At 34.1% G+C, this 72,089-nt stretch overlaps 2 long non-coding RNA genes across 2 annotated transcripts; one reads left to right on the top strand and one right to left on the bottom strand.

Moving 5' to 3' along the window:
- Nucleotides 1-34,150: 34,150 nt before the first annotated feature.
- Nucleotides 34,151-63,110, bottom strand: LOC105487794 (uncharacterized). Its single transcript, XR_011620626.1, has 9 exons — nucleotides 63,038-63,110; nucleotides 52,966-53,158; nucleotides 46,647-46,709; nucleotides 44,284-44,370; nucleotides 43,491-43,663; nucleotides 42,963-43,120; nucleotides 41,808-41,908; nucleotides 36,058-36,285; nucleotides 34,151-34,344 (listed from the first exon to the last, which is right to left on the bottom strand). It is a non-coding gene; the product is annotated as an uncharacterized lncRNA (long non-coding RNA).
- LOC139362221 (uncharacterized) lies at nucleotides 39,306-47,345 on the top strand. The gene is made up of 3 exons (XR_011620628.1): nucleotides 39,306-39,484; nucleotides 40,256-40,454; nucleotides 47,027-47,345. It is a non-coding gene; the product is annotated as an uncharacterized lncRNA (long non-coding RNA).
- Nucleotides 63,111-72,089: the final 8,979 nt, after the last annotated feature.

Raw genomic sequence — 72,089 nt, 5'->3', positions numbered from 1 at the left:
TTCTTTCAGTTACCATGACAACTTTATTGGGTAAACATGTAGAGGAAACTAAGCCTCAGAGAAGTTAAATAACTTGCCAAATTTCACACAGCCTGAAATAGATGAGTTAACATCTAAATGCAAATACATCTGTCTCAAAAGCTTCTGCTCTTTACTTCTCTGTTTGCGGTCCCGTCATAACCAGTATCATACTGAATCTGGTACCAAAAAGAAAGCCAATTTTCTGATAAGTTGAAAAGTATGTTTACAAAATGAGTCAAGAAAATTCTTACTGACTTCAATCATTTCCAGAGCATATAGAAGAAGATAAATAAATTATCTAAATATAACACTAACTGTATTAACATTTTAAATCAGAAATTTGTGCATTACAGTGCAAGAAGAATCACTTGGAGCATTTTTATTTCCAAAACCTTTTGTTACTTCTCTATCCCACAGTTTCAGATTCATGAAATCAGTTTTGTGGCTCAGGGATTTGTTTTATAAGCAAAAGTTTTATAAGCAATTCTGATACACAATAAATATATAACAATCACTGGAGTTAACTTTTTTAAAGGACCTGATCAAAATCACCTAAAAGCAATTTCACCTGAGGGGAAATTAACTTACATAAGAAGAGTTGGGATTCTGGCTTGCATTATTTTCTTTTAAGGACAATACATCTGCTGATAAAGAAGCTAAATTACCTTTGTAGACTCTTTATCAACTCTGACCCAGGTAGTGTGCAATTTCCTTTGCAGTGTGTTTCCAGATAGTGCCGATTGAACAATATCAGTCTTACAAATTGCATTCACCACATGTTATTTGAAAGGATATGTGAATGTGACCAAGGAATAAGAATGCATCTGCACATTGGAAAGAGAATTAACAGGAGTTTGGAAAAACTAAACTCTCTGTAGCAAAGTTTAAATGTATTAAGCATCTATTTGCTCTACTTAATGTATTAAATTGTTTAAAAGTCTTAATTTTTAAAAATCTATATGACATGATTTATATTTTATGGAGCCCTCTGTCACTTCTGATTGTATTTGAACTGTTAAATAAAAGTTCTTGAGGAAAAATCTGCTTTAATATAAATTCACTTTTGTGAATGACAACTTGACAAGAAATATCAGAATTGTGAAGTTTTGAGGATACTGTCACAAAGACTATCTTTGAAACTAGACAAACAATAGTGATATTATAAAGAAGGTCACTTACTGTGATTTTAGGAATTAAAACTTATCCAAGAGTATACACTTCTACCATATATAGTGAAAGCAATTTATTGCTGCTTTTCAGTATTGGAAAAGAAAAAGTTCATGCTGTCATTGATTGACCTTTTAAAAAGAAAAATGTAGCTGGCTTATGGGTAATAAGAAAGCAATATTTTTTTGTTACCTTTACAAGTAGATTCTTCATTTTTGTCTGTTGCTTAGATTTTCCATAATTTTATTATAATTTGATCGGATAAACCAATCAATGTCAATTCATATTATCATATGGATATACAAGACTTTTGGTGCAATACTTTGTACACTGCAAATCTTTAAGAAAAAATAAGTGAGAAGATTTTTTACAATTTGAGTCATTAAATTTTTTTCATTTGATTAAACCTTATGATGCCTAAAACTATAATAATTTTTATCATTTTTTTTTTATAAAATGAAAAACTTCATTGTAAAAGTTCAATACTCTTGAATATCTTTGTAGTTATAACAGTAACTTTCTATTGTTCCACTCTGGTAAAAAAAAAAAATATAATTATATCACGTAAAGACAGTGATTGATACAAATATTTATCTGATAAATGATCACATTCATGGTCAGTTTTTACAATTGGATAATAAATGATTATAACAGAAGTATGGCTTTTTTTCTACTCAACATTATCCCCAAATTTCTTCTCTCTTTTATGTTCATATTTTGATCTTCACATCTTTTGTTACACTATACAGTCTACGGAATACTAAAGAAAAATTACTCAATTATGCCATGCTACCCTCTGATATTTTCTGAAGACCAATTTTAGCTTTAAATTTATCTGGTTACATTAGTCATTATAATATGTTACTATTATGGTTTTATCTTCCATAAATTAGCTGTTTTTACAAATAGAATGACAAAGGTATTTGTTTCTTGAACACTAATTTTACTTGTATAATTTTGTTCTCTAATCCTTGGCTCTTCTGGTTCAATTTGCTTTTTGAAATTTAGGGCTATGAGTTTAGCGAGCTTTTAGCATAATAAAGAGGACATTTAAAAATATAAACCTAGTGCTTAAAATATTTACTCTAGTCAATGTCAAATAAATGTACTTCATTTCATTTTTAAAATTAGGATTGAATGATGATATAATTAATGATGATATCTTCCACACCTTAATTTGTGCCAGTTGGTATAGAACCTTTCAGTGCTAGACTCTTTTTCAAAAGCTCTAATAGAGTTTAAGTTTAAGTGAATTGAGTTAAGCTTGAGTTAATCCTTTTGAAAACATTGTGCTTTCTTTCTTTAAAAACTGAATATGTAAGCATCTTCTTGTATATTTACATTTTATGTTATTTTGTGATTCATATTTTAATGTTTCTCCTTTTAAGTTCTGCAAATCGCTCTGTTATTGCCAGCGATAGACACAGCTTTTACTGCAGCTAATATTCGATGGCCTGTACCTCCCAATCCAAGAGGCTTCAACAGATTGTATTGGTTATAGCAGCCTTCTATGATAGGGAGCATCTGCTTCTTGGTTTATTCAAATGCCACTATCAAGGCCAAGGTCTAAATTGTATAGGACACTCAATCCCAAAGTTAAAAAGCCACCTAAAAGATAATACTTTGATTTGCCTATGTTATTAGGCATGGCATGTTCCACTTAGTGCCTATAATCTAGGAGTGCCTTGGGAACACTTTTCTTTATATATGCCTTCAATTTCCCGTCTGTATTATGGAAAGAGAAATGGTGAAAGAGAGTTTGTAAGGTCATGGCTATTTTGGCATCTACCTGTGGTCCATCTTTCTACAGGCTATTTACGGAAGACAGATTTTTCTAACAGCCTATTTAGAGACTTTCAACACAATTTCGAAGGTACACATTGTCACATGACTTTATAGCAGGCTGAAATGTAAGCAACATCTTATTAGAGAATGGCAAGTAATATTATTTACAGTAACAGATAAATTCTAATATTTCCATGGGTTATCTCAATAAAAATGTTTCCCATTTAATACTTGGTCCTAAGTGCTTTGGAAGATAAGGCATCCAGGGGCCCAGGGCTTTGGTCTACACAGGGCCAGGCTTTTACTACCTTGTATTCCACCCTCCTAAATAGGTTTAGTGACCTCTTCAATCAGGCAACAATGAATTAAAGAGAGTTAGGTTTGTAGGAAAGATGTTTTTGTGGACAGTTCTAAAAGTGACACATCATATTCTATTGATCGTAGAATCAGCCATATAGTCACACCTAGAAATTAGAGATACAATACAGTTCGGCCAAGTACCTAGTTTATTTTTATGGATAATTTCTATAAAGTACTGTGAATCTCTGTTTGGGGTTTTATAGATAAATTTCTATATAGCATATATGTTTATATAATTTTTATGTCCTTCTTTAACTCTGTTCATATTTAACTAGGTCTCTTGAGATCTGTTAAAAACAATTTAAAGCCTTGAATTTTTTTTATTTTGTTTTTCTACTAAACAATCACTATTATGTGGTAACTTTATATACTTTTATCTTACTTTTTAATCTAAACTTCAACTCTTTAATACGGAAAATTCTTTAAAAGGTTGAAGATTTTTACTCTCCTTTATTTTCTTGTTTCCTATGAGATTCATTATAGGACCAAAAAAAAAAAAAAAAAGACGTAGAATGGAGTTTCTATGTCTACCAAAAACAAATTTCTAGTAAAAACTAGTATAAATTGGGTAAAATGTCCTTTATGAAAATGCTTCCAAGGAGAAGAATTCCTGTTGTTGTTCCTCAGGGAGCATTGAAGTATAATTACATTTTTTAATTTGTCCCATCTTGGAGGAGTGTGTAAAAAGTAGGATGGAGAGGTGGAAACTCAAACACCCAGTCACTCTCTTCTGCCTCTACATTTTCTTTGTGTTGAAAAAAGTGGCTCTGCAAGCCTAAAAGAACATTGATTAGAAGCAAAATGCGGCATCTCGGGACTTAGAGATGAGCACTCAGAGGCAGTAAGTGGATCCAACAATTACTTCTCAATTCCCAGACACACATAGGAAACACTTCTTCTGTGTCAAAGGAAGAAATTATACAGCAATTTGCTGAAGACAGCAAATAGGTCTCAATTGTTTTTACCCCCAGTGCCTCACCCAGTACAAAACATATAGTAAATGCTAAGTAAACATATGCGGACTGATTGAAAACACAGACACACAAAATTCAAAAGATATGATTAATAAAGCTTTCCAAAATACCTAATTTACACATCAGAAACCTTTGAATCATATCTTATGTTTGTACTTATCTTCTACCAAGTAAGGCTCACATCAGATTAGTATTTAATCAAATAAAAGAAAATACAGTGATTTTTTTTTCTCTGCATGTTCTTGTTTCTCTTCTGTACTAGACTCTCCTGTGGATTTCAAAGATTTGCACAGCAGTGATAAAGAGATGGATGAAAGATGTTTATGAAAATAATATTTTATAATTTTATTTTCTTAATTCAAACTCAAAAGTGGAAACAAGTAAAAGAGAGAAGGAATACTGTCATTCTCCTACATCAATTTTCAGTGTAGCAAATAAGTAATTTTCCACAAGTATCTTTACCTTCTTATACTTCAGTGAGTTATTTTTTTTTCATTTTTTTGGAAGAGAAAATTAACTAGTTGTTCAACATGCATTTTTGTTAATTCATAAAACATGATCTGCAATTTGTATGCACCAAACACAGTGTATTAGGGTTTCAAAAAACATGCAGTAACTTATTCTGTTTTTCCCATGCTTCCTTAATTTTTGCTTCATCAATTACCTTCCTTCTCTTTCTTCTCTTCTTCTTATTCAAAAGGTACATGTATATAGATTATACATAAAGTCAACAAAGAGCATGTTAAGCCTAAACTATTGTCACTAGAAAGTTTATAATGCCAATTTTTAAGCCTGTGAGATGTTACTACAAATATTTCTATTTTTTTTCTTACTTTTAGACAAGGGGAAACCAAGCGTTTCAATGCTGTGAATGTAAATGTTTATTTAAACTTTTCTAATCAACATTTTTGAATCCCACATTTGCCTTCACATATTGATAATGCAGACATTTGCCTTTTGATAAGTTATCTGTAAAAATGTATACACAGTAATCATGGTATATATTTATTAACAATTTTATTTATTTAACCTGACATTTGACATAGAGCTGGGAAAAGAAGAAAATTTTGGTTCAAGAAATATCTACAGAATTACTTCAGTAAGAACTTACCATGTCAAAATAAAATTGTTTAGTACTTTTGTGGGTATTTTCAAGCATTATAAATTTAAGATAATTATAAGAGGCTTGAGAAAGAAAAAAAAATACTGGATTTGGTAACTGGTCATTGATAAAATTCCTTTTAAATTAAAAATGGAGTCTTATAGAAATTATTTCTTAGTACCAGACAATGATTACCTTTCTGATGCTTAGCATGTATAATATATTTGTGTAAATTAAATTTCCAGTAGGAATTTGCCCATCCCTAGAATTTTTCAAGGTGAGACTAGATGATCACCTCTTAGAAAGGGTAAAGATTTTTCAATGGATAAAAGTATGGATACCAGATACTTATTTCTAAATATTATCAGTTCATATTAGTTTTTACCTTAAAATCTTTGATTTTTCCTCTTTGCTTTGAGGACAGAGTACAAAATACTTTAAATCATTTTCTAAATCTGTCTACAATTAGACTCATTGATTTCCTTATCCTCTTATCTTACCAATCACCAACTTAAATTTTTGGCTTCAACTATTTTAAGTTATTAGTTCCCCAAATATACCATAAACTTGCCTTCAGCTGGTGTAAAAGCTGTTCAGTTATTTTTATCCTTTTTTTCTCTTTCACTTTGTCTATATCTACAAATCTCCTACATGTTACTTTCCTTCAGATGATTGTCCAGCAGATATTCTGAGAAGGGGATCAATGACTTTCTTATGTAGTCCCATAGCATCTAGTCTTGAAAGGATGATAACACTCCAACCACTGACTTTTCCCATTACCATGTCTGCATTGCTCCACTAGATTATAATAATCTTAAATAATTGTGTGTTATTCATTTCTGTCTCCCCAACAACTGTCAGAGTGTTATACACTCAGTATTCCACAAGTAGTATATATACATACTCAAAGAGTCACATTTTAGTATAGGGAGGATTGATGAGGTCATTTATTTTCTGATGTGCCAAAGGAAGTTTTATGTTATAATGGTAGGTGCCAGAAATGACTCTATTGGCTAAACAAGGGGCTTAAAACCACAGCAGAATATGGCAATTACTGATCCCAACATATGCTTATCATAGTGAAATTTGACCTTTTGATTTACCAATCTATTCCCTCCTTTATTGCTCTGCGGAGGATCTTTGACAAATCAATTGGCTCATTTTTAAGCCAACAGATTATTTCACATTCTTAAGAGTAAAACAATGGCTAAAAATGTATTAAAAATTAATTCTTAAAATAAATTTTTTTTAATTTGGAAATATGTCAGCAATGCTTATTATGGAAGAATGAATCCACAGTTCCAATGATGAAAATATTTTATTGAAATACAACTCTTATATTAAGATATGAATCAATTAGTCTCATTAAAACGTTCTTTAATTTTGATCTCACTGCCTATTCATTTTCTGCCAATAAAACTTCTTAAATTTGCAATTCATAATCTATATCTAAATATAATTAAATTCTTCTCAATGTATTTTCTCTGCATTGAGCTACATTTTTAATTATGTGTGTCTTATACTATTTCTTTATAGCCTAATGTTGTACTTTTTACTAGTTCATTTTTCTAACTGAAGATATTAAGAGATAACTGTTTACATTTATATTTCTAAAACTGATTTTTTAAATTACATAAAATATGAGTATGGATTTATTACATTTGATGTGATGAAAAAATACATACATCTCAGTCTCAGTCATTAATTCTTGAGGACTAAATCCTATCTATACTTCCCAGGACCTGAAAAAGGAAGAGATCAATAAATATTGGTTTAATTAATGTAAAAAAAAAAAAAATGAAGGGGCACATGTATTAAACTGTGAACTTGAAGCTATCAATTATATTTTCATTTGACTGAAAGATCCTAAATTGTTAAATTGTCCATTTATATTTAAGTACTGCATTGTTGACATAAATACATAATAATAATTTATGAAATAATTGTTGAAAACTCCAAATTCTCTGTTCCATTCTTCTTTCCAACTGCTTTTTTTTTCTTTTTTTCTTTTTTTTCACTGAGAGTAAAAGGAAGCACTTATAGCAAGCCGTGTTTTGTTTTAGTTAGTAGAGTAAATGTTTTATCTATTTCCTCCTGTTTATTACATGAATGTTAAGATCTCTACCTTGACCACGGTAGTATATCACAAAAAGTAAAAGTGTCATGGAAATGTCAACAACTTGTTTTAAAAACAAAGCAGTCCAGGAGCAGTGGCTCACACCTGTAATCACAGCACTTTGGGAGGCCAAGGCTGGCAGATCACTAGGTCAAGAGATCGAGACCATCCTGGCCAACGTGGTGAAACCCCTTCTCTACTAAAAATACAAACATTAGCCGGGCGCGGTAGCAAATGCCTGTAGTGCCAGCTGCTTGGGAGGCTGAGGCAGGAGAATCATTTGAACCTGGGAGGCAGAGGCTGCAATGAGCTGAGATTGCGCCACTGCAGTCCAGCCTGGCGAAAAAGCGATACTCTGTCTCAAAACAAAACAAAACAAACAAACAAAAAGCAAACGATTTTACTAAATACACATAGAGATAGAGTGTTGTGTTAGTTCAAGTTCCTCCAGCACAATGCCTGAGACAAGGACTCGGATGTGGATAGTTTATTTGGAAGGTAATCCCACGTGCCTTACTGATGGCATCTTTATTGAGAGGCAGACTGAATGCCTCTCAAGTCATCCAATTGAAAGATGAAAGGCTGAAACATTACCTACCAGAGTCTAACTGCTAGCTAGTGCTGTAGAGCTGTTCCCCACTCTGAGATGAAATTTCTTCAGTGTCTAGAGCTGCATAAGCCTTGGTGGAGGTCCTGGGAAACACTGAAAAGTCAGAAACGAGCTTGAGGTTGGTGCTTATAGTCAAGGTAAATGAGTACTTCTGGAAGAGTTGAGTGAAATCAGAGATGGTCCAAAGAGATGTGACACTGGCACCCAGATCACCTGCACAACAGTCTTCAATGGGATGGACTGAAGAGTTAATGACACACACACAAATCCTACTCTTCAGGAGCTTCTGATATGGTAACGTTAAAATATGCAGGACTTGGTTATTAAACATATGCTTTACTGTTTAATTGAGGTTCTAAAATAGAGAATTATTTTTAACACTCCACAACAAAACTTTGACTAAAAAGCATTTACCTCTGCATGACAGTATTCTCCTTCTGGGCAACAGAAAAAGGCACTGACATTCAGTGATAAGAAATAGTGCTAAGATATTATTATTAATTATTTATCAATATCTTCATAATCAGACCAAGCACGGCAGCTTATGCCTGTAATCCCAGCACTTTGGGGGCTGAGGTGAGCCAACAGATGGTCCTGACATCAGCTGATGTCAGGAGTTCAAGACAAGCCTGGCCAACATGGCAAAACCCCATCTCTATTAAAAATATAAAAATTACCTGGGTATAGTGATGTGTGCCTGTAATCCCAGCTCCTTGGGAGACTGAGGCAGGGGAATCTCTTGAACCAGGGGGCCAGAGGCTGCAGTGAGGTGAGATTGTGCCACAGCACTTCAGCCTGGATGACAGAGTGAGACTCTGTCTCAAAAAAAAAAAAAAAAAAAAGAAAAAAGAAAAGTCTTCCTGATCAAAACATAACAGGTATATGCAGATAAGCATATTTTTTTTAGAATAGTAAAATTTTTCATATATAACTTTAATAGTATCTTCCCTGAAGAAAAATGAGAATAATGTGTTTAAAAATTACTTATCTTGAAGACATATTTCACTTTTACTGCTTCATCGGGAATTCTATAATTGGCAGCCTAAACAAAAGCGTGCTACATTTATCATCTAAAATTGTTCTCATTTTCCATGGATTTTAAACTACTTAAAGGTAGACTATTGCATTCAAATATTTTTCATGTTGGACAAAAGAAGAGCTGGTTTAGGTATCCAATGCAATTATAAGGTCTACTATGCAGATAAAAATTATATCTCTATAATGAATTAATTACTAATGTTAATGATAAAAAGCAATAACACCAACATTAATAATATTAGTTAATATTTATTGAGCACTTACCACGTACTAGTTATTGTACTAAATTATTTGCTTACCTTATCTAATTTAACCCCTCCACAATTACACTAAGTAGATACCATTATTGTAATATAAAGTCATTATTGAAAATTACTAAATACAATTAAGAATGAGGGTTCCTCATTTTTTTCAGAGTAAAAGCAAGTAGCTATGTATCGGCATATGTTGCACACTGAAAATTACTTGATCACACTTCTCTTCCACCTTTCTCTTACCCCAGTGTAGAAACCCTGGCCAACTTGCTCATCCCAAAGCAAACCAGGCATCTCTTATGTACTGGATGTTCCATCTAGTTGGATCAACTTTGGCAAAAGGACGTGTGACTTCTGTCTTCCCCTCCTTCTATTCTTTGCTCATATTAAGCTTGCACCTTCTTAATGAGGCCCACACTCATCACTGCATTTACAATTTTAATCTACTCACTCTCCTCCATTCCCCTAACCTTGTCCCTCTCTGTTTTTCATTTATGACTTATCACCTTCTAGCATATTGTGCTAGAACTGAGAAATATTCTGCTAGAACTGAGATCGGCAAACCACATCCCGTAGGCCAACTTCAGCCCAACTCCTTTTTTTCCTAAACAAGATCCTATTAGAACAAGGAAATGCTCATTCAATTATATATTATCTATGGCTATTTTTGTGATACAGTGACCAAGTTGAATAGTTGCAGCAGCAATTCTTGACCTGCGAGGCTGAAAATGTTTACTCTAGGACTTTTCACAGAAAAATCTGCTGACCCTCGTCACAGTATACATTTCAGTAGGTGAGAGGATCATTCTTTGTTCACATCTGTATTCCAATGTCTTGAAAAACAAATTAAAATTTTTTTGAATAAATTAATTATTTAGCCCATTCTTCTCTATTAGACACCCATACACTAGTACTATTATAAATACTTTGTCAAATATCAACATAATGGACAAGGAAGATTTTAAGGCAGACAAAATAACATACTTTTAAAAAGAATTTAGGGCCGGGCGCGGTGGCTCAAGCCTGTAATCCCAGCACTTTGGGAGGCCGAGACTGGCGGATCGAGAGGTCAGGAGATCGAGACCATCCTGGCTAACACGGTGAAACCCCGTCTCTACTAAAAAAAATATAAAAAATTAGCCGGGTGTGGTGGAGGGCGCCTGTAGTCCCAGCTACTCCGGAGGCTGAGCCAGGAGAATGGCGTGAACCTGGGAGGCGGAGCTTGCAGTGAGCCGAGATCGCACAGCTGCACTCCAGCCTGGGCGACAGAGCAAGACTCCTTCTCAAAAAGAAAAAAAAAAAAAAAAGGAATTTAGGTACAGTTGATTCATCATATAACTGGATAGATAAATTTGACTTTTTTAATGCTAGAGTTTGCTACTGAAATATTTTTCTGACGTATGGATCTTGACTTTCCTAATGACAAAATCAGTATCTTTTAAAGTCCAACTAAGGGCTCATCTTTCTTTTTTCAATTCCTTTTCCAATTACTTTAATCTAAAATGTATAGGATCAGTTTTAATTTCTCTATCCCCTAGTAATTCCAATATTAGAGTGAGCATTTAGTTACATGCTAACTCAAAATCCTGATAGCAAATTTTTTACAGATGTAGATATGTACTCAATAGTAAAGACTTGGAATCAACCCAAATGTCCATCAGTGACAGACTGGATTAAGAAAATGTGGCACATATACATCATGGAATATTATGCAGTCATAAAAAAGGATGAGTTTGTGTCCTTTGTAGGGAATGGGTGCAGCTGGAAACCATCATTCTTAGCACACTATCACAAGAACAGAAAACCAAATACTGCATGTTCTTACTTATAGGTGGGAGTTGAACAATGAGATCACTTGGACTTGGGAAGGGGGAACATCACACACCAGGGCCTATTATGGGGAGGGGGAAGAGGGGAGGGATGGCATTGGGAGTTATACCTGATGTAAATGACGAGTTGACGGGTGCTGACGTGTTGATGGGTGCAACACACCAACATGGCACAAGTATGTAACAAACCTGCACGTTGTGCACATGTACTCTAGAACTTAAAGTATAATAATAAAAAGAAAAAAGAAAAAAAAAGTTCTGAAAGACAGTTTCTGGAAGTTTCCATTTAAAAAAAAACTTCCACCTTTAAGACAATCTCTAACGCTGCCCAAATAGATTATGTTAATGAAAGATGTTTATAATTTCCTCCTTTTTTGAAAATGATTTATTACAAAAAAATTCTTGAACAGCAAACCTTCCCCTGAATGTACTTACAATTCTTCTGAACACGTTCTGACCATCTTTATTTCATATGATCTCTTGGTGTTCTCAATGCAATTGCTAAATGTTGCCACAATTGGAAACCTATATAGTTTTCTCCTTTGAGTTATATAATCATCTGTATGAAATTTATCTCCTTGATTATAATTATTGTAGACACCTGATGGCAAGAAACATGTCCTTTTTTAAAAATATTATGTATTACCCTTAAAACAGTACTTTATTAGATGTTCAAAAACATTCTGAATGAATGAATCATGAAAAATAATGAAAAATAAATTTATCATGTAACACACACTTGACTCATGGTTGAAATATTTGTTCTATCTGGTTGGCACTTCCAGCAGATAGCTTCATCCTTTGCTCTCTCATTTCTTTCCAAAGTCTATTGAACATTATCTTAGACTTTCTGGGACTATCCTATATAAGAAAACAAACCAGGTCCCCCCCTTTGACCCTTGCAATACATCGCCCTACGTTACTTATTCTCATAACCCTTATACTCTGAATATTATCTCATCTTTCTATTATCTATTGTCTATTTATCACTCCCAAACCTAGAATAATGTTCTCATGAGGGGCAAAGATTTTAATCTGCTTTAATTTTTCTGTTTCCCTAGCATATCAAATAGTGTCTAACATAAAGTAGATATTTTATAAATACTTTTTATTTATACTACCAACTGCACCTTTCCAAAAATAGTAGAATAATGACCAAATGATATTTCAGTCTTTCTTAAATGTTAACTTGTTGTGTCATTTACTCCATGACTCTTAAGTGTAGAATATGTGAATAAAATATTATTTAAATTTAGCTATTAATTTCAAGTTATAAATGGCTTTGTTTAGCTCCTATTTGAAAGTAATAAACTGAAATTTAAATACTTCAAAGTGTTGCCTTATCCTTTTATAGGAGACTTGTAGCCCAATAATTAATTCAACATTTATTAAGAATATTGATACAGCATTTTCTCAGTTATAAGTGGGAGCAAAACATTGAGTACTCATGGACACAAAGAAAGAAAAATCAGAATTGGGGCCCACATGAGGGTGGAGGGTGGGAGGAGGGTGAGGATCAAAAAACTACCTAGTGGGTACTATGCTTATTATCTGGGTGATGAAGTAATCTGTACACCAAATCCCTACCAAACCCATATAATATGCAGTTTACCTGTATAACAAATCTGCACATGTACCCCTGAAATTAAAATAAAAGTTAAAAAAGAGACTATTGGTATATAATTTTTACAAATTTCTGTGAAATACCTGGAGGAGATAATCTCATTTTTTATAAAGGAATACCAATAGAAAATGTTTTCCTTTTACTTTTGCCCTTAAATTATTTAACTAACGAAAATTTAGAGACAATTAACAATTTTATTTAAATGTTGATTATGAAAATGCTACCTAAAGGTTCAAAGATTTTAGGGCATTACAAAGATACTCATTTTAGATTAAGGAAGAATAAGCGCAGCCCTTATTCCTGTGATGCTTCCATTTCCTTTATTTTTATTTTCGTTTTTCTCAAATTTATATTTTTATTTATTTATTGACAGGGTCTCACTCTGTTGCCCAGGCTGAATTGCAGTGGTACAATCATACTTCATTTCAGCCTGTAACTCCTGGGCTCAAGTGATTCTCCCACCTCAGCCTCCCCACTAGCTGGGACTACTGGTGTGCACCAACATGCCTGGCTAATTATTTCTATTTTTGGTATGTAGAGGGTCTCACTTTTTGTTGTCCAGGCTGGTCTCAAACTCCTGGCTTCAAGCAGTCTTCCTGACTCACGCTCCCAAAGTATTGGCATTATAGGCATGAGCCACTGCACCCGGCTCCCTTCTTTTTACTTTTCTTGTGAGTTGGGGCAATTTCAACACAGAGGAGTATGAAATACACAAAATCTAACAACCAACTAGTATTTAAATTGTTTTATGCCTATCCACAGAATCTTGTAGAGAAACTATGCATCTAACTACCTGGAAGAAGCTTTCTATGTACCATGTAAATGCTCTATGTATCATATTGCTCTAATTTGAGCCATGGGCTAATTGGAGGAGAGAAGGCTCTTGGCTCCATGGGAGTGCAACCAATGTATTAGATGACCACCTGGCTCAAGGAACTGTCTTGGAGCAATCAGATATAGTTCTTGAATATATAAAGCAAAAAGCACAGGCAATTTTAGAAGACAATGGTAAATATGCAAACTTTGAGCTCATTCAATTATTCATTGATTACACAAATGTTTTTTGAACCCCTGCTACATGCCAACTGTTATCCCAAACACTGGGGATAGAACAGTAAATAAAACAAAATGTAAATTTAATACATCCATAAATATATATTCTAATGAAAAGAGAAAAAAATAACAAAGAAATAAATAAAATACCTAGTATGTCAGAAGGTGATTACAAAAACCACAGAAATAAACTGAGTGGAATAGGAGTATAGGAAGTACAGAAGGTGGGGTATTGCCTCGTAGACTAAATAAATATATTAAGATTTGATGTTGGGAAATGAGGCATGACCCAGGAGACCTGCGCTTTCTGTGATGTTTCATATTAACAGATAAAAGGAGTAATGGAATTGATTTTTATGATTATTTTATATCTGTTACTGAAGATGAGGTTGTAAGTGTTGGAGGAGAGGTGGGCAGTGGCGGACTTGCAGAAGCACACAGAGTTCTGAGAAATCTGCTTAATTTACCAAATAACTATGTTAAACCAAAGAAAGGTCAAGTTTATCTAGAGCAGGCAGAGCTGCTGAGCACCTTCTCCGTTGCTGTCAATGGAGGTGTGGGTAAATGTAGGGAAGGCAGCCTCATCTGGAGCACGTGTTGCCCTGGGGCACCTTGGAGATCTCTTGACTGTTATAATAAACAGTTGGGTTGGAAAGTTGAGTGGAACATATGAAATATAATAAAGCAAATATCTAAAATCCTGGAAAAAGGAATTTGCAGATTTTCTCTCCAGATTCTGCCAGTGTGAAGAAAGAGAGTGTGATTTTGTAAGTTGAAGTTCTAAAAAAAAGTGACTGCTATGGAAAATGTGGAAATGCCAGACATAATATTTTGTCAGTGGTTTCCATTCAGTTAATCACACACTTTATTATTCAAAGAAACTGAGATAAACATCGCTGACTTTCTGTGATTCCTGAAACTTCCTGAGTTTTCGGAATATTGGTAGTTTTCAGTGACCTTTTTCTCCTAGCCCCTCCACATATTTTGTAAGCACCTAATTCCCTGTGTTAAATCCTTTCCTGCCTGAAAAAAAAAAATACACACACACACACACACACACACACACACACACACACACGTAATTAAGTCTGTTTGCTTGAGTCTACCTTGGCTCATATGGTAATGGGCTTTAATTTAATAACAAAATCAAGCAGACAAACAGCGTGAGGCAGAAGTAAAGAAGATCATGTTGATTCTGATGAAAGACAGGACATTACCTGTTTCCTGATAACATTTTTTTCCCCATAAATGCCTTTTTTACTTCATTTTCTGATCACAGGTTGATATCTGCGTCTTTATAGTTAGTTCCTTTATTCTAGCCCATTTGAGTGGTTTTCTTTTATTGATTGCTATGCTAATTGGCTAGGGTTGCATAATAAAGTATACAGATTGGGTGGCTTAACCAATAAAAATTCTCAAAGCTCTGGAGACAGGAAGTCCAAAATCAAGGAATGTCAGAAGATTTGGTTGCTTCTGAGGGTCATGAGGGAAGATTCTGTTTCAGGATGTTCTTAGCTTGTAGGTGACCATATTCTCCCTTTATCCTGACATTGTCCTCTCTCTGTGACTTCCTGTGCCCAAAATTCCTTTTCTTAAAAGTACACCAGTCATGTTAAATTATGGTTCATCTCTACAACCTTATTTTAAATTAATTACCTTTTTAAAGACCCTCTCTCCAAATATAGTCACATTCTGAGTTACCGGGAGTTAAGACGTCAACGTATAAATTTTACAAGTGACAAAATTTAGGCCGGGCGTGGTGGCTCACGCCTGTAATCCCAGCACTTTGGGAGGCCGAGGTGGGCGGATCACAAGGTCAGGAGATCGAGACCATGGTGAAACCCCGTCTCTACTAAAAATAGAAAAAAAAAATTAGCCGGGCGCAGGGGCGGGCGCCTGTAGTCCCAGCTACTCGGGAGGCTGAGCCAGGAGAATGGCGTGAACCCGGGAGGCGGAGCTTGCAGTGAGCCGAGATTGCGCCACTGCACTCCAGCCTGGGCGACAGAGCGAGACTCCATCTCAAAAAAAAAAAAAAAAAAAAAAAAAAATTTAGCCCATTATAGTTACTAAAACAGTATTTATTCTGAAACCTCAGAAAATTACTTTCAAGACATAGAATAATATTTCTAATTGAAACATAATTATAGAATTCTTATCATAGTCCAAGATCTCTGCACAGCATATATATAACTTATAAAACAACTATAGAAAGTCATTATGTTTTTATCTTCATTTTATATGGTACTCAATTAAGGGTCTGAGATGTTAGGTAACTGGCCCCATGTCACATATCTATTCTGATATCAGTTAACAGTGAGCTATTTTGGATGGCTGTAAATGGGGCAGGAAGAGATGGAAGATACACTATCAGAGATAATAATAGCAATGATCTCATTGAAACCAATAGTTTCCACCCTTATAATCTGAAAATTGTATGTTGTCATACCTGGAAATTGTTTTGCTGTTGAGAATTATGTTTCTTGGTTTATTTGTTTTTGTGTTTTTGCTTCTTGTTCTTTGCCTTTCTACCTATCTGATGACATTATTTTAGAACTTCCCAGTCCACATGTGTAATTTTGATGCGTTGATGTTGATAATCTGGAAAATGTCAATAGTGAATTTACCGAAGGATCTAAATTCATCTTATAGAACCAATATTGACATATACTGCTACAAGAAATGTATTAGTTTGAAATAATATGATTTTTTTATTTTATAAAATTCTCTGGGAAGAATTTGGCATGATTGATCCACATTCGGTGGAAAGCCATAAGCTGCGAAGACAGGGAGGAAGAGAGACAGAAAGAGAGAAAAAGAGTTTCTGTAGTTCAGTATTTCAGAAAATAGTAGACATTTGTTTTCACAATGATTTATTTGGTATCATAGTAAGTGAAACCGCTAAAGAATCCTCAGAGTTACTAAACAAAACAAAACTTACCTATATAATGATCACCTTGAGTTGGAAAAGGGAGAGGCTCAATAAAACTATCTTCACTCAAAAGTTTACTCTGTGATTAGGAAGTCTCTAAAGTTAGTCATTCACACAAAAACTATTCGAATCACTATAAAAGATGTTTAAATTTTTATTTCTAAGGTTCACTAATACACTTGTTTTGAGCAAGTTATTAGTTTTGTCACTTGAGCCAGTACAAATACATGACATAACTATTTTGTGCCCAGAATCTTCTTAGGTACCGGAAGAAACACAAAGGAAAATCTATACTTCAATTCTTACCCCAACTGAGTTACTGTCTTCTGAAGTCAAAGATCAATTTTTGTTAACACAATAAAATACTATCAATTTGGGTGACTTCAACAGTACTAAGAAAACTCTCCAACTATTTCAATAAAATACCTCGTTATACATTTTCCCTGAATTCTAGATTTTGAAGTATTTTCCAAAAAAATTGACTTCTACTCCCAATTAAAAATAAATAAATTCCTAAATACTTGGAGTGATAATCATGTCTTTTATTGTTCTTGTGTTTCTTATACGTATGGCTAATGTAAATTATGGAAATCAGCACTAACTTTAAGAACAAATAAAAAATGATGTGTAAAGATGCCCATAAGTAGAAGTTTCTGAGCAATGTGAAACATATGAACTCTAAAAGAAAAGTAGGTTTTCAATAAGAGTTGGACAAATAATTATGAAAAGTGAATGCAATCGCATTGGCCATTATTTTAAGTCATTTGTATATTATTCTGTATGCATAAGAAGCGATGATATTTCCTTCCTGCCATGTGTGAAGGAAATGCTAGAGATATGGATGGTGATTAAAAGATAAACTTGGCTTTAATCTATACCTTTTCTTTGTTGCCAATTGATTGCCAGCTCCAAGAGTTAAAAGAATGTCAGCCTCATAGTGGGCCACATAAAGGGGCAACCTGATGAAATAGAAGAGAAATAAAAATCCCATTGCAAGATGATTATGGAATCATGTACAAACCTTTAAAGGTTAATGAGCTCTCTAGAGAAGATGAATTATGCTGTGGAATCTGTTGTCTGCCCATAATCCATTTTCAACATAATCCTAGTTGTGAAGATTTGACATATTACAGTAATTTGAGGTGAATGTTAACTGTGAAAATGGTAATTGAAGTAATGCAAGCTCCACTGATGTTAAAAGAAACATCATTCGGTCAAGATATGAAACAGAAGAATTTAAAATTTAGTGGTTAGAAAACCCAGAGCACACGTTAATGATCAAAAGAGTAAATGACCAAAGAATTGATCTATGATTTCATTCATTTAGGTATGAAACAAAGTGCGACCTATCTTTTCATTCCTCTTTTATATGAATTTTCAAGTATATTACTAAGCAAATTACTTTGTTTAGATAAATAGTGTAATGATAGGAAAAGACAAATGATACAAAGAAAAAAATGTTTAGCAGAACAAATTTGAAGCACCTAGGTAGCTTTAACTGAAAGTAGAGGAATACAGCATGATGTGAGTTCGAGACAGTCCATTTCTCTTTTGTGTTTTCTCTAAGGTCACACATTCTATGGGAAGATGAGGACTTACCATGCACATTTACTAGGGGTAGTTAATTCATTAATTAGGAAAATGAGTTCACGTAAAAATAGTTTGTAAAATTAAATTGGTGAAATTAGTAAAATTATTATTTCATATAAAAAAGGTAAGCCTCTCAAAAGATTTTTGTTTTTGTGCATATGCTATCAAATTTTAATAAAATTGTGGGGTTTGCAGAGGACATTTATTATAGAAAACATAAAAAAAAAGCCTGAACTTTAATTTCAGACACTGCTGTCCCACTAGCTATAGCTGGCTCAGGAATAAAATCTTCCAGCCCTTCTTCTCTGTTAAGAGTGTATATCCATGTTACCTTCCCTCTGGATTCAGCAGGTATTTAATCTTCAATATTATCACTACCAGAGAACAGTTTCGAAACTAGTATTATTTTATTATGTGAGGCAATATGATTTCCCTTTCTATAAATATCCACAATCTAGACTAAGTGCTACCTTTTCACCACTTTCTTTTTTATAACATTTTTCTCCTACACACAAAGAGTTATAGACCACTGAACAGAATTGATTTTTGACTTATGACATGCCTAATGAGATTGTCATTCCTTTTTATTCAACAACTTTATTGAGCTATAATTATCATATAATAAATTGCACATCTCTTAAGTCTGCAACTTAATATGTTTTAACATACTAATATAATTGGAAAACTATTACCATAATTAAGAAAATGAATGTATCAGTCACCCCCCAAAATTTATCTGTGCACCTTCGAGTAACCTCTTTCTTGCCTATTCCTACCCCTTACTGCTACCAGACAAACTCTGATCTGTTTTCTATCACTATGGATTAATTTATTACCTTAGGATTAAAATAAATGAAATCACATGGTATGTATTTTTTTAAGTCTGGCTTCTTTTACTCAGAATAATTACTTTGAGATTCATCCATAGTGAATATGTATTGTAGCATGTATCAATAGTTCATTTATTTTTATTTGCTGAGTACTAGTTCATTATATGGATACATCATAGTTAGTTTATACATTCACACATTGATGGACATTTATGTAATTGCCAGTTTGGGGCTGCTGCAAAAAAAGCTCCAGTAAACATTTGTTATTCATATATTTTACAGACATATAAAATTTCATTCCTCATGGACAAAAACCTAGAATTGAAATTGCTGGGTCATATGGTAGATGTACCTTTAACTTTTTCAAATAAAGAATTCCATACAAAATGGTGTTAATAATTAATGTATACAAATTGATGGGTTTCAACATAATTATACACCTGTGAAACTATCACCACAATTTATGCTATAAATGTATTCACTACATTCAATAAGTTCCTTCTCATGATGATGATGATGATGAATATGCTAATAATGATGATGAATAATATGCCAATAATGATGATGATGAATTATATGCTAACAATATTTAGCATAAGATCTATAGTCAGCAAAATGTTTAATTATACAGTACAGTATTAACCATAGTCATTGTGCTGTATAGTATTTTTCTAGGGCTAATTTATTTAATGCAACCAAAACGTTTTATACTTTGACTAATAACTCCCATTTTCCTTATTCTAAGCCCTGGAAAATAGCATAATACTGTCTGCTTTTCTGAGTTTTACTACTTTAGATTTATAATATAAGTGATATGATATAGTATTTGTCTGCCAGTGTCCGGTATATTTCACTTAGGAATTATTGTTGTAACATAACATTCTATATTATGACATTATGTCCTAACGTAATATTCACAGAGGCAATTTTTATCTCCCAGTTTCGTCTGTGTTGTTGCAAGTAGCAGAATTTCCTTTTTATTAAGGCTGAATATTTTATTGTACATAAATACCATATTTTTTAATCCTTGTTTCCATCCATGGAGATTTATGTTGCTTCCATGTCTTGGCTACTGTGAAAAATGCAACAATGAACATGGAAGTGCAGATATCCATTTGAGATGCTGAATTCAATTCTTTTGGATAGATATCAAAAAGTAGAATTGCTGGATTATATGATAGTTCTATATTTAGTTTTTTGAGGAACACCCATATTGTTTTCTGCCGTTGCCGCACCAGTTTACATTGCCACCAACAGTGTGCAAGGATACCCTTTCCTTCATGTGTTTGTCAAAATTTGTTATTTTTTATTTATTGGATAAAAATGATCCTAACAGATGTGAGGTGATATCTCATTGGAGTTCTTATTTGCATTTCCCTAAATGATTAGTAATGTTGAGCACATTTTCATATATCTGTTGGTCATTCCTGTATCATTCTGCAGAAATGTCTATTCAGTTTCTTTGTCCATTTTTAAATCAGGTTGTTTGCATTAATTATTGTTGTTTTTGCTATTGAGTTATAGAAGTTCCTTGTATATTCTGGATATTAATCCTTTCGAAGATATGTGGTTAGCAAATGTTTTCTCTTATTTCATAGACTGATCTTTTATTTTGTTGATTGTTTCATTTTCTGCACAGAAGCTTTTTTGTTTAATGTAATACCACTTTTCTCTTTTTAGTGTCACATTTTACACTTTTGGTGTCATATAAGAAACAATTGCCACAGTCAATATTCAGAAGCTTTTTCCTCATGTTTTCTGCTAGGACTATTTTTGTTTCAGGTCTTATGTTTAAGTCTTCAATACATTTTGAATTGATTTTTGTATATAATATGAATAAGGGTCTAATTTTATTCTTTGACATGTAGATATTCAGTTTTCCCAGCATCATATCTTACAGACTGTCCTTTCCTCATTATGTATTCTTGGTTTTACTGAGAAAAATCAGTTGACTGTAAAGTGTGGGCTTATTTTTTGGTTCTGCATTATGTTCCATTGGTCTATATATCTATTTTTATGTCAATATCACACTCTTTTGATTACCGTAGCTTTGTAATGTGTTTTGAACTCAGGAGATGTGATGCCTCTAACTTTGTTCTTATTGCTCAATATGCTTTGTCTCTTTGTGGTCTTCTGTGGTTCTGTAAAAATGTTACATATTTTTTCTATCTCTGTAAAAAAAATCCACTGGTATTTTGATAGGGATTACATTAAATCTGCAGATCCCTTTGGGTACTATGAACATTTTAACAATATTTAATTCTTCCTATCCATAAACACAGAACATCTTTTAATTTAATTGTGTCTGATTTAACTTATTTTATCAGTGCTTTATAGTGTATAATGTACCCGGCTTTTTCTTCCTTGGTTAATTTATTTTAAAGTACTTTAATCTTTCTGATGGTAATGTAAACAGGATCGTTTTCTTTATTTTTCAGATAATTGTGTTAATGTATAGAAATGAAACTACTAATTTTCATATGTTGTTTTGAATTTTGCAACTTTGTTGAATTTGTACATTAGTTCTAATAGTTTCTTGGTGGTATCCTTAGGGTTGTTTAGATATGATTATGTTATCAGCAAACAGATACAATTTTCCTTTTTCCTTTCCAATTTAGATGACTTTTGTTTATATTTCTTCCCTAAATGCTCTGGCTAGAACTTCTAATACTATGTTGAACAGAAATTATGAGAGTGGGTATCTTTGCCCTATACCAATTCTTAGACAAAAAGTTTTGTTTTTCACCAATGAGTATATCGTTAGCTTTGGACTCTTCATTTCTAGCCTTTATTGTATTGAGGTAAGTTCCTTCTACATCTAATGTCTTGAGAGATTTTATCATGAGAAGGTGTTAAATTTTGCCAAATGATTTTATGCATCTATTAAGATGGTGATATGATTTTCATCTTTCATTCTGTTAATGGGATGGATTGCATTTATGGATTGACATTTGTTGAATGTTGTATCCCAGTGATAAATCCCCTTTGTTATTGTATTAGTCTGTTTTCTCACTGCTATAAAAAAACTGCCCAAGCCTGGGAAATTTATAAAGGAAAGAGATTTAATTTACTCACATTTCAGCATGGCTTGGGAGGCCTCAGGAAACTTACAATCATAGCAGAAGGTGAAGTTACCTTCTTTGCAAGGCAGCAGGAAGGAAAAGTGCTGAGTGAAGTGGGGAGAGCCCCTTATAAAACAATGACATCGCATGAGAACTCTCTCATTAACATGAGAACAGCATGGAAAACTGCCTCCATGATCCAATTACCTGGTCTCTCCCTTGACACGAGGGGATTATGGAAATTATAATTCAAGATGAGATTTGAGTGAGGACAAAAAGCCTAACCACATCAGTCATCATACGCTTCTGCTGTTGAATTCCGTTTGCTAGATTTTTTTTTAAAGGATTTTTTTGCATCTGTGTTTTTCAGGGATATTGGCCTGCAGGTATTTTTGTCATGTCTTTTTCTGGTTTTGGTATTAGGGTAATATTAGCATCACAAAATAGTTTGGAAGTTTCACTCTTCAATTTTTTGGAAGAATTTAAGAAGAACTGATACTAATTTTTAAACGTTTGACAGAGGTCAGGTGTGGTAGTTCACACTTGTAATCCTAGCAGTTTGTGAGGTGTAGGTGGAAGGATTGCTTGAGTTTAGGAGTTTGGGACCAGCCTGGAAAATATAAGGAGACCCTGTTTCTACAAAAAAATAACTAAAAATAAGCAGCCAGGCATGTCTGTAGTCCCAGCTACTCTGGAGGTTGAGGCCGGGGGTTCTCACTTGAGCCTGGGAGGTCAAGGCTGAAATGAGCAAGGGTTATGCCACTGCACTCCAGTCTAGGCAACAGAACAAGACCACACCTCTAAAAAAATTGAAAGTAATAATGAAAAACTAAATGTTTGCTAAGATTTATTCATAAAGCCATCTGGTCTTGGGCTTTCCTTTGTTGGAAAGTTTGTTCATTCGGGCTTTCTATTTCCTCTTCATTCAGTCCTATAAAGTTGTATGTTTCTAGAAATGTATCCTTTTTTTTCCTAGATTGTCCAATTTGCTGGCACATAATTGTTTTTAATAGTTCCTTATAATCTTTCTTATCCTGTGGCATTGGTTGTTATAACTCTTCCTTAATTTCTAAGTCATTTATTTGCGTCTTCTCTCCCTCTCTTTTTTCCTTATTTTAGCTAAAGTTTTGTCAATTTTATTTACCTTTCAAATAACAAATTCTAAGTTTCATTAATATTTTATGCTAATTTCCTATTCTCTTTTATTCATTTTTGCTTTGATATTATTTACTTCTTTCTGTTAACTTTGGTTTAATTTGTTCTTATTTTCCTATTTCCTTGAGGTGTAATGTTAGGTTATTTAAGATCAACACATTTTTAAGTAAGTTGAAATATCTATGCAAATCAGAATAATGTTGACATCATATATAAATTATTTCTTATCTTTATGTTTGTGCTCTTGTCAACTTGCATATATGAAGTCTCATTATTATTATCAATGATGCAATAGTAAAAGTGAATATTTATTGAAAACTAGCAGCTCTATTGCTCCAGTTATTGTACTAAGCACTTCATATGTTTCTTTTTTTTTTTTTTTTTTTGAGACGGAGTCTCGCTCTGTCGCCCAGGCGGGAGTGCAGTGGCCGGATCTCAGCTCACTGCAAGCTCCGCCTCCCGGGTTCACGCCATTCTCCTGCCTCAGCCTCCCGAGTAGTTGGGACTACAGGCGCCCGCCACCGCGCCCGGCTAGTTTTTTGTATTTTTTAGTAGAGACGGGGTTTCACCGTGTTAGCCAGGATGGTCTCGATCTCCTGACCTCGTGATCCGCCCGTCTCGGCCTCCCAAAGTGCTGGGATTACAGGCTTGAGCCACCGCGCCCGGCCTATATGTTTCTTTTTTTAAATACCTTAGCAACATTACAAAGTTTGTATTATTGTTATTATTGCTATTACACAATAAAGTTGCTGACATTTTTGTGGTCATGTAATTAGTTCAAAATCACACAACCAATAAACAGAGAAAGTAAATATTTAACACAAGAAGTTTTCTTTTAGAAATTGAATGTTTTTGAGGCTGGGCGTGGTGGCTCACACCTGTAATCCCAGCACTTTGGGAGGCTGAGGCAGGCGGATCACGAGGTCAGGAGATCAAGACCATCCTGGCTACACAGTGAAACCCCATCTCTACTAAAAATACAAAAATATTAGTCGGGTGTCGTGGCGGGCACCTGTAGTCCCAGCTACTTGGGAGGTGGTGTGTGCCTGTAGTTCCAGCTACTTGGGAGGCTGAGGCAGGAGAATGGTATGAGCCCAGGAGGTGGAGCTTGCAGTGAGCCAACATCGTGCCACTGCACTCCAGCCTGGGCAACAGAGTGAGACTCTGTCTCAAAAAAAAAAAAAAAAAAAAAGAAATTAAATGTTTTCACATTATTGTTTTGATCCTCTTATCTTTAAAAAAATTAAAATAAGACAATTATTATGCTTAATTTTAAGGTTTAATAAACATGATCAGAAATAGATTTGAAGTCATTATGTAAGGACCTAAGATGTTAAATATTGTATTTTGGTTCTCCAGAGAAATATATATATATCTCTTTTTATATATATTAATATATGTTATAACTCTTTATAATTTTTTCAATATCTACAATGTATGTCAAAATGAACATACACACACACACACACACACACACAGGTGTGTGTGTGAAGGAGGCAGACAGAAAGAAAGAGAGAGAGAGGTTTGTTTTAAATAATTGGCTCATGTGCCGTGTGTGCTCACACGTCCCAGTAGGCTGGAAACTCGGGCAGGATTTCTATGTTGCTGTCTTCAGGAGAATTATTTTTACTACAAGATCCTCAGTTATTGCTCTTATGACCTTCAACTAGTTAGATGACTCTCATTCACATTATGAAGGGCAATCAGCTTTACTCAATTTATTGATGTAAATGTCAACCACATCCAAAAATTACATTGACAGCAACATCGAGACTGATGTTTGACAGAGCAACTGGTCAAGCAAAATTGACGTGTAAAACAAAACACCACAGATGTCTAATTTGTAATCATCGCTTTGTTATTCTAAGAAATCTAAAATAAGTAAGCCAACAGTAATTCAGCTGGTGCTTTCCGAAGGATATTAGAAAATATAACTGTGAAAGGACTGTAGCGGGGAGACACTGGCTTCTTCCTTTTTACCAGTCAGACTTCTTTGTTAACAAAAGAAATCTTACATTTTAATTTTTTGTTAGTATATTTATTCTGTTACTTTCCATCAAACATGCCTGTCCTAGATTTCATTAAGTTTAACCTAAAGAAACAAACAAGTGTTAAAATCTATTAAAAAAAAAAACAATATTCTAAACAAAACAATTTCTTAAGAAGGCTATCTTAAAGAAAACAGCAACAATACTTGTCCTTAAGAATCTCAACTTAATTCTAAAACTAAAATTTGCATTAAAATTGCTCATATATCACAGTACAAATACTCAGTGCTACAACTGTTATGTTGATTAATGTTCACATGCTATATTTGACTAAAGACATTAAGGTTGGTCTAGAGATGAGATGTCAAGGACTTACATAATTCCTTTTATTTCATAATTATAGTGGTTTAAAACATTTATGAATTCATTTCATACTCATTCTTACATTAAAAGTGTGCTGAAATTCATTTACATTTGAATAATTTTGAATGATTAAAATATGCAAAAATCTATATTTAACCTAAATACTATATTTATGATTTTTACATCCCTGTTGCTTTTGCACAAAGAGGATGATCATTAATTTATTTTGTTCAACAGACTGGTATGTGTTTTAAAAGTTCTCTGCTCTTTGAAATGCTTTATACTCCTTTGAAAATGTTAGCATTATGAAAATGGAAAGTTTCAATTGGTAATGTACCATAGGAAAGAAAGTTTATGATGGACACAGGGTTGGAAACAATACATGCTGGGGCCTGTCAGTGGGGTGGAGGGAGGGAGAGCATCAAGATAAATAGTTAATGAATAGGGGGATTAATACATAAGTGATGGATTGATGGATAAAGGAAACCACCATGGCACACGTTTACCTGTGTAACAAACGTGCACGTCCTGCACATGTATCCTGAAACTTAAAACAAAATTAAATTCAATTCTAAACGGAAAGAAAGTTTATGTAGATGTGGACTACAAAAAGGATAATTTTCACTGACAGATAGATAATGGTGATTCTAACACCAAATTAATGGGAAAAGAAAGGCAAGGTATTTCTCCCTGGATCTCAGTTTTCTCCCTTGCAAAATATAAAATAGTATGAAATTAGGCATGAAACATATAAACATTCTTAAATTATGTTTACCTCGTTCTTATGTTATATTGTAATATATCACAAATATATGAATGTGTACATATGCGTAGATATGCTTCTACAAGTTGGAAGTGTTAACATTTTAGTTTGTAAATAAAAATAAACAACAACAGCAAAAATGTCAAATTGGTTCGTATTTTATTAAGTAATAAAACAATTCACTTTGTGGATATTATTTCTACAGAATATAGAAGAGATTCAAAGCTTAAATAAGGCAGTAAATGTGCAAAAATATATGCTATGGTCTATGCTCATGAGTGGGAAAAGCAAATATTGTACAGTGTGCTAAAAGTGTTTGACAGTAGAAAGGCTGAAAAGTTATGAAAGACACTGAGTTTGCAAATGTTATTCTCAGAACTGTGAGAGCAGTTCTGGGCATGGAAAAGGAAGTGCATAATAGAAACATGATCAGAATCCCTGAAATCCCAGAGACAAATCTATCTGTATGTTCGTGTGCTTCCATAATAGGGTATCACATTTCCATTTGGGTGCTGAACTTTCCTGCTGCTGTCAGGCATTTAGTATCTTTCCAATTTTAGACTTTAAAATAAAAATCAGCATTTCTACTCCAACTTTTGCAAATCCTCTGAAAGAGGCAAATTAAATAAAACACTGACTGTGAATACTAAGGCAAATGGAATTTTCCAAACATTTTATGTTAAAATAGAATAGTAGAGCAGACAATGAAATGGTGGTCCTTAAGTTATTTGTTTTGTCTTATGCACTTTTTCACATATGCCAGATTTTCTGATTTTTTGTATTGTCTAACTTAAAATTTTTAGAAGAGGAAACTGTTCTTCTCTTTCAGTATTTTAAATATGCAGTTTAAAAGCTGAGTTGATGTCTTTATAAAGCAAAGGAAGACACAAAGTTATTTAAAAGAGAAGACCACAAGGATAAAAAGAAAACTGTTTTTATGTTAAAAAATAGTAATACAGGCAATGGCTTGTTGTGAGAGCTCAAAAATCATTTTTCCATTCCAATAATTTCACAGTATGCATTAACTCTTTCTCCCAGGCATAAGTATGATGATTTTCACTAATGTTATGAATAGGGTGGAATTGGGATCGGCAAAAAGATAATCCTGTATGTATATGGGATATGTTTTCCATCAGATCTTAAGACACGTAACCATTAAATATTTACTTGTAGTGGGCAGATCATTCTTACTGAGTCTATTCTGGTCATTTTTCCAGTCCTTCCAATCCAAGACAACATCTTTCTTTCCTTTCATTTCTCTTTGTAGGAAAAGCTTAAGGGAAAGATTTTTCTGTGCTGGTGCTGATGCTGTATGTTCCAGCAGATCTTCAAAGAAATGTAAGATAATTGATCAAAGTAAGGAATAAAATAAACTTTTTTTCTGAGCTCTACTTGATTACCTAAGCATTATATTTTTATAAAGATAAAATTTATACAATTCAAATATATTTAAATAACTTTTCATTGATCAAGAGCTATCATCAAGCCCTCAATTAACTGTGTGAATGACTGCATGGACAAGCATGCATTTTTTTCATTAATAAACCAGTATTTATGCATTTGTTTTCTTCTTTGACTATAATATGTTCACTCAGTTGGAATTGGTATTATCTCGAAGTTACGGAGTACTGCCTTTATTTTAGATGAGTCATGATTAATATGAATTATTAGCTTAAGATCACATTTCTTATGTGGAAGAATGTATTGATAGTTCTCAGTCTCTCTCTTACACACGTTTGACCTATAAGCAAATAATTTCAACTCTGCCTTATGACATGTCCAGAGCCTATCATTTCTCACCATGTTCATTTCTATCATCCAGGTCCAAGACAGCATTAAACCACGTGGTACTTCTGACAATAGCATCCTAATTAATTTCCCAATAGTCAATTTCCAACACAATATCCATAGTGAACTTTTTGAAAGATTTCAGACCATACTATATATCTGCTCTAAGGACACAATGATTCTTCTCTGACCATTCTAAACCAAATGGCACTATCACCCTCATTTTCACTCCCCAAACTCCTTCCAGATGATTTAATCTTCTCTAGAGCACTGAGAACCATGTGGCGTCATACATTTCTGTACATTTGTTAATAATTTATACTCCATAATATAATACAAAAAAAAAGGTTAGTCAGGAACTTTATTTTCTTTGTTTTTGTATCTCTAGTGGCTAGAACACTGCCTGGTTCGTGATAAGGTCTTCATCACTTTCAGTTGAATTAGTAAATAAAATTAAGAATTTATTTAAACTCGTGGCTCTAACTAAAATACAATGAATCCAATAGATGTGTATTGGTTTAAAACAAAACCCTGTAATTTCATTTAATATAGATCACATTTGTCGCTCTTATGGAATAATTACATAGCAATCGCTACATTTTTTTGTCTGTCTCCTATGCTACAAGGTAATATGGTAAGTATTATGCTACAAGGTAATATGGTAAGTGAATACTTACCTTGAGAAGCTGAACCATGTCAAATTGATTCCAGAGCCCATGTTATGCAACAGTGAACAATGCCCAATTTAAGCATTTTGAGTTAAGTGTTCTTGCACCAAAACCTGCATTGGGCAACATGCAGCAAATCTATAAATTATTTTCTCAAATCCCTAAGTTGTACTTCACCAGATCCTTTTCTCCAGTCTCAAATAACTTTGGTTATCACTATGCTGCTTCTATTTGTTGCATGCTTTTTGTGATCGGGGTATGGCTTTTCAAATTGTGATCCTGACCCTACCTGGCATCATTCAAATCACCTCCGTAATGGTTATCTCCTTTCATCCAAGACCTCAAAAGTTTCTCACATGTCATCTTTCTTTGTGGACTTCAGTTACACCTTGTTCGTCATTTCACATAACGAAACATTCCTGTAACGCCTTACAAAATGACTTGAGCCACTTTTGCAGTTCATTCGGGTAACGCCTTTGCTTTTTCTTCTGAAACTGGCTCATAGAGTATACTGTAATTCAGATTAATTTATTCACTTTGAGAGAAGTTAGTTGTTTCTTAGATGAAGCACACCATTTCACACTTAATATTAGAGTAATACAAAACAACAGTGACTTCTACTTGTTTATACTAGCAGTTTGCAATCTGGGCTTACTGATACCCAGAAAGTAGAGGTTCCAAGGACCCATGTAAATGGTCTTCAAAACTGGTGTGTGTGTGTGTGTGTGTGTGAGAGTGATTTCCAGGAAGAACATTCATAATTTTCATAAGATTGTCATCAGATTGTCAAAGGGGACCCTGACAATAAAAATTTTAAGATTATTCACATTTTATATTGTCATTTTACTTATTTCATTAAACCTAAAGCACCTAGGTTTTATACATTTTTTTGTGCTTTTTTGGTTTTCCATTTCATCCCAATGTGTATAGAGTTGCTATTATTTTTTCTATCTGGCCTCATTTGCTTAAAGTTTTATTACTCATGCCCCAGGCAAAGCTGAGCCTTTTGTATTATATTTTGTTTCTTGAGGCACAATTGTTTTCTATGAAGGAGATAATACCTCAAACATGCAGAGTGGGAATCTTTGTCAAGGAGGTGTGTGGTGGAATGTGAGATGTGAGTTCTGTTCTGCCCACAGCCTTTGTCAGCCAGCAGCAAGGAAAAAAAAAAAAAAAAAAAAAAAAAGAAGAAGAAGAAGGAAAAAAAAAAGTCTCCTGTTTGAACAGAAAGAGTATAGATAGGAGTTACCATCACTTAAAAAAAAAAAAAAAACAGCAACAGCAATTTTTGTTTGCAGCTGTGTTTTCCTGCCAAAGTAAACATGGCTATACTGTGTCTCACCATTTGTCTTTCTATCTCTCTTAGCGAGGAGAAAGAAAAATGCACACTCTGCTGATGAGTTAAATTATTTTTTGAGGCAAAGGTAATAACAACTTTTTTCAATTATTTTTGCAAACATTAGTATTTGATCTCCATTAAGAAAGTTGATGCACAGTATTTGCTGATTACTAATCAGCAATATCTGTTTTTTGCCCATAATTTATCACATTTACAAAATTTTCCTCACCCTATAAGATCAAGAATTCCTAGTGTTTGACAGAGCTTATGCGATACATGTGTCTGTGTGTGTGTGTGTGTGTGTGTGTGTGTAAATGATGGATCACAGTTCAGATATACAGAACAAAACATCATCAATATATAAAGTTATTTATTCTTTAAAAGGTATTTTATCTGTTGTTTGACATTTATTGAATGTTGATAGGCTATTTGGCAATGCATAAAGCAGAATAATACATTCCACCTTTAATCATCATTTTCAGGGCAAATTATCACAATCTTAGTGCTTAAAACAATGGAAATTCATTATCTTATAATTCTGGAGATCAGAAATGCAATAATGAGCTAAACTCAACCTGTCTGTGGTGTGGTTTCTTTTAGGAAGTTATTGGGAGGTATGTTTTATGGCTTTTTCCAGGTTTCAGAGGCTGCCTCCATTAAACAGCTCCTAAACTCCTTCCTTCTCCAAAGTCAACATTTGATGGATAAGTCCTTTTCGCATCACATCACCCTGACACTGACTCTTCTGCCTTCCTTTTCCACATTTAAAAACCTTTGTGATTGCTTTAGGCCCATCAAATAATCTAGAATAATCAATTTTAATGACTGCTAATTAGCAACCTCAATTATATCAGCAAACTGAATTTTGCTTTGTTATTTTACATAACATATCCACAGATTCTGGGGATTAGGATGTGCACAGCTTTAAGAGCTATTATTCTTCCTACTTTAAGCACAAGCTCTGTGTTTTGTGCAGTGCCAAGTATTCTGTGGAGTTGAGAGAGGGAGGGACAGGTCAGAAATGGAGATAGCTTTACAATAAAGTTATACATTAACTTAATAAAATGGCTTTATTAGAGTTACTACTAAAATACTTCTGTGCCAAAAGAGAGAACAACCTCCAACAGCTCAGGGAATCCTGGGGGATAGAACTGTTGTTATTTTTGACTCTATTCGTCAGTATTTTTTGAGTAAAAATTCCCTTACTACCAGATATCAGTGAATGTGAGAAGCGCTAGCTTTAGCTCTACATTGATCTAATTCTCATTAGGCTTGAGTTATGGTTTAATCCCACCAGCAACACAAAAGGACATTCAGATGGCTTCAGACTCAAACATCTCGTAGGAGGTGATACTTGATTTGATTCTTGGAAAAGAAGTAAGATTTATATGTGACCAGAATGTGAGTTGGGATAGTGGGTTAACAGCGTGTGAAAAGAGGAAATAGCGTAAGAAAAACACAGCAAGCATGTAAAACATCAGACTAAAGTAGAATTTCGATTTCTGAAATCTGAAGCTTCCAGGACGTGTCTATAAATAGAATAGAATAAAAGGTATACAACATAACTATGAAATTTATTTTTAAAAGACAAATCTGTTATAATATTTAAGGAAGTCTTCCATATGTACACATATGTAATAATGGCTTAGAGTACGTGAGTAAACTCTAAGTTCCTTTCCAAATACTATTTATTCTAAGTGGAGTAATTAGCATGGAATTACACTGAAAAATGTTAAAAACTGAAAAACTTCTGCCCTGCCATGGCAGTGAAGGCAGACAATATTCCAAAAACACATAATTTTGATTTAATAATTTCAAATAGGAAGACTGACAATATAAGAAATATAAGAAGACATAATGCCACTTATGAAAGGAGGAGGTGACATTTGAGTAAAGTTCACAATAATGAGAAGGTTCCAATAATATATCTAGGGGAAGAAGATATTAATTACTGTAAGGAGAACCATAAAGGCCTACAGTTGTTATAAAATGATGAAAATTAATACATATATATACAGTTGGTTGTATATTTTATTCTTCAAACCAGGACATCTTATGGGAAAAAAAATTTATTAAGGTATTTATTCATTGACAGAATTATTTATTTTGCTTCTTAGTCATCAACAACTATCCAAACATTATCCTTGAAAATGTAATTATTTCTAAAACAATTTAAAATAACATATATCCATGTTAGTTGTATATGCATTTTAGCAACACTATGTCAATTAAGGCAAAATATATCACTTATATTGAACTTATATAAAAATATATAACATATTAAAGTATATGCATTTTAGCAACACTGTATCAATTAAATATATAACTTATATTAAAGCATGAAGTAAAAATTTTTTCCTTGTTATAAATTCATGCACTTTAGTTCATTTGCTTCATTTGTCTCTTCTTAGACAATAGGTATTTTTCTGAAAAAATATTATTAAAAATGATAATGGTATTGAATTATCACCCATATAATAAAATAAATATTCATGAATTCTATACATAATTAAATAACAAAGTGGGAGAAGGACATTTTTTTAACAGCGTCTTCCACGTAACATATACAGAAAGAATGAAGAAAATACAAAGTACAAAACTTTAAGGAGAAACAGCATATTTGCAAAGCCTCAAGAGTAACTCCCCAAATTATTAATTAATTGACATGGTGGTATGTCAACAAATTATTTAACATTTTTATCTTTATGAAGTGGCATTAGATTACTCCCTTCTTGAAAATGGGCTGGAGATAGTGATTTGCTTCTTATAAGCAGAGTATGGAGAAGAAAAAAACAGTGACTGCAGCAGATAAATATGGTAGACACCTCTTAATCAAGAAGTCAAGGTGAACATCAATAGTCGTAAGTCATATTGATATCATATACCACCTGAAATATGAGTGTCATTTTACCTCTGCTGTATCCTTCCACAAAATTCATAACTACAGTATCATCGTGAGACAATATTAAACCAACTAAAGTTGAAAGACATTCTACAAAATACATGACCAATACTCATCAAAAGTGTCAAGGTCATGAAAAACAAGGAAATACCGAAAATGTGTTACAGACTAGAGGAGACAAGGGGACTTGATTACAAAATAAAATGTGATTTTTGAATTGGATCTTGCAATAGTAAAATGATATTAATTTAAAAAGTAATTAAATCTAATTAAAGTGTGATAAATATTAAAACTATGAATAGTCTAATAAATTATAATTTATTAGTTTCTGTATATATTATGGTTCTATAAGATGTTAATATTGAGAGATGCTGGGTGAAAGCTATATAAGAACTCATCTGATCTTGACAACTACTTAGTAATTCTAAAAATACTTCAAAATACTTTTTAGAAATTATTTGTAGGATAATTTAATAAAAAGAAATTTGTTCTTATTTTATCTCTACCTCAAACAAGTTGTATTTTTTCTTTTGTTTTCAGTTCTATAGTCTGAAAAATATAGGATTAGATAAAGTAATTCACCTATGATGCTTTCTTCAGTATTCTGTGATTTCATTTGTAAGATTTTAATTATGTAGAGCCATAATCATGGCTCTTTGCCAAACATAGTGCTAGAAGCAGATATAGAGATTAGTGTGGAAGCTGACCTTCAAAATGGCCCTAGATGGTCTCCACTTCCTGGTACCCATTCCCTTGTGTGTGGGGTTGAATGTGGGCAGTGTTTGCTGAATCACTACCAATAAAGAGAGTATGAAAGAAGTGATGGGGGTGTTAGTTCTTAGTTTATAAAACAGTGCAATTCATCTTGGAATCTCTCTTTCTCCTTCTCCTTTTTTCCTCCTCTTCTCGTTTTCCCCTGCTCCTCCTTCTCCTCTTCCTCCTCCTCCTCCCCGGCTCTGAGAAAATTCAGATATCATGTGATACAGCCATGTGGACAGCCATGTGGAGAGTTTCAGGTGATGAAAATGTGAGGTCTGAAACAATAATTTTTGTTCAGTGAGGGTTTATGTATTGTGTCCAACCTATCTAATGATATAATTAATGCAAAAAATTATAAACTATTATGCAGAAGGAAACTGTTCTCAAATGCATTTTTTAGGGATTGTGACATGTCTCCTAATTATGATGTCTATTAGAATAGAGTAAGGCTTTGGTTATTTTCACGATCTTCATAGTTTCATTCTACATAGCAGATTCACTCTCATTTTTAAAAATTTTCTTGGCATTTCAAAGATTTTTTATTTTTGGGAGTTCCTCCAGTCATCCTAAAATGGAAAATCTCATGTTATTTGTTTATTCATTTCTGCTTGTTTCAACCTTATACCGATTTCATCCTTTCCTTTCTTGCCACCCATAAATGTTTCTTAACACAATATTTAAGGACAAAATTTGGCTAAATAGAATATCATCTAATGTAACACTTTCTCAAAAATCATGTGCATCTATACATTTACACTGATCAGTATATTTTTCTTTAGAATCATTCTATTGATGTAGAATATAGTATCATTAATATTAAACAAAAATGTATAAGAATGTTTTAATTTTATGATGATGGAATATCAACGTGGCTTATAATATCTTATTAGCTTGAAATAAACACATCTAATTCTGGCAAAATTCATATTCTTTATAGTTTCAGAAATAGTTAATGTTTTTAATAGGTCAAGTATGAAAAGTTAACTTTTGCTACTTTTTTTCATTTCAAATATTGAGGTTGATAATTTGAGACATTAATCTTAAACTTTCAAGGAAATTGCTAGTTGGACTAATATAAACTATCATGTCATTTCTGGAATTAGCTATTTAATTAAAATTTTCATTCATCTTCTTGAAAGTAGAATCAACTAAGAGGAAAAATTTAACCTTCAAGAACCTATTTCTAAGAAAATTATTAAACTTAAATTAAAAAAATAATTATTGGTTTGTGTATTTTATAGATATTTTATCTTCACAGTTGAGATTTAATCATACGAGAAAAATTTATGGAAATATGCATATAAGACAATGCTGCCACAAAGTTGGTTTTGTTTTATTTTGTTTTTAAATAGTAAACTTAGGACTGATAACTGAATTTAATAAATATATAGCTTTATTTAAAAATCCCCTTTACACATACATGAGAAACATAAAATATAGTTTTTATTTGTGCCTTCAGTGATTATTATTTTAATAGAATTCAATTTTTGTTAATTAAGTGTATGATAAATATGTTATCTGTTCTTTAAAAAAATCTGCAAACTTCTCTTTAATAAATTAACTTATAGATCCAAAATCAAGCTTCATACTTAATGAGCTCTTATGAACATCAGCAACACCAATACTTTAAATAACTTTGAAAGCCCAAAGGCTTATGAGGTATTGGCAACTTTGCTCTTTTAATCATATGGTGAATTGAGTGACCTGCTAAGAGCTGAAATAAACAATCTCACCAGCAAACTCAAAATCTGCTGAAGAATATGAATTAAGATCTGCATTTTATTCAAATATATGAAATGCTTTTTTAATGCGAAAAAAAAGATAACTTGGGAAGTGAGCATATAACTGTAACTGCTAATTCTGCCTCTTCCTGCTGTTACAATGATTCGAACAGTGGAGAATATTAAATGAAATCCTGAAGTAATGGAAAGAACGATTGTGTTAAAAATGCTGAGACATAGGTCAACCGAGACTCGTGATGTTATTACCTTTCTGCTTGGCAGTTCCTCCGCAATGCAAAAACTGATTGCAGAGTTCAGCAGGAAGGAAGATAATGTAATGATGATTCTAATTTTCATGTAGCTTCTCTTCGTACTTGTAGAATATCCTACATCACATTGCTTCAAAAACCAGGAACTGCCACACTGTGCTCTGCCACTTGCAAGTAGGAAATAAACATTTAAAAGGCATTTATATTCAAGACTGAGTTAGCGTGTCTGGAAAATGAAAGAATGGAAACAAAGATTAAGAATATGTTAGTCCTGGCAGAAGAACAGAATTAACGGATTAGCCAAGGAATCTAAAGTGTTTCCATTATTGCTCTGCCACTTATTGGATGTAATCTTAGGCAAATTATTTAGTATCTCTGTGTCTTAGTTTGTCAGCTGTAAAAATGGTGTTAATAATAAAAATAATAGTATCTACTTCAAGATTTTGTCAGGCAAAGGAGTGTTGATATGTAACAAGATGTCTATTTTTATGCCTCCAAAGATTCCCTTGTCTGGTTTTTTTGAAGCAATAAATAAAATTATTTTCTTATTTAGAAAAAAAATCACATCAGCTTTAAAAAAATACGGAAAATAAAAAAATAACAAATAATAAAATGTAATCATGCTGAATACCAAAATTCAGAAGTAACTATTATTTCGTCTAATTATTTTATTTATATAATAGGAATATCTTTCTTATAGTAAATACACTTTTACAATACCATTTGTAATGATTGCATAGTATTTATTTCACTAAGTTACATCATAATTTATCCACTATTTAATATCTAAGGAGTCCTCAACTTCTCATCCTCTAAGTACACAGCAGTAAACACATACCTCTTAGTGTAATTGGGAAAATTAAGTTAGGTAATGCATACAGACAATAACATTTTTGAGTTCTTTAGCTATCGTTATTGTTTAGTAATTACAATTGAAAGTATTTTAATTTTGTTATAACTCTTTTACATCTTTCATTATATATTGGGGAAACTCAGACATGCTGAATTATTAACACACATATTATACACATTATTAAGATTTTAAACCTAAAAAGCACTTTTAAATTGAAGTTAAGCATATCTGTTTTAACTACATTTTTCTTTTTTTCTCTCCAAGGAAATTAAATTCTCAGAATCCCTTCTCATTTTTCTTTCCTATTTCAAAAGACTCACTTCAACAGTCCTCCAAGCAAAGACTGAGTATACCCTTTAAATTACATGATTATACTATGCACAGTCTCATTTATTACCTGCTATGCAGTTAATAGGATTATTTTGCCCTGAACCATCTTTTAATATATTTGGAGGTGATTTTCTAATGCAAATAATTTAATTTTATATCTATACTATAGGGAAATTATTTTAGTTTGCAGCGATGTGAAATGCAAACTGTGGAAAACACTAGTGAGAAATTCTGAATAATTATTTTGTTTTAGATATTAAATACAAATATTTGCTCTATTCTTTATTAAAAAATACATAGCATGCAAATACCTGCAATTCAAAATTATTAATATGGTCTCTAAATATGAGCTTACATGTTTAAACAATATGCAACATTTTCATATAAAGGCGAGGTTAAAATATTCTGAGATTTTTGTCATGTGCTGCCAGTACAAGATTCCAATAAAACAAAGATGTTGGGTATATTTCTTAGATTAGGGTCCTTTGACACTTGTAAAACAAAGAACATATTGTCTTTAATGATGAAATCTTTATTAGGATGTAAACTTGTGAATTTTATTGACTGCATAGTTCATAGTACATACATTTTTCCTTTCTTGACATTCACTTATTAATTATTATTTCATATTATACACTAATATGTACATCCATTGTCATAGGACTATAAGAACTTATTTTAACAAGTGATAAAGTAGTACAGATTACTATGACACTTTTAGTAACTAATGTAACTTCTAATATTATTCTGAGATCCATCTCTATTTACAATTCAAATGCCCTGTGTTAATTTGTCTAAACAAAATAGTACTTACAAAATAGAGAGTATGCAAACAATGGAAACCAGTCTTTTTTTTCATGAGTATTATCATTATTTATTGTCAGGAATACAATAGATTTCAAGATGTTATGATCAATCTAGAGAATCGTAGTAAGAATCTGAAGTTGTGTCTAAGCATCAAAGTAAAGCTGTCAGTTGGTAATGTTTGTTTAAAAAGTAATAAATTTAAAGGAGATTAGTAATATCTATGCTGTGTATTAATCATGCCCAAAAATTAATCATGCCCACTTTCTCACACCAAATTTTTCTCATTTTCAATTCCTCTTTGGCTTATTATTTCTTTATTAGGCAAGTTTCTTGCAGCTGCAATAAATAGAAACAAAGAATAGTATAGGGCAAAATATAACAACAAAAATCATTTAATTTGAATTGATTATATGACTGGCATTCTCAGTGTTACACGTATGTTCATGTTCAGAAATAGGTAGACATAGGGCTCTCAAATTTATCTAAGAGTAATCTCTTTTTTGACTCTGTGTTGCCTTCATTCTTTTTTTTTTTTTTTGAGATGGAGTCTTGCTCTGCCACCCAGACTGGAGTGCAGTGGCGCAGTCTCACCTCACTGCAACCTCCGCCTCCTGGGTTCAAGCAATTCTCTGCTTCAGCCTCCCGAGTAGCTGGGATTACAGGCACCTGCCACCACACCTAGATACTTTTTGTATTTTCATTAGAGATGGGGTTTCACCATCTCGACCAGGCTGGTCTTGAACTCCTGATCTTGTGATCCACCTGCCTCGACCTCCCAAAGTGCTGGGATTACAGGTGTGAGCCACTGCGTCAGGCTGTGTTGCCTTCATTTCAGTGCATTATCTGCCTTGGTGTTGGCAAATGTGACTACCAAAATTTCCAGGTTTTGTATTATCAGTTTATAAAAGCCAGCAGAAAGAGGTGTATTTACTCGAAACTATGGAAGAAATTATGCTGTACTCTCATCCCTGTAGTGAAAAAGGGTAATTAGATTCAAAAGAATAGCTTTGACTAATGGTAAGAAGGAAATGGACCGTCAAAGGAAATGTAGCCTGTGTAACGGAATGAATGTTTAGGTCCTCCCCAAATTCATATGTTGAAATCCTAAGACCAATGTGATGGTGTTAGGAAGTGGGACCTTTGGAAGTTGATTAGGTCATGAAGGCAGAGCCCTCATGATTGTGATGTGTGCCCTTACTTAAACAAAAACAAAAACAAAAACACACAAAAAAAAACCCAGAGATGGACATCTGTGAACCAGAAAGTTGGATCTGCATAAATAGAGATAAATTCATGTTTATGGAGAAGACGATTGAATATTGTCAAGATGTCTTTCACTAAAATGATCTGTAAATTCAAAGTCATTTCTGTCAAAATCCCAGCTGTCGTTTATAAAAATGTACAGCTATAAAGCTGTACACACTGATACTTAAAGGTATATGAAGTCGTAAGGATGCAGTATAGCAAAAATAATTTTGAAAAAGAAGTAGAAAATTGAAGGACTGAAACTATCTAATTTCAAAATTTGTTATAAAGTCATAGCAATTAAGAGTACCCTGGTAGAAGGATAGACATATAGATCAATGGAAATAAACTGAGAGTTTACAGATAAATTTTTACACCATGGTAAATAGATTTTATACAAAGATGTCAAGAAAATTTAATGGAATTAGAAAACTCTTTAGCAAATGACAGTCAGTCTGTCAGACAGCCACAGGCAAAACAACTTTGACCCTTACTTTAGATCATACACATATATGTAACGGCTAAAACTATACACAAGAATAATGATTCATACAAAATTAAAATGTAAATTGAATTCCACAAAATTAAAAATATATATAATTCAAATGACATCATTAAAAAATGAAATGACAGGCCATAGACTGAAGAGAAATAATTACAGATTCTATATCTGAGAAAAGGCTTATTATCTGAATATGCAAAATTTTAAAACTCATAAAACATTTTTATGACTCCCATTTTTTTAAATGTGAAAAAAGTTTCAGTAGACATCTTAATAAAGATTATGTAAAAATAAAAAACAAGTACATGAAAACTGCCTCAGTAACATTAGGAAAATAAAAATTGAAACCACCATCTGATGCTACTAGACACCTACTAGATTGATTATAATATAAAGACAGACAATGCAAAATATTTCTGAGTATTTAGATCAATGAAAATCACCATACATTTCTTGTAGGAATGTGAAATAACAGTGACACTTTGGGAAATATTTTGGCAGTTTCTTTAAAAATAAAATATAAGAAACAAAAAACTAAATACCACACGTTCTCACTTACAAGTGGGAACTAAATGATAAGAATTAATGAATACAAAGATGGGAACAACGCGTATGGGGCCTATCAGAGGTTGGAATGTGGGAGAAGGGAGAGAATCAGGTAAAATAACTTATTGATACTTGGCTTACTACCTGGGTGATAAAATCATCTCACAACAAACCTCATGACACAAGTTTACCTATATGACAAACCTGCATAAGTACCCCTGAACTTAAATGTAAAACTGAAACAACGACGACGACAAAAACCTAAGTCCAAGTAAAAAATCAAAGTACAATAACATCATGCAACTACAATTACTGATAAAATGCAAAAGGAGAAAATAGTGAGTATTGAAGGGTCCAAGGAGCAAATGAAACTGCTTCTGTGAGAATGTAAATTGTTGCAATTATTTAGAAAACTGTTTCCACTTTTAGGTGTGTACCAAATAGCAAAGACTACATCTATACACATGGGAAAGACATGTAACAGAAAGTTTATGACAGCACAACTCATTTTACTCAAACATCAGAAAGAACCAGAATGTTCAACAATCATGTAATAAATTAATTTTTATGTTCATTGAATGGACCACTGTAAAACAACTAGAATGGAAAATCTACAAATAAGTTTGAGAATGTGGATAAATCTTACTAACATAATGTTGAGCAAAACACTGAATGATATATAAAGAAATAATATACAACAAACAAAGGACAAATATATATATTTGTGTATATATATATATATAGTTTGTATATTTCATGCAATTAATGTCAAATTCCATTAATCTCATGTAACATGAACGTTTCGCTTGATTTGATTTGTTCTTGTTTCTATTTTTTCTCTTTCATTTATTTCTCTTTTTTTGCCTTTCTCTTTCTTCTTTTTTCTTTCTTTTTCTCTTTAATAAGTCCATCTATCCATTTCTTTAATTACTAGAAATATTAAATGAAAATCTCCCTATTTATTATACATATCCAATTTATTGTGTACAACAAACTTAGTTTCTTCAAACGGGCCATTTTAAAAAGTGATAGCCTGTTTTAACAGAAGTTCCAGGTGAGCAGAAAAAATAAGCAAGGTAGGCACAGTTCCACATACTACCAAGTTAACCCCTCTCAACATAGTTCCCACTAATACTAGCATCTTGCATTCGTGTGCTATGTAGTTTGGAAATTTGTCCCCACCCAAATCTCATGTTAAAATGTCATCCTCAGTGTTGGAGGGAGGACCTGGTGGGAGGTGTTTTTGTCATAGGGGAAGATCCCTCATGAATGGCTTGGGCCAACTTCTTGGTGATAAGCGAGTTCTTGCTCTGAGCTCCCACAAAATCTGGTTATTTGAAAATGTGTGAGAAATCTCCCCTGCAGTCTCTTTCACTTGTTCCTGCTTTCCACGTATGACATGCCTGTTCCTGCTTCACCTTCTGCCATGATTGAAAGCTCCTTTGCTGGGCATGGTGGCTCACACCTGTAATCCCAGCACTTCGAGAGGTTGAAGCTGGCGGATGGTTTGAGTCCAGAGTCCAGGAGCTCAAGAGCAGCCTGTGTAACATGATGAGATCCCCGTCTCTAAAAAAAAAAAAAAAAAAAATACACAAATTACCTGAGCATGGTGGCACATGCCTATAGTCTCAGCTATATGGGAGGCTGAGTCAGGAGGATCACCTGATCCCAGGAGGCTGTGGCTGCATTAAGCCATGATTGTGCCACACCAGTCTAGCCTGGATGACAAAATGAGACCCTGTCTCATAATAATAATAACAAATGAAAAGAAAGAAAGTTCTCTGTTTCCTGAAACTTCACCAATGCCAGAATGCTTTCCAGAAAGCCAGCAGAACTCTGAGCCAATTAAACTATTTTCTTTATAAATTACCCAGTATCAGGTGTTTCCTTATAGCAATACAAGAATGGCCTAATACAGTGTGGTATACTTATTTTAGCTGATGAAACAATATTGATACATTATTACTAAACAAAGTGCATAGTTTACTTTGGAGCTTTTTGTGTATATTAGTATTCACTGGTTGGTTTGTACAACAATATGGGTTTTGATAAATACATATTGTCAAGTATGAACCATCACAGAGCCATTCAGAATAGTTGCCTGCCCTGACTCCTGAAAATCCCTGTACTCTACCTATTTATTCCTTCCTCCTTCCCTCTGAATTATTGGCAACCACTGATCTTTTTACTACCTCTATAATTTTGCCTTTTCCAGAATGTTATGCAGTTGGAATCACACAGATGTATCCTTTTTCAGACTGACTTCTTTCACTTATCAATAACAATTAAAATATCCTCTGTCTTTGGTCATGGCTTGATAGCTCACTACTCTTCAGCACTGAATAATATGCCATTGCATGGATGTACCACTGTTTGTCCACCATCTTTTCATATATCGAAAGTCATCTCGGTTGCTTCAAATTTTTGGTGATTATGAATAAAGCTGCTCTAAACAGTCATGTGCAGATTTTTGTGTGAACATATGTTTTCAACTCACTTGCATGAATACCTAGGAGTACTATTGCTGGATCATAGGACAAAATTATGTTTAGCTTTGTGGCATTTTTTGGTATAAAATTGACAATTTCTTTCACACTGCCTTACCAGTTTTCATACCTACCCCTCCGTCATCCTCTCCAGCTTTGGGGTCGTCAATGTTTTCGATTTTAGCCATTTCTAGTAGGTGTGAGATGATATCTTATTGTGGCTGTAACTCCTAATGACATGATGCATAAAGAATGTGAACTCATCTATTTAACTGCTGCATACTGTTCCATGCTACAAAAATACCATAATGTTCTGATTAAAGTATATTAGCTACTGTTTTATTCACTATTGTAAATAATATTGTAAGAAACATATTTAACATGTATGCCTCACACTTACGTAAATAATTACTTAGGACAGATTTTTAGAACTAAAATTGGATGGCCAAAAGTATACAAATTTAAACATTGATAGTTAATATTAAATTGATTTTCAAAAACTCTGTGACAATTTATTTCTTTACTTATGTTTATTGTGTCCTAAATATTTTTCTTCTCTTTTACTAAAAAAAGGTACTGTCATTTTCCTAACTTTTGTTAGCATATTAATACAATAGTAACGAGGGAAGGGATACATAGATAAAAACTTGCTGAGTAACTACCTATCTCAGATCCTTGAGAAAAGGCTTTCTTTCATTTGTCTGGAGACGCCATTCCAGCTTTTTAACTCGATTGCTCTTACCATAGGCATATAGTTCAGTGATCTGAGCCACAATCTACCTAATCTCTTGGTTAGGTTTTTCATGGCCATTTTTATTGAAAATACACATCAATCCTAGAATTAAAGACAAAACATTAACTGCCACATTAAATAATCTTAACAAACTATAGATATTCTTTATACTCTGTCCAGTATTTCAACTTTTCATAAGTATATTCACTGATACTTATAATACCACCATTGATTTTCAAATTTTAGAAAATATAAATTCTTTTGGTAAAGAAAATCACAAATTTTGATTTTAATTTTGAAAGTCACACTGTGGCTTTGCTTTACTGTACTAACTTTTGGTCTCCAAGGTTAATTCTTTCTATTAAGTTATTTCTCTCTTATCTGTCTAACCTCTATATCTTTGGTCTTATGAGCATCCATAACTTCTGCCTATTTGTCTAATTAATTGGATGATTACTCCCTTTTCCAAGTCATTAATAAACTCTAATATTGACTGCATCCCGAAAAGATTAGTAGTGCCCTTGCCGGGTGCCACCTCTGTGAAAAGAAGGAGGCTTAACTACTGATCTCCAACCTCCCCTCCTTTCTGAACTTCCTTTTCCTCATTACTAACCTCTCCCTCTCAGCTATTTTTTTTTTTTCACTATCAAAAAGAATTTCATGCCCTGAGAGGTTTGTGTGTCTATAGAACTTTTCTTTAGAAATCAGTTCAAACCACTTACCTGTCATCTTTTCGGTTAATTGTCATTGTTCACTGTAATGTCTCCAAATAGCAAGTTCTATACTGATAGTCCCATTTTGCATTGAATCTGAAGAATAAAGAGACCAAGTACACTTTTAAGGACACATCACAAGAGATAAATCGAATTAGGAATAAACTTAGATTTTTGAATTGATTCTTCAACAGTTATTTACTGTGTCTCTTTTATAAGGGCTCAAATATAACAGAAAGCATCCCTCTTACCTTTTCCCTAATAAAATGTATGATGTTTCAGTAAGCACAGAAAGAGACATAAGATATTACTAGCACTGCTGTATTATTAAATTAATAGGAAAATGTATTTTATATGCTTCCGCTTTTATTTCCATGTTTAATCAGTAATTACATACTGTATGTGTAGAAATCACTAGTTTCACTTTTCCCCTTATTTTGCCAAAACTTTGTTGGGAAACTCTGTCAAGCTTGAAATAAAAAATAAATCAGCAATGTTACTTGTTAGTTGTTGAATCACTACCAATACTTGGTAAATTTAAAAGCACTTTTTCCCCAAAAGTTTCATTCTTGAAGCAAAAATTATGTTTTACTTGCATAATTTAGACTAAATAAAATATTTTCATATGTATTCTCTTAATCTGAGCACCTGTTTGAAATTCACATAATCATTCACATTTTATAAATGAGGAAATTGGGGTCAGATAGTTTAAAGAATTTTAAAGAGTTAAGGATGTCTTAATCCTTAAATAAAAGAACTAAAATCAAAATCCAGATGTTCTTGCTCCAAGTCAGTAACATTGGCATGTTCATCGGAATAATACTTACTAAGGGTTTACCAGATGCCAGGAACTATGTTAACTGTTTTATGTGTATTGTCTCATTTAATAATTAAAAGCACTAAATAAAATAACTATTAGTAATATCCTAGGCTTACAACTGAAAAATTGTAGGTATTAATTCCATGGCTAGTTGAGAGTTAAGATGGGTATACAATCCACATGTCTGCACCCCATACAATTCCATATTAATTCCATAGCTAGTTGAGATAATTCTGTACTAATTTCATAGCTACTTGAGAGTTAAGATGGTTATACAATTCACATGTCTGCTCCATAGCTAGTTAATTCCATACTAATTTCAAAGCTAGCTGAGGGTTAAAATGGGTATACAATTCACATGTCACCCCAAAGCATGACATTCACTTTCTGCCACTTCCTGACACTAATTAAATCAAAAAGAATCAAGAATTTAATGTCTATTTTATTAAATTAAGGCCAAAATAGAGCAGCTGCTTTTCACTTTTCATAAAGCCTCCTGTATATTCTATACATTATAAGTCAGGGGAGTGACCTTATTGCCTGATTTACCACAGTTTGGTCTGCAGAGCAGTAGCAATAAGTTCACTTAAGAGATTATGGGAAAGGTAACACCTCAGGCCTGGCCTGCCAGGCCTATTGCATCACAGTTGTCATTTGAATAATACTCCCAAGGTGATGTTATGTGGATGTTAAAGTTTAGAAAGTATTGCCTTAGTGTACCAACAATGACCAAAAACAATTTTGAAAATTACAGATATAGTGAAGAATTTTTTTAATTTACATTTTTTTGATTAGGTTTGTGGCTATTTCGAAATATAAAATATCTTTGCTCATTGTATCTTTGAACTTCGTAGTGTTCCTTGGTTTTATATATATGAAAGAAATTTGAGAAAACTAATTTTACATTAGGCTGTATTGATCCTACTTTTTCTTTTGTCTTCTAGATTTCACTCTAAAGTTCCATTCAGATTTAATATATTGTTAACAAAAATACTTTGTATATATCAGCAAATTGTGCTACCTTGTTGAGAAACAGCAAGGGAGATATTAGCTTAGTAAACTTGAAGCACTAATTAGAAACTTGTTTCCTAGGGAACATCTAAAATCATATGCTAGAAAATCATGAGAGATAATACATATAAACCAAACTCTTTTCTTTTTTTTTTTTTTTTTTTTTTTTTGAGGCAGAATCTCGCTCTGTCGTCCAGGCTGGAGTGCAGTGGCGCCATCTCTGCTCACTGCAAGCTCCGCCCCCTGGGTTCACGCCATTCTCCTGCCTCAGCCTCCCGAGTAGCTGGGATTACAGGTGTCCGCCACCACGCTGGGCTAATTTTTTTTTTTTTTTTTTTTTTTTTGTATTTTTAGTAGAGACGGGATTTTACCTTGTTAACCAGGATGATCTCAATCTCCTGACCTCGTGATCCACCTACTTCGGCCTCCCAAAGTGCTGGGATTACAGGCGTGAGCCACCGAGCCCGGCTGAGCCAAACTATTTATTTGAATATTACTGTATAGTCATACAGTATCTGTATAGTCATATTTTTTTACTCACCTTAACTTTGTGTTCTAAGTTAACATGGTCAGAGGAAATCTTGTTTAAAAATGTGATTTGCATCTGTTTAGAAAAAATAAAGAAGTCTCACATATACATTTATATCATTGTAAAGGTTGGAGATCTAAAGAAAAAAAAATATGTTCTTTAAAATGAGAGAAAAAAGTTGAAAATTTCAGTCCAGTTGAATACAAAATATTTCTGCAATCCACTCAACTACTGAGGCTATGAATGTATGTTACATTTCTAAATGTGAGGAGATTTATACATAGAATCTTTAATTTTTTGTTTTGTATCATTTTGAAGGGTTACAGAATTTAAGAGAGTTTTTATCACCTGTTAAAATAAGACTAGTGTTCTGTCTACATTTTTACCCTCAGGCAACAAGTTGACAAATGGACATGAATCTCACCTCTGAGAGTTTCATAAGCTGGTATTGTCTTGACATTGCAAAGTGTTTACCACAAAAATCCTGTACATCCATCACCCAGGGCCAGTGTTTGCCTGATTCTAATTCCACTGACGTTGAAATCTAAAGCTCTCTGTGAGTCATTTATCACACTTATTAAAATGTTCCATTGTGAATTGGAATAGCAATTCACTATTATTTCAGAGTGCTGCCCAAGGGGCATTCTATGCAGCAAATCTTAATGCTTTATTGAAATAGTAGTTTGGTTTTAATAAGTGATTCTTTGCAAAGGTGTCTTGCTTTCATTATGAAAGGTGATGTTGGCTTTCTAAATCTAGTATCCGTGCCTAAGATTATGTAGATATCTCTGTTTAATATTGCATTTTCCTGCCCTAAATAGTCCATCCCTAATATTTTAACAAGGATATGTCAATTGGATTAATTAGGATATTGTTTAAGGGGTATCTTTTCAAATTCTCTTTGAAGTGGAGTCAAATTACCAACATATATTGAATAATTTTGAAATAACAGATACATTTCATAGGAATAAAAACACATTTTTTCATAAGAAAGGAGGCATTTTCACAATAGATAGAGCAGAACATTTTTGAATAGAACTTACTATTTTGTACAGCAGACTTTCTCCCACATCAAGATTTGTTACTTTTTTTTTTTAGAAACCTTTGACTACATCACTGCCCACTCCAACGTTCTCTCTCTCTCATATTCATTCTTGTTGTCTATTATTTGCTCATGGTAACTTTGTGAATAGCGCTATCTACTTGACATTGGACTAGAGAATGAAAAATAAGTAATTTTGTAAAAGTTCTAATTCCCTTTTTCCCACTTGAAGGTTCAGTCACTGTGAATCCAAAACAATAGATTCTCTTTTACTTTGGAAAGAAGGAAGATTTTCATAATGTAAAATAACATATAACAGTATAGTTGGTATAAATTGATGGTGTTTCCTTTGATAGTTGAAACAGGACATTATGTATTTTCATACTTATATTCCCTCATTAGACAATACAATCATTAAGCTGTAGGCTAAATTATTTAACCATGGCTACACAGCAAATAAGAACAGACCAAAAATGCAGCTTTTAACAGAGAAATCTTAAATCCTATCCCTGCTGCTAGTGTGTTTCTCAACCTTGACATGTCCCTATAAATACTTGCTTATTATTTCTTTTTAGTCAGAAAAATTGACTTGGAGACTAACTATATATGTACTTGAATATATACATATATATATTCAAATCTGACCCAGTAACTTTACAGCAATTTAACATCCTGAACCATATGAGATTTAAAGTTTGAAGGTGACTTTAATTTTGTTGCCCTGCCATCTGATAATTCTGAAATATCTATATGAAAAATGTACAGGGGAGTATGCTCCCCATCTATAGCTATAAGCAAGAAAGATGGCATATGATTAGATTTCTTGTGCTAGACAGCAAGAAGAATGTTAGAATCTTTGTGTCTGAATGAAAGTGACTCAGACTTCTGCAACCATTAAGTCACCACTTTAGTCTCCATTTTTAACATGTTTTTGGTAATCAAAGTGGAGAAACACTGGATTTTGTTTTAGAAGATTGCCATCTATATACTGTGATTTCAAGCGTGTCTCATGAATGTGGGAGAAAGGAGAATCTGTATGCACAGAGCGTTCTTTTCTTTTTCAGAATAAACATTTGAAAATGGATCCAGAAATTGTCATAAAGATTCCATTGATTTCCCCTTCTTTCTCAGGAGAATATCCAGCAGTACCAAAGCTACATTAAAAAATAATAATCATCTGAAGAAAAGATAGGCATAGATGGCCCATGATGGAGCCCCTATGCTGATTAGCAAAATCATTTGTATTGTTTTAATTCCCATTTTCTGAAATCTGACTTTTAAGAAGCAGGAGAAATTCCAAAATCTTGTACAATTCTGACACATATACACTCTATCAGATGGGAAAACTAAATCACAGCGCGTGTGATACTCTGTTTATACAAAGGACTGACCATAAATATTGGCAGTAAGCACAAATGATTTATTAGAGAAGACGCTGGGTAGATAATTAACCAGGGTTCAAAGACAATTATCAAATAAGAAAGGATTCTGTCATCTTTTCTGAACAGATAAGGTATATCTAAAAATTGATTTTAAGAAAACAATTATCTTTCCAATCCTAATAATTTTAATAGGATGAATTCATTACTTATTTTATTCTCCAAAAGAAGGTGGCTATAGTGTGTGTATTTCCACTTGAACCACTTTAAATCTGTTAAGTTGAAATCTAATTTTCTTTCCAGCTGCACATAGTCAAGACCCTCTGAGAACGGTGATGACTTTAAGTTATAGGTAATTCAATACCTGAAAGAAAGTGAAAGTTTAAGCAAAACAAAAACAAAAACCTGAAAATAGAAAATAAAAGAAAGTTACTCTAAATTGGTGCTGAAGATTGATTCATAATATATTTCATGTAAATTCTTACTATATAAATAATAATGCCCAGTGATGTCCTGTTTTTAAATAACTAACCATTAAAATTACTACCATTAGAAATATTTGATAGCTTTATTAGGAGCACACGAATCTCCTCATATAGTGCTAACATGTTTTCCCAACTCTGTTTCCAATTTAAAACTCATAAAAGTTTGGCCTTTGTCTTTTCTGTTAAGTATCATTAGTTGGAGAAAATCATTTATTTGATTGTAAATATTAATATGGAGGATTTTTAGTAGGTATATTTTTCATGTTTCTGTTTCAAAATAAACATGTACAAGAATAAACTCACGTACCTGGTATTAATTGCCCTGTTAAGGTGGTATAAAATAAATGGGTATATTTCAATTTATCTAAATCTTACATGAACAAAGGCCAAAAAATAGTTAATATTAAATTACAAATAAAGGGATGGGCTTTTGAGAAAGTTCTAGTGTTTTTGATGAAATATTTATTTAATATTTACTTAATATCTTCGAGCCTCATCAATTTTTTGTACAGATTTATATATGTTAGCACATGGAAAATGACTAGACCTGAGTCTAATATATGCTTAGTAAACTCCCAAGATATAAGTTACAAATCAATTCAAATGACTAATTGTTAAACTGGCAATTTTTTGAAATCAGATTTTAAGTCTGGATAAAAGCCTGCAGCATACAGATATGGCAATGCTCAGGATAAATTTATAGCTTAGATTTTTATACTAATGAAAAATAATTTTTTTAAACCTTCTTGTTGGGGAAGTTAAAAGATAATATGTTGTATTGTCATTCCTTTGCCTCTCTGGACGGTGGTTAATTGGTAAAGTATGGAGACTAAAAATGCAAAATCCTATGTCCCTTTGTTTATTAATTTTATTTCTAGAAATGTAAATACACTTACACATAATAAAGACATACTTTCAAAGGTATTAATTGTGCCGTTTATGGCAATCATTATGTTATTATTTTCTAGGTTTGGTGAGTTATGATCAGAAATGGGTATCTGTACTATTTCTACTTTTTAAATTTTGTTGGATTTCCTTTTATAAAAGATAAAATATTTTTAATATTTATTATATATTATGTATTATCTATTTTAATTTTTTGTTGTTGTTTTTGAAACGGAGTTTTGCTCTATCTTCCAGGCTGGAGTACAGTGGGGCGATCTCAGCTCACTGCAAGCTCTGCCTTTTGGGTTCATGCCATTCTCCTGCCTCAGTCTCCCGAGTAGCTGGGACTACAAGCTTCCACCATCATGCTTGGCTAACTTTTTGGATTTGTAGTAGAGATGGGGTTTCACCTTGTTAGCTCGGATGGTCTCGATCTCCTGACCTTGTGATCCGACCACCTCAGCCTCCCAAAACACTGAGATTACAGACGTGAGCCACCGCGCCCGGCCTATTTTAATTTTTTATATTTAAAATATATTTTTGATATTTAAAAAAATATTCTCTGGAAACTGGAAATGAATTCTGGTCTTCTTTTAAATGTATTATACTTGATATATCTTGTTTAGATTTACCTCAATAATCAGTTAACGTACATTTATATAAACAAGTGCTAAATATTTTGCTATTTCTGTGGACATTTCATTGCCTACGAAAATTTAAATTTATAGTTGAATTTTATAACTTTCATGAGATTTTCTGTTAGAAATAAGACATTAACACCCAATGCATTCTTTATTGTGTTTAAATTATGTATTTTAAGAAATACCCTGGCCTGGTAGAAATTTATTTAGTTATTATGAAAATGAATTTTGATGAATTTTAGAAAGAATTTTTAAAGGTATTAAGTTAAAAATGTGCTGAGAGAAACTTACTTCTAAGTATATAGAAGAGAAATTTACTTCTATATACTTACTTCTATAGAAACCCCTTGTATTTCCTGCTGCTCAAAACCTATTGCATTTGTCACACTATAAATTAATATGCTGTATTCTCACTCATAAAAATTAAGCAAAAAATACTTCTATTTGCTCGACTCTGTTGGAAAGCCAGGTATGCAGATACAATTGCACAATGGTTAAGATTTGGGGGATTGGAGAGAAAACTTGGATTGGTGCCCAGATTTCACAGTTTACTAAGAATAATGGGGAATTGACCTAATCTCTCTCAGCCTCAGTTACCTGGTTGGTTTGCTTAAGAATTAACAAAATAACACATTAACAATCCCTGTTGCGCCCAACATGTGCCAGTTTTTTGAGGGGTAAAAGTATGTAGATTTATCAGCTCGATTTAGCCTATTTTTATGTTATTCAGATGTTTTAAATACTTTTTGTTCACTTATATAAAACTGTGAGAGCTAAATTGAATGTTCCTTCTATAAATATTTTTTTCTCTCTATTTTTCCTCATATTTTAAGCTTCACATATATACATAATGCTTTGCTCATTTATGTTATATAATGGTGAATTTTATGCTTCATAGATATTCTAGGATTTTTCATTTTGGGATATATACTTAGTCATTAAAAAATAAACATTTTATTTTAAATACAAAATTTTTCCCTGATTATAATTTAGCTTCATTTAAAGGTAGTGAATCTTAAATTTCAGGTTTTTATTTGCCTAGTATGACTTTGCTCATTTAAACATTTTCGGTCTTCCTTGTATGTTTTTGTGTTGTCTTTTAATGCAACATACAAACAGGTTTTCTTTATAACCCCTTGTATTTCCTCTCTAGAGATGGGTTTACCTTAGCGATAGTTTATCCCAGTTATGTTCATTATTGTCACAGATATACTTGACGGTCGCATTTGATATTTATTCTGTGCATTATCTTTGTTGTAATAATTGTTCTGTTCATTTTTCTTTAAAAATTTTACTATATGGCCTGTGTTTTCTACATTTTTTTCTCTAAGTATATTTTTGGGAACTCTGTAAGGCTCTCAGAATTTGTATTTTTCACTGTCTTTTGTGTCTGACTTTGAGTTTGGCTGAATATAAACATTTTTGTTACAGTTCTTTTATTTCATTCTCACTTCCTTCCTTTTGTTCTTTATTATTCCCTTTATTTATTTTTCTTCCTTTTTTTAGACTTTTGTAAAAATTTATTTATCTTCCTGAAACGATATTTACTTGGGATTAGTTGAATACAATATTATTTGATTATTTTCTCTTTATAGATGATTTGAAATTTTGCTTAGTTGCTAAAACATTTCTTAACTGTCATAATGATTACTTTTATTTGGAAATATCTCACAATTGATGGTTCTATATCAATATTTTGGGAGTTTGTCTTACTTTTTATTTTATAAGTAGTTCTTGAATTATAAAATATACTAAAATTTTTGAATACACCAAGTATGTTTATACCAAATCTTATTTGCCTCTCTTCTACATCAAGCATTTATCTGTTCCATATAATTATGGCTTTATTTTTAATTTTTCTATCATTTATCTTTGGTTACTTATTTACACCTTTTTTACCTGTTTTGTCAACTGTAGATTAAATCTTTCAACCACATAATTCTTGTGAAATGATGATATTTGCATATTAGCTCTTCTCTTGACTCCATTCCAGTGGCTGTCTTCTCACTTTCTCTCTTACATTGTTGACATGTGTTAGCTGGAACCAGCTCTAACTATAATTTAGTTCTCCATGCTTTTCCAAGGGAAAGACCTTAGCAATTGAAAATCAATCTCTGTTATTTGTATGATCGTGACTATATAATTATATTTCACTGCATAATCAAATAATATACTATGGTATATCTTCATATATAATATTTTCATTATTAGTGCTTCCATAATCTGAAATTGCCTTCATTTTCTTCCTGCACTAATTTGTTTCACTAGTGCTTCAAGTATTATCATCCAATTCTTAAGAGTCTTATTTTTTGAGATACCACTCCCACTTTTGTCCCTCTGGCAGCTTTCCTCAAAACGCACTGCTCTTCCCCAGAAAAATATAAAATTATCTTCATTTTATTGCTTGATTGAGTCAACTGTTATGGTTATTTTATAGCCTCATTTTGCTATTCTATATCCCCCAAAATTTCTCAAGATAATTTAGGAAAATACCAAATGGTATTCTCCAAATGTATGGAAAATAAAGTTGTGAATCCTTGCTTATCTGAAAATGAACTGATTCTGTCTTCACCCTTAATTTCTGTCCCAATTATCTATTTCTAAATAAACTACCTCCAACCTTTTGCGATTAAACAACCATTAAATATGTCAACATTCTATGGGTCTAGAATTTTTGTAGGACTCCACAATGACTTATCTTTAATTTAGAATGCGTGTTGCTTCAGCTGGGGTACCAAATCTGTACTTGAATTCTTAGATCATTTCAGCTTTCTTTATTTCTTCTGCATTGAGCAACTTCTGATTTACTCTTCATTTTTTTTCTTTTTTTTTAATATACTTTAAGTTCTAGGGTACACGTGCACAACGTACAGGTTTGTTACATATGTATACTATGTGTGCTATGTTGGTGTGCTGCACCCATTAACTCGTCATTTACATTAGGTATATCTCCTAATGCTATCCCTCCCCCCACTCCCTCCCCACAATAGGACCTGGTATGTGATGTTCCCCTTCCTGTGTCCAAGTGATCTCATTGTTCAATTACTACCTATGGGTGAGAACATGCGGTATTTGGGTTTTGTTCTTCCGATAGTTTGCTGAGAATGGTGGTATCCGGCTGCATCCGTGTCCCTACAAAGGACATGAACTCATCCCTTTTTTATGGCTGCATAGTATTCCATGGTGTATAGGTGCCACATTTTCTTAATCCAGTCTGTCACTGATGGACATTTCGGTTGATTCCAAGTCTTTGCTATTGTGAATAGTGCCACAGTAAACATATGTGTGCATGTGTCTTTATAGCAGCATGACTTATAATCCTTTGGGTATATACCCAGTAATGGAATGGCTGGGTCATATGGTACTTCTAGTTCTAGATCCTTGAGGAATCGCCATACTGTTTTCCATAATGGTTGAACTAGTTTACAATCCCACCAACAGTGTAAAAGTGTTCCTATTTCTCCACATCCTCTCCAGCACCTGTTGTTTCCTGACTTTTTAAGGATCGCCATTCTAACTGGTGTGAGATGGTATCTCATTGTGGTTTTGATTTGCATTTCTCTGATGGCCAGTGATGATGAGCTTTTTTTTTTTTCATGTGTCTGTTGGCTGTATGAATGTCTTCTTTTGAGAAATGTCTGTTCATATCCTTTGCCCACTTTTTGATGGGGTTGTTTGTTTTTTTCTTGTAAATTTGTTTGAGTTCTTTGTAGGTTCTGGATATTAGCCCTTTGTCAGATGAGTAGATTGCAAAAATTTTCTCCCATTCTGTAGGTTGCCTGTTCACTCTGATGGTAGTTTCTTTTGCTGTACAGAAGCTCTTGAGTTTAATGAGATCCCATTTGTCAATTTTGGCTTTTGCTGCCGTTGCTTTTGGTGTTTTAGACATGAAGTCTTTGCCCATGCCTATGTCCTCAATGGTACTACCTAGGTTTTCCTCTAGGATTTTTATGGTATTAGGTCTAACATTTAAGTCTCTAATCCATCTTGAATTAATTTTCGTATAAGGAGTAAGGAAAGGATCCAGTTTCAGCTTTCTACTTATGGCTAGCCAATTTTCCCAGCACCATTTATTAAATAGGGAATCGTTTCCCCATTTCTTGTTTCTCTCAGGTTTGTCAAAGATCAGATGGCTGTAGATGTGTGGTATGATTTCTGAGGACTCGGTTCTGTTCCATTGGTCTATATCTCTGTTTTGGTACCAGTACCATGCTGTTTTGGTTACTGTAGCCTTGTAGTATAGTTTGAAGTCAGGTAGCGTGATGCCTCCAGCTTTGTTCTTTTGACTTAGGATTGTCTTGGAGATGCGGGCTCTTTTTTGGTTCCATATGAACTTTAAAGCAGTTTTTTTCCAATTCTGTGAAGAAAGTCATTGGTAGCCTTATGGGGCTGGCATTGAATCTATAAATTACCTTGGGCAGTATGGCCATTTTCACGATATTGATTCTTCCTATCCATGAGCATGGTATGTTCTTCCATTTGTTTGTGTCCTCTTTTATTTCACTGAGCAGTGGTTTGTAGTTCTCCTTGAAGAGGTCCTTTACATCCCTTGTAAGTTGGATTCCTAGGTATTTTATTCTCTTTGAAGCAATTGTGAATGGAAGTTCATTCCTGATTTGGCTCTCTGTTTGTCTGTTACTGGTGTATAAGAATGCTTGTGATTTTTGCACATTAATTTTGTATCCTGAGACTTTGCTGAAGTTGCTTATCAGCTTAAGGAGATTTTGGGCTGAGACAATAGGGTTTTCTAAATATACAATCATGTCATCTGCAAACAGGGACAATTTGACTTCTTCTTTTCCTAACTGAATACCCTTGATTTCTTTCTCTTGCCTAATAGCCTAGCCAGAACTTCCAACACTATGTTGAATAGGAGTGGTGAGAGAGGGCATCCCTGTCTTGTGCCAGTTTTCAAAGGGAATTTTTCCAGTTTTTGCCCATTCAGTATGATATTGGCTGTGGGTTTGTCATAAATAGCTCTTATGATTTTGAGGTACGTTCTGTCAATACCGAATTTATTGAGCGTTTTTAGCATGAAAGGCTGTTGAATTTTGTCAAAAGCCTTTTCTGCATCTATTGAGATAATCATGTGGTTCTTGTCATAATGTCACTTACAAAGAATTCCCCTAAATCCATGGATTCTGAAGTTCAAAGTAAAAATTGGAGGTGGACGTTTGACTTCCTTACTTGTCTGCAGTCTTGGTGGAAAACTCACTTTTGTCTTGTCTCATGGTAAGCATTGGGAGTGCCAGGAGAGCAAAAACCATCTGGAGTGAATTGGAAACAAAGTAGGGGCACTAAACATAGCGATTGATGTGCAGATTTTGACAGCTACAATACTTTCTTTCTTTCTTTCTTTTTATTATTATTATACTTTAAGTTCTAGGTACATGTGCATAATGTGCAGGTTTGTTACATATGTATACTTGTGCCATGTTGCTGTGCTGCACCCATCAACTCGTCAGCACCCAACAACTCGTCATTTACATCAGGTATAACTCCCAATGCAATCCCTCCCCCCTCCCCCCTCCCCATGATAGGCCCCGGTGTGTGATGTCCCCCTTCCCGAGTCCAGGTGATCTCATTGTTCAATTCCCACCTATGAGTGAGAACATGCAGTGTTTGGTTTTCTGTTCTTGCGATAGTTTGCTAAGAATGATGGTTTCCAGCTGCATCCATGTCCCTACAAAGGACACAAACTCATCCTTTTTTATGGCTGCATAGTATTCCATGGTGTATATATGCCACATTTTCTTAATCCAGTCTGTCACTGATGGACATTTGGGTTGATTCCAAGTCTTTGCTATTGTGAATAGTGCCACAATGAACATACGTGTGCATGTGTCCTTATAGCAGCATGATTTATAATCCTTTGGGTATATACCCAGTAATGGGATGGCTGGGTCATATGGTACATCTAGTTCTAGATCCTTGAGGAATCGCCATACTGTTTTCCATAATGGTTGAACTAGTTTACAATCCCACCAACAGTGTAAAAGTGTTCCTATTTCTCCACATCCTCTCCAGCACCTGTTGTTTCCTGACTTTTTAATGATTGCCATTCTAACGGGTGTGAGATGGTATCTCATTATGGTTTTGATTTGCATTTATCTGATGGCGAGTGATGATGTGCATTTTTTCATGTGTCTGTTGGCTGTATGAATGTTTTCTTTTGAGAAGTGTCTGCTCATATCCTTTGCCCACTTTTTCATGGGGTTGTTTGTTTTTTTCTTGTAAATTTGATTGAGTTCTTTATAGGTTCTGGATATTAGCCCTTTGTCAGATGAGTATATTGCAAAAATTTTCTCCCATTCTGTAGGTTGCCTGTTCACTCTGATGGTAGTTTCTTTTGCTGTGAAGAAGCTCTTTAGTTTAATTAGATCCCATTTGTCAATTTTGGCTTTTGTTGCCATTGCTTTTGGTGATTTAGACATGAAGTCCTTGCCCATGGCTATGTCCTGAATGGTATTACTTAGGTTTTCCTCTAGGGTTTTTATGGTATTAGGTCTAACATTTAAGTCTCTAATCCATCTTGAATTAATTTTTGTATAAGGAGTAAGGAAAGATCCAGTTTCAGCTTTCTACTTATGGCTAGCCAATTTTCCCAGCACCATTTATTAAATAGGGAATCCTTTCCCCACTTCTTGTTTTTGTCAGGTTTGTCAAAGACCAGATGGCTGTAGATGTGTGGTATTATTTCTGAGGACTCTGTTCTGTTCCATTGGTCTATATCTCTGTTTTGGTACCAGTACCATGCTGTTTTGGTTACTGTAGGCTTGTAGTATAGTTTGAAGTCAGATAGTGTGATGCCTCCAGCTTTGTTCTTTTGGCTTAGGATTGTCTTGGCAATGCGGGCTCTTTTTTGGTTCCATATGAACTTTAAAGCAGTTTTTTTCCAATTCTGTGAAGAAAGTCATTGGTAGCCTTATGGGGCTGGCATTGAATCTATAAATTACCTTGGGCAGTATGGCCATTTTCACAATATTGATTCTTCCTATCCATGAGCATGGTATGTTCTTCCATTTGTTTGTGTCCTGTTTTATTTCACTGAGCAGTGATTTGTAGTTCTCCTTGAAGAGGTTCTTTATATCCCTTGTAAGTTGGATTCCTTGGTATTTTATTCTCTTTGAAGCAATTGTGAATGGGAGTTCATTCATGATTTGGCTCTCTGTTTGTCTGTTACTGGTGTATAAGAATGCTTGTGATTTTTGCACATTAATTTTGTATCCTGAGACTTTGCTGAAGTTGCTTATAGCTTAAGGAGATTTGGGGCTGAGACAAGGTAGTTTTCTAAACATACAATCATATCATCTGCAAACAGGGACAATTTGACTTCTTTTCCTAACTGAATTCCCTTTATATCTTTCTCTTGCCTGATTGCCCCAGCCAGAACTTCCAACACTATGTTGAATAGGAGTGGTGAGAGAGGGCATCCCTGCTTTGTGCCAGTTTTCAAAGGGAATGCTTCCAGTTTTTGCCCATTCAGTATGATATTGGCTGTGGGTTTGTCATAAATAGCTCTTATTTTTTTGAGTTATGTTCCATCAATACCGAATTTATTGAGCATTTTTAGCATGAAGGGCTGTTGAATTTTGTCAAAGGCCTTTTCTGCATTTATTGAGATAATCATGTGGTTTTTGTCTTTGGTTCTGTTTATATGCTGGATTACGTTTATTGATTTGCGTATGTTGAACCAGCCTTGCATCCCAGGGATGAAGCCCACTTGATCATGGTGGATAACCTTTTTGATGTGCTGCTGGATTCAGTTTGCCAGTATCTTATTGAGGATTTTTGCATCGATGTTCATCAGGGATATTGGTCTAAAATTCTCTTTTTTGGTTGTATCTCTGTCAGGCTTTGGTATCAGGATGATGTTGGCCTGGTAAATGAGTTAGGGAGGATTCCCTCTTTTTCTATTGATTGGAATAGTTTCAGAAGGAATGGTACCAACTCCTCCTTGTACCTCTGGTAGAATTCAGCTGTGAATCTGTCTTGTCATGGACTTTTTGGTTGGTAGGCTATTAATTATTGCCTCAATTTCAGAGACTGCTATTGGTCTATTCAGGGATTCAACTTCTTCCTGGTTTAGTCTTGGGAGAGTGTCCAGGAAATTATCCATTTCTTCTAGGTTTTCTAGTTTATTTGCATAGAGGTGTTTATAGTATTCTCTGATGGTAGTTTGTATTTCTGTGGGGTCAGTGGTAATATCCCCTTTATCATTTTTTATTGCATCTATTTGATTCTTCTCTTTTCTTCCTTATTAGTCTTGCTAGCGGTCTATCAATTTTGTTGATATTTTCAAAAAACCATCTCCTGGATTCATTGATATTTTGGAGGTTTTTTGTGTCCCTATCTCCTTCAGTTCTGCTCTGATCTTAGTTATTTCTTGCCTTCTGCTAGCTTTTGAATGTGTTTGCTCTTGCTTCTCTACTTCTTTTAATTGTGACGTTGGGGTGTCAATTTTAGATCTTTCCTGCTTTCTCTTGTGGGCATTTAGTGCTATAAATTTCCCTCTAAACACTGCTTTAAATGTGTTCCAGAGATTCTGGTATGCTGTATCTTTGTTCTCATTGGTTTCAAAGAACATCTTTATTTCTGCCTTAATTTCATTATGTACCCAGTAGTCATTCAGGAGCAGGTTGTTCAGTTTCCATGTAGTTGAGCGGTTTTGATTGAGTTTCTTAGTCCTGCGTTCTCGTTTGATTGCACTGTGGTCTGAGAGACAGTTTGTTATAATTTCTGTTCTTGTACATTTGCTGAGGAGTGCTTTACTTCAAATATGTGGTCAATTTTGGAATAAGTGCGATGTGGTGCTGAGAAGAAGGTATATTCTGTTGATTTGTAGTGGAGAGTTCTATAGATGTCTATTAGGTCCCCTTGGTGCAGAGTTGAGTTCAATTCCTGGATATCCTTGTTAACTTTCTGTCTCATTGATCTGTCTAATGTTGACAGTTAAAGTCTCCTATTACTATTGTATGGGAGTCTAAGTCTCTTTGTATGTCTCTAAGGACTTGCTTTATGAATCTGGGTGCTCCTGTATTGGGTGCATATATACTTAGTATAGTTAGCTCTTCCTGATGAATTTATCCCTTTACCATTATGTAATGGCCTTCTTTGTCTCTTTTGATCTTTGATGATTTAAAGTCTGTTTTATCAGAGACTAGGATTGCACTATATTTTCTTTCTCCTTTTTCTGAGTTGTGGATATTCCAGCTTTTTAGTAAATTTTGTGTTTCTGCATTGTGCTCTTATTGTATAATGGAAATTTATTCCTTTTAAAAAAAAAGATGATATTTGCTAAAAAAAATTATTTCCTTGGTGACGTTTTTATTGATGTTCTTTATCTGCCAAAGTAGTTTTTTTTTTTTTCCATTTTTCTGCTTGTTTGTTAATTTCTTTTTTTTTTTTTTTTCCTTGTTATATATGTACAGATCCATTTCAGTTTGTTTATGCTTTGGGCATTCTTTTGAATGGGATAAGTTCTGACTGGACCAGCTATTAGTAAAAGCTTCATATTGGGGAAAGGCGAGTACCCTGTTACACAGGATCTGGAATTCTTCTTATGATATATGGTTGTTTGTATTATTTATGTACTGTAGCCTTCACTTATTGTGTCAAACTAATAGACACAGCACTACAGCCCACAGATATTTTTCACTCAGAAGGTGAGTATTATGGACAAGCAGCAGAGTAAATCTAAAGAATGAGAATAAGGAAGTTCCCCATCTTTGTTACAGTGGCATTTAACATCAGCTTAAAATCAGATAATTACTCTCTAAAGGATTTAGGGATCTTGATGTCATCTGTGATGTTCAGAGTAAATCTCTTTTTGTTTTGACATGAATGGAGGCCTATAACATTCCTATTTCCTTTATTTTTCATTCTAGCCAGTCTTGTCAGTGGTGAACATGTCCAGAGTCAGTGGTCATCCTTATATGTAGATAAACAGATTTACCCCAGGTAAAAAGGTAGACAGACAAACTAGGACCGCCAGACCTTATTATACACATGTTTATTTTAGCAATATTAAACATAACACTAAAAACAGAAAACTCCAAGCAACAGATTCAACAGATTAATAGATTTGACTATGAATACTTTAAAAATTAAGAGAAAATGATAAATCATAAAATTTGAAATACATGTATGATATATTTGTATAGAAATTATTAATTACACCAGCAGAAAAGAATGGTAATGTATGTATCATATATGAAAACAATTTCGTGACTGGGCGTGGTGACTCACACCTGTAATCCAAGCACTTTGGGAGGCTGAGGCTGGTGGATAACTTGAGGTCCAGAGTTCCAGGGCAGCCTGGCCAACCTGGCAAAACCCCACCTCTACTAAAAATACAAAAATTAGCCTGGCGTGGTGGCACCTGCCTGTAACATCAGTTACTTGGGAGGTCGAGGCAGGACAATTGCTTGAACTGCAGGAGTTTGCAGTGAGCCAAGATCACAACACTGCACTCTAGCTTGGGCGACACAGCAAGACTCTATCTCAAAAAAGAAAAGAAAAAAAATAAAAAAGGAAGAAATATAAACGTTCAATTCAGATAAAAGGCTTTGTGTTTGTGCTCAGTTGCACCAGGGTTGAACCAAATATACATCAAAATGTAAATAATGTGTAATTTTAAAAACACTATCAAATATCCAAGGGTACCATGTATAAATTGCTGATTAAAATACAAGTCAATTCAGCCATGTACATGAATCTCTACAGATATTTATAATATTTTACTGAATAATTCAACCTAGGATTCTAGTCAGAAAATGTTTGGCCTCGTTCAGATAGGGTAATCAGTTGTAGTCTGTCTGAAATTTAAATGAGGAACTTTTCTATTGAAAAAGCTAGTAACTTTCAAAAAGTGGGAAATTCCAAGGAAATATTCTATGTCCTTTTTACAGCATTCTCAGTATCAGATTTAATAATTCCACATGTATTGTGCCTTCATGAGACAATTGCTCTCTTGTGCTTCAAAATAAGTAAGAGCTCTCCTGTCACCCTAACCTGTGGTCCATATTTATTTACTTTTTCTCTCTATTTAAAAATCTTAGTGGCTGGCAAGATGGCCGAATAGGAACCGCTCCAGTCTGCAGCTCCCAGTGAGCTCCATGCAGAAGGCAGGTGATTTCTGCATTCCCAATTGAGGTACCTGGCTCCTCTCACTGGAACTGGTTAGACAGTGGGTGCAGCCCACGGAGGGCAAGCCAAAGCATGGTGGGGCATTGCTTCACCCTGGAAGTACAAAGGTTCAGGGAACTTCCTCCACTAGCCAAGAGAATCTGTCAGGGAGCATGCCATGAGGAAGGGTGCATTTCAGCCCAGATACTACGCTTTTCCCATGGTCTTCACAACCCACACTCCAGGAGATTCCCTTGGGTGCCTACACCACCAGGGCCGTGGGTTTCAAGCATAAATCTGGGTGGCCTTTTGGACAGACACTGAGCTAGCTGCCGGAGTTTTTTTTTTTTGTTTTTGTTTTCATACCCCAGTGGTGCCTAGAAAGTCAGTGAGACAGAACCGTTGACTCCCCTGGAAAGGGGGCTGAAGCCAGGGAGGCAAGAAGGCTAGCTCAACAAGTCCCACTCCCATAGAGCGCAACAAGCTAAGATCCACTGGCTTGAAATTCTTGCTGCCAGCACAGCAGTCTGAAGTCATCCTGGGACTCTGGAGCTTGGTGGGAGGAGGGGTGTTTGCCATTACTGAGACTTGAGAAGGTGGTTTTCCCCACACAGTTTAAACAAGCTGCCTGGAAGTTCAAACGGGGCAGAGCCACCTCAGCTCAGCAAAGCTGCTGCAGCTATACTGCCTCTCTAGATTCCTCCTCTCTGGGCAGGACATCTCTGAAAGAAAGGCAGCAACCCCAGTTAGGGGCTTATAGATAAAACTCCCGTCTCCCTGGGACAGAGCACCTGGGGGAAGGGGCAACTGTGGGCGTAGCTTCAGCAGACTTAACAATTCCTACCTGCCAGCTCTGAAGAGAGGAGTGGGTCTCCCAGCACAGTGCTTGAGCTCTGCTAAGGGACAGACTGCCTCGTCAAGTGGGTCCCTGACCCCCATGCCTCCTGACTGGGAGACACGTCCCAACAGAGGTCAACAGACACCTCATAAAGGAGAGCTCTGGCTGGCATCTGGCAGGTGCCCCTCTGGGATGAAGCTTCCAGGGGAAGGAACAGGCAGCAATATTTGCTGTTCTGCAGCCTCCACTGGTTATACCCAGACAATCAGGGTCTGGAGTGGACCTCCAGGAAACTCCAGCACACCTGCAGTAGAGGGGGCTGACTCATGAAGGGAAAACTAACAAACAGAAAGGAATAGCATCAACATTAATGAAAAAGGACATCCACACAGAAACCCCAACCAAAGATCACCAACATCAAAGGCCAAAGGTAGACACATCCACAAAGATGAGGAAAAAACAGTGCAAGAAGGCTGAAAATTCTGAAAACCAGAATGCCCCGTCTCCTCCAAAGGATCAAAACTTCTTGGCAGCAAGGGAACAAAATTGGATAGAGAATGAGTTTGGTGAATTGACAGAAGTAGGCTTCAGAATGTGGGTAATAACAAACTCCTCCAAGCTAAAGCGGTATGTTCTAACCCAATGCAAGGAAGCTAAGAACCTTGAAGAAAGGTTAGAGGAATTGTTAACTAGAATAACCAGTTTAGCAATGAACATAAATGATCTGATGGAGCTGAAAAACACAACACAAAAACTTTGTGAAGCATACACAAGTATCAATAGCCAAGTCAATCAAGTGGAAGAAAGGATATCAGAGACTGAAGATCAACTTAATGAAATAAATCATGAAGACAAGATTAGAGAAAAAAGAATGAAAATGAATGAATAAATAATGAATAAATGAATGAATAAAACCTCCAAGAAATATGGGACTATGTGAAAAGACCAAAGCTACGTTTGATTGGTGTATCTGAAAGTGATGGGGAGAACTGAACCAAGTTGGAAAGCACTCTTCAGGATATTATCCAGGACAACGTTCCAACCTAGCAAGACAGGCCAACGTTCAAATTCAGGAAACACAGAGAACACCACAAAGACACTACTTGAAAAGAGCAACCTCAAGATACATAATCATCAGACTCACCAAGGTTGAAATAAAAGAAAAAAATGTTAAGGGCAGCCAAAGAGAAAGGTCAGGTTACCCACAAAGGGAAGCTCATCAGACTAACAGCTGATCTCTTGGCAGAAACCCTATAAGCCAGAATAGAGTGGGGGCCAATATTCAACATTCTTAAAGAAAATAATTTTCTTGGGAGGCTGAGGCGGGTGGATCACAAGTTTAGGAGAACGAGATCATCCTGGCTAACACAGTGACACTCCATCTCTACTAAAAATACAGAAAATCAGCCAAGCATGATGGTGGGCACCTGTAGTCCCAGCTACTCAGGAGGCTGAGGCAGGAGAATGGTATGAACCCGGGAGGTGGAGCTTGCAGTGAGCTGAGATCCGGCCACTGCACTCCAGCCTGGGCGACAGAGCAAGACTCCGTCTCAAAACAAAACAAAACATAACAAAACAAAGCAAAACAAAAACAAAAGAATTTTCAACCCAGGATTTCTTATCTCACCAAACTAAGCTTCATAAGCGAAGGAAAAATAAAATCCTTTACAGACAAGCAAATGCTAAAAGATTTTGTCACCGCCAGGCCTCCCTTACAAGAGCTCCTGAAGAAAGCACTAAATATGAAAAGGTAAAACTGGTACCAGCCACTGCAAAAACATATCAAATTGTAAAGACCATCAACACTATGAAGAAACTGCATAAACTAACGGGCAAAATAACCACCTAGCATCATAATGACAGGATCAAATTCACACATAACACTATTAACCTTAAATGTAAATGGGCTAAGGCCTCAACTTAAAGACACAGACTGGCAAATTGGATAGAGTCAAGACCCATCAGTGTACTTTAATCAGGAGACCCATCTCACGTGCAAAGACAAGCATAGAATCAAAATAAAGGAATGGAGGAATATTTACCAAGCAAATGGAAGAGGAAGAAAAAGCAGGGGTTGCAATTCTAGTCTCTGATAAAACAATCTTTAAACCAATAAAGATAAAAAAAGACAAAGAAGGACACTACATAATGGTAAAGGGATCAATGCAACAAGTAGAGCTAACTATCTTAAATATATATGCACCCAATACAGGAGCACCCAGATTCATAAAGCAAGTTCCTAGAGATCTGCAAAGAGACATAGACTCCCACACAATAATAGTGGGAGACTTGAACATCCCACTGTCAGTATTTGACAGATCAATGAGGCAGAAAATTAAAAAGGATAATCAGTACCTGAACTCAGCTCTGGACCAAGCGGACCTAATAGACGTCTACAGAACTCTCCACACCAAATCAACAGAATATACATTCTTCTCAGTACCACATCATGCTTATTCTAAAATTGACAACATAATTGGAAGTAAAACACTCCTCAACAAATGCAAAAGAACAGAAATCATAACAGTCTCTCAGATCACAGTGCAATCAAATTAGAACTCAGGGTTAAGAAACTCAATCAAAAGCACAAAACCTGGCACAGACACAACAAAAAAAGAAAATTTCAGCCCAATATCCCTGATGAACTTTGATGCAAAAATCCTCAATAAAATACTGGCAAACCAAATTCAGCAGCACATCAAAAAGCTTATCCACCATGATCAAATTGCTTCATCCCTGGGATGCAAGACTGGTTCAACATATGCAAATCAATCAATGTAATCCATCACATAATCAGAACCAATGACAAAAAAAAAACACAGTATTATCACAATAGATGCAGAAATGATCTTTGATAAAATTCAACACCCCTTCATGCTAAAAACTCTCAATAAACTAGGTACTGATGGAAAGTACCTCAAAATAACGACTTTTTAATGACAAATCCACAGCCAATATCTCACTGAATGGGCAAAAGCTGGACAATTCCCTTTGAAAACCGGCACAAGACAAGGATGCCCTCTCTCACCACTCCTATTTAATATAGTATTGGAAGTTCTGGCCATGGCAATCAGGCAAGAGAAAGAAATAAAGCATATTCAAATAAGACAAGAGGAAGTCAAATTCTCTTTGTTTGCAGAAGACATGATTTTACATTTAGAAAACCCCATCATCTTATCCCAAAATCTCCTTAAGCTGATAAGCAACTTCAGCAAAGTCTTGGGATACAAAATTAATAAGCAAAAATCACAAGCATTTCTATACGCCAAAAATAGACAAACAGAGCCAAATCTTGAGTGAACTCCCATTCACTATTGCTACAAAGAGAATAAAATACCTAGGAATTCAACTTACAAGGGAGGTGAAGGACCTCTTCTAGGAGAACTACAAACCACTGCTCAAGGAAATAAGAGAGGACACAAACAAATGGAAAAACTTTCCATGCTCATGGATAGGAAGAATCAGTATCATGAAAATGACCACACTGCCCAAAGTAATTTATAGATTCAATGCTATCCCCATCAAGCTACCACTGACTTTCTTCACAGGAGTAGAAAAAAAACTACTTTAAATTTCATACGAAACTGGAAAAGAGCCTAGCCTATAGAGCCAAGATAATTCTAAGCAAAAAGAACAAAACTGGAGGCATCATGCTACCTGACTTCAAACTATACTACAAGGCTACAGTAACCAAAACAGCATGATCATGGTACCAAAACAAATATATAGACTAATGGAACAGAACAGAGTCCTCAGAAATAACACCACACATCTACAACCATCTGATCTTTGACAAATCTGACAAAAACAAGCAATGGGGAAAGGACTCCCTATTTAATAAATGGTGTTGGGAAAACCGGCTAGCCATATGCAGAAAATTGAAACTGGACCCTTTCTTTATACCTTTATACCTTAATACAAAATTAACTCAAGATGGATTAAAGACTTAAATGTAAGGCCTAAAACCATAAACACCCTAAAAGAAAACCTAGGCAATGCTATTCAGGACTTAGGCATGGACAAAACCTTTATGACTAAAACACCAAAAGCAATGGCAACAAAAGTCAAAATTGACAAATGGAATCTAATCTAACTAAAGGACTTCTGCACAGCAAAAGAAACTATCATTACAGTAAACAGGCAACCTACAGAATGGGAGAAAATTTCTGCAATCTATCCATCTGACAAAGGGCTAATATCCAGAATGCACAAAGAACTTCAACAAATTTACAAGAACAAAACAAAAAAACCCATCAAAATGTGGGCAAAGGAGATGAACAGACACTTCTCAAAAGAAGACATTTATGCAGACAATAAACATGAAAAAAAAGTTCATCATCACTGATCACTAGAGACATGAAAATCAAAACCACAATGAGATAACATCTCACTCCAGTTAGAATGGCAATCACTAAAAAGTCAGGAAACAATAGATGCTGGAGAGGATGTGGAGAAATAGGAACACTTTTATACTGTTAGTGTAAAAGGATTATAAATTATCCTACTATAAAGATACATGCACATATATGTTTATTGCAGCACTATTCACAATAGTTCAGACTTGGAACCAATCCAAATGCCCATCAATGATAGACTGGATAAAGAAAATGTGACACATATACACCAGGGAATACTATGCAGCCATAAAAAAGGATGAGTTCATGTCCTTTGCAGGGACATGGATGAAGCTGAAAACCATCATTCTCAGCAAACTAACACAGGAACGGAAAAGCAAAGACTGCATGTTCTCACTCATAATTGGGAGTTGAACAAAGAGAACACATGGACACAGGGAGGGGAACATCACACACTGGGGCCTGTCAGGGGATGGGGGACACTAGGGGAGGGATAGCATTAGGAGAAATACCTTAAGTAGATGACGAGTTGATAGGTATAGTAAACCATCATGGCATGTGTATACCTATGTAACAAACCTGCACATTCTGCACATGTACCCTAGAACTTAAAGTATAATAAAACAATTTAATTTAATTTAAAAAATTCCTTCTCTATTCTTATTCCTGCCTTCCTCATTCAAAATCCTATTAGTCTGTTAATACAAGAATATTTCCCCTGTCATTTCCATCTTAGTGAATCACTACTCTATGGTTTTCATTTCTCAGGGCAAAATTCCTGAGAAATGAAAAGCATCAGTATTTTTGGCTCTTTCTTCTCTCCAAAAGTAGGTTCATTCTAACAGTAAATCCTGTCATTAATGGATTCTGAACTGACCACAGCTCACCATCATCACTTCTGACTTGTTGGTCCAAGATATGATCATCTTTTCCCTACACTATTATAATAGCCTCTTACTGAGACTTGTTCTACTAATTTAGTGTGGTTCCCTGCTGGTAGCAAGAGTGATTTTGCCAAAACGCCAGTCGGAGCACATCATTCGTTTGAAACCCTCATTACCTTCTTATCTTACTCAACAAAAAAGCCAATGTTTGGCTCAAGGCCTACCAGGCCCAGTAGTATCTGAGCCTATTTCTTTCTTCAACTTTCCTTCCTGGCCCTGTTTTTCTTTCCTCACTCATCTCCAACCACAGTGTCTTTCTTGCTTATCTTGACTCAAGATGGAGCACTCCAAACCTAGGGCTTTTGTATGTGCTATGTTGGTACATTTTTTCTTGTGCTAGTTAACAACACCTAATTATAACATACTGGCTTTAATGTCAGAGACTGAACCTTGTTTATTAAACTATATTTATTCCCCACAGAAGCCTAGAAAACCATATATAATTTCTAAATTTGCCATATAATAATAGTTAAATTACTAGGTCAGTGTGAAAGTAATTGTGGTTTTTGCCATTACTCTCAATGGCAAAAACCACAATTTGCCATTACTCTCAGTGGCAAAAACCACAACTATCTCTGCACCAAGCTAATAAGTTTCCACAAACATGAGTTCAAAGGTTTACATATGGAATGGAACTAAAAGCCACACACAGAATTAACGGTATGGAAAGAAAAGTGTCCTGATCATTTGATTACAAGTCAACTACCTAACCTTTTGTACACCTTGCAGAAATTTAAATTGAAGCATCTACTCATATTTTATAGAGCAGTTCTTGTTAAGTGACTATTCTTTTTTTAATAGGGCAAAGTTCTCATTAAAAGGAGTCTGACAGCAGTGAGTTTTCTTGTAAGCAAGGAGAAATGCAAATCTCACTTAAATGAAAACTTACTGTACTTCCGCCTGAGTTGCTATCTTTGGGATCTTGTTTTTCTTTGTAATGATCCTACGTCTGTGTGTGTGTGTGTGTGTGTGTGTGTACATGCTCATGTGGGCATTAATTCCAGTGTAATTAAGAGAAAGATATCTTTACATAATCAAATGTGGTTTTTTTCCTGAGAAAAAGATATAATGTGAGCTACATATATAAATTTTATTAAACTTTCTCTCTTGTTTAGTTCACTATGTTTATTCTTTTATCTTATTTTCTTATTTCTTTTTTCTTCAGTTTCTTAGAGTCTTGGTGGTTAAATCATCAATATGGCTAAATAATATAGAAAGTCACTACAGATTTATTTTAGACTTAAGAAAGTTTGCAAATAAATGTGAAAAATGAATAAAATACTGAAAATTCATTTTTGTAGTGTATTATATTGACTGACCACACTGTGTTCCTTTTCAACTAAAACATTAAATGAAAATAAATGCTAGCTAACACTTATAGATGAAAAAGAAAAAAAAAAAATTGAAGTTTTAATCTACAAAGAAGAATACTTTTTCTTCTAAATTTTTTATCACATTTAAACTACCCATCATCAACACTTTCAAAGCAATAACAGAACATCTTAAAATATATTAAATAATGTTATTTTGATACAAAATAAAGCATAGGAAGATGAATGTTGTTATTTTGTGTCTGTCTTGCCAAGAAATAGAGAAAACTCAACTTAGTCACTTTTGCATTAATATAACTGGTATTTTACTCCATCGTTTGCTTAATCTACTTGATTTGAATAAAAGTCAATACTTCTGCCCTTTACAATGTCATAAATTCACTATATAGATATTGGTGAAAATTAGGCTTTACTTTTTAAAAAAGATAGTAAAAATGCATAATTTGAAGTTTCCCGAATTCAAGGATAGTATAATCTAATTGTTCTATATCAAAAGACCTAGTGAAGTTTTTAAAAAAAGTTTCAGAGAGAGAAAGAGGAGCAAGTTACAAAGAACTTTCAGAGAGAAAAAGGAATAAACATAAAGCATGTCTTAAGTTCAAAGAAAGTCCAAGTGCCGTGCCTCACGTCTGTGTGCCCAGCATTTTGGGAGGCCAAGGCAGGAGGATAGCTTGAGCCCAGGAGTTCAAAATCAGCCAGAGTGACATGGTGAAACCCCTTCTTTCCAAAAACAAAAACAAAAAACAAAAACAAAAAACGAAACTTAGCTGGGCATGGTATCGCATGCCTGTAATCCCAGCTACTCAGGAGGCTGAGGTGGGAAAATCATCTGAGCTCATGAAGTCAAGGCAGCAGTGTTCAGTGATACCACCACTGCCCTCCAGCCTGGGTGTGGGATTGGGACTGTGTATCAGAAAAAAAAAAAAAAAAAAAAAGGGAAAGAAAAAGCAATGCAAAGAAAGAAATATGTACAGGGCATCATGCATCATGTATAATGAAAGACAATGATGATAGACATAAGGAACAGAAGTCATAAGAAAATACACATGTGAATGCATTAACTTGTCTCAGCTCTTTATCTAAACTCTTGGTTAAAAAAATAATTGATTTGGACAAGGCTTTCCCAGTGTTTTAACACAGAGAATAGCCTTAATACAATTATCCTTGACAGAAATAATATTCAGAATTCAAAATATTCATTACCCAAATGCTTGCCTGTATAAAGCTCTTTTAAGAAATTTATGGCAACACATTTCAAAGAGTAATACACCTGGACCTGAGGAAGGTGATGATAATGATGATAATTATGATGATGATGGTGATGCTCATGGTGGTGATAGCATAACATAATTATGGGAGTAATATTCTCTCTCATTTGCTATATTCTACTGGTTAAAAGGAGCATACAGGTGTCACCTCCATTCAAAGAGAAGGGATTATACCCTAGGATGTGGTCGCCACAAGTTAAAGGCGTTTTTAGAGCATTTGGAAGATGTTTAGACCATGGCATCAAATAAACATCATGGCATTTCTTGGATTTTTTTTGTAACTTGCACATTATCTGACCTAAATCTGTTTTATGTTTGTTTTGAGGGTTACACTTCCATATTTAGCACTGAGACTCAAGTCATCTAGACCAAAAAGTTATTGAAATTGCACTCACCTTCCTTGGAAAATAATTAAATTTGAATGAATAAAGAGTTGTACAAAAATTTTGGAAAACTAATGCATTTTAAAAGTTGGGTTATTACACATTGAGCAATATACATTTCATACTTATAAAATATATTTCAAGGAAATATTGAGGAAAATGCAGAGAGACTGAGTGATAAAGATGTTAATTATATCATTCCTTTTTTTGGGAAAATATTAAAATGTCACAATATTACCTAAAGGTGTAACCAGTTGATTGAATGAAATGGGCTAAGTAGGGTACAACCAAGAAACAGAAATTGCACTGTAATTAATGTATTTAAACATGACATATCAGATTTCTCCTTGTTGCTACTTAATGATATCTTGGGTATATAGTATAATTTTATTTACACTTGGAAATTTTTTTCATATATTACAAAAGATAGCTTTGCTTAAATCACAACTTTAAACTTAAATCCAATTTTGTGTTTGTTTTAGATAGTGTCTCCCTCTGTGGCTCAGGCTGGAGCACAGTGGTATTATCATGGATCATTGCAGCCTCGACCTCCCAGACTCAAGGAATCCTTCCACCTCTGCCTTCTCAGTAGCTGGGACCACGGGTCCACAGAATTTTAAGTTTCTTCCCTTCCCCAGAGTTCAAGTCTAATCATGGATTCATGAACAACAATGTAGAAGTGGAAGGGGGCATTACCTGCCCTTTTCCTAGGAAACTCTGGTTTTCATTCCTTCTGCTTTTAGCCCTTTTACAATTGAAGAGAGAGCTAGGGTTAAG

This window comes from Macaca nemestrina, chromosome 3 (genome assembly GCF_043159975.1).
Source record: "Macaca nemestrina isolate mMacNem1 chromosome 3, mMacNem.hap1, whole genome shotgun sequence".
Lineage (NCBI taxonomy): Eukaryota > Metazoa > Chordata > Mammalia > Primates > Cercopithecidae > Macaca > Macaca nemestrina.
Note: the sequence above shows the minus strand (reverse complement) of the source record. Positions and strands in the feature narration are given on the sequence as shown.